This window comes from Abrus precatorius, unplaced genomic scaffold (genome assembly GCF_003935025.1).
Source record: "Abrus precatorius isolate BTA unplaced genomic scaffold, Abrus_2018 Scaffold7, whole genome shotgun sequence".
Lineage (NCBI taxonomy): Eukaryota > Viridiplantae > Streptophyta > Magnoliopsida > Fabales > Fabaceae > Abrus > Abrus precatorius.
In genome coordinates, this window is record NW_020874417.1 from 14,874,657 (window position 1) to 14,946,745 (window position 72,089).

The 72,089-nt window shown below is 31.6% G+C and overlaps 3 protein-coding genes across 4 annotated transcripts; 2 read left to right on the forward strand and 1 right to left on the reverse strand.

The window, feature by feature from the left end:
• Nucleotides 1-2,449: 2,449 nt before the first annotated feature.
• Nucleotides 2,450-23,878, forward strand: LOC113871254 (29 kDa ribonucleoprotein, chloroplastic). Of its 2 annotated transcripts, XM_027508229.1 has the most exons (6): nt 2,450-2,676; nt 20,711-20,750; nt 20,835-21,221; nt 22,275-22,376; nt 22,500-22,772; nt 23,530-23,878. In XM_027508229.1, the coding sequence occupies exons 1-6, from the start codon at nt 2,486-2,488 to the stop codon at nt 23,587-23,589; spliced, it is 1,053 nt and encodes a 350-aa protein (XP_027364030.1). In that variant the 5' UTR covers nt 2,450-2,485; the 3' UTR covers nt 23,590-23,878. The 2 variants fall into 2 exon arrangements, with proteins under 2 accessions (XP_027364030.1, XP_027364031.1); XM_027508230.1 differs by lacking the exons at nt 2,450-2,676; nt 20,711-20,750 and having other exon boundaries at nt 20,787-21,221; nt 22,500-22,769; nt 23,530-23,860.
• On the reverse strand, nt 3,666-7,096 carry LOC113871253. The gene is made up of 4 exons (XM_027508228.1): nt 6,744-7,096; nt 6,124-6,352; nt 4,608-4,760; nt 3,666-4,447 (listed from the first exon to the last, which is right to left on the reverse strand). Exons 1-4 carry the CDS (start codon nt 6,945-6,947, stop codon nt 3,762-3,764), a joined length of 1,272 nt encoding a protein of 423 aa, XP_027364029.1. The 5' UTR covers nt 6,948-7,096; the 3' UTR covers nt 3,666-3,761.
• Nucleotides 23,879-27,458: 3,580 nt separating the features above from the next.
• Nucleotides 27,459-31,664, forward strand: LOC113872649. The gene is made up of 2 exons (XM_027510356.1): nt 27,459-27,887; nt 30,816-31,664. Exons 1-2 carry the CDS (start codon nt 27,540-27,542, stop codon nt 31,329-31,331), a joined length of 864 nt encoding a protein of 287 aa, XP_027366157.1. The 5' UTR covers nt 27,459-27,539; the 3' UTR covers nt 31,332-31,664.
• Nucleotides 31,665-72,089: the final 40,425 nt, after the last annotated feature.

Below are 72,089 nucleotides of genomic sequence, written 5' to 3' on the forward strand. Positions count from 1 at the left end.
AGAGAACTTTTATGCCATCCCCATTTTTAAGGGGAAAATTTCCCCAAAACAATCAACAAAGATTTCTAATTTTAAGTAAAATTTGTTATCAGCTAGTGGAGATGGTCCTGTTAAGAAGCCTACATTTCTTTTATCTCTTGTAATTTATCTTCCTGAACTAATTACGACTTGCATTATTAGTTGAGGGGAAATGTAGGAAATTCAGGAGCAAATTTTTATCACCAAAATTCTTGAAATATATCCCTATAATGATATCAGTTATCAAAACAGCCTATAATGGAATAATACATTCATCTCTAAAATAATTGATTATATAAGAAAATAAATTTTAATTTCATTCTCTATCTTTATTTTAATTTATTTTGGTCTTCTAATTTAAAAAAACATTTTAAATAGATTTTTTTTCTGATAAAAATCTTAATTCTATTAATACTTTTTTTTTTCCTGCTCATCATCTTCTTTAGTCTTTATGCACTGTTAATCATCTCTTTTTTCAAATCTCTAGTTTCTGTTTTCTCTCTTATCTTTCTTTCTTCCTCCCTCTTTCCGTCTTTCGGTAACAAACACTCGACATGTACTCTCAGTCCACCAACCTCTCACCACGTAGTTGCTCCCACAGTTGCTATACTTCCATTGCTCTCGAGAATTCTCGTGCAGATCAACAATAATGGTTGTTGCACTGATGAAAACAACAACATTCTCCCCACAGAGTCATGGCAGTGCCTTAAAGTGATAATCACTACTTCCACCACTCTCTACCATGTGTAATTTTGAAGAGGAAGAAGCAAAAAAAGAATAATAGAGATATGAAAGAGAAAATGAAGAGAAGGAAGTGAAGGAGAAAGTTGAATAAGGAGATCTAAGGAAGAAAACTATAATAAATGGAATGATTCGAGGAAAAAGATGATGATAAATAATATATAACAAAAAAACATCTATTAACTAAGTTATCTTTTTAAAAGAATAAAAAAATTATTTGAATCAATTTTTAAAATTTAAGAATAAAAATAGATCAAAATAAAATTAGAGAACGAGATTAAAATTAATTTTTAAATTAGAGTATAAAAACACTAATTTTATTTTTATTTTATTATTTAAACAATTGATTCTTTTGAATTAACTTTTAATATTAATACTTTTAAAAATAAATTCTATTAAATTTTTGTAAGATCAACTTTTAAATATATTTTTTTCTCTTTAAGTTTGGGGCTTAAAATAATTTCAATTTAATTTTTTTAAGGACATCGTTAACCAGTACCTTAAATTTATTCATTAAAGAATAATAAATTATTTTTTATTAAAATTATTTTTAAAATGAATTAAATTCTAAGATACTTGCTAATTAGCATACGTATTTTTTTAAAAATACTTATCATAAATAAAGTTAATAGTTTTCTTAACACGAGTTGATTTAAATCACGTAAAAGTAATAATATTTTATTAAAACATAGATAACACTTTTATATATTTAATATAATAAATAGTTTTAATAAATTTTATTATTATTAATTATTTAAAGTTAATTTTTAAAGACTGATATTAACGTTCTCCTATAGCCAATACTAACCTATTATGATTGGTTTTTTCATGGTATTTGTGCAACCTAACGTATATTTGCAATTGTTAAAATCAAGACTAAATATTCGTGTAAAGATGCACGAGACGTTAAATTTTAAAATTCTTTTGGACATATAAATGGAGATTGGTCTCTCGTTCGTATGTGCCATTTTTTAAATACTAAAATTGATATTCAAATTTTTTAAACAATCAATTTACTGTGTTATTCTTACAAAAACATTTAAGAGAGTTTTTAAAATATTAATTAAGTTATTAAAAACTTACGACTTTTACAATTTTTTAACTCATTCAAATAAATTTTATGATTTAATTTACAATATAGACCTTAACATAATAAAATATTATTAAATAGATATTTAATGAAATTATTGACTAAATACAAATTTTAGAAAGATAATATTTTTATTTTATTATTTAAATAAATAAAAGTTAATATCATACAATATTTTATATATCTTATTTTATACATACGCATTGAAAGTATAAAAAATAACTAAAATTTATCTCAAAATGGTTAAAACAGCATATTTTTAAATTTAAATAAATTTTCATCTTATATGTAGTGAGATTTTAATTTTAATAATGGAATTTTCATGAGTTTTAATCCTTAATTTTTTTAAATCAACATTTTTTTCACCCTACGTTGCTGCTAGTTAACAAACCCTAAAGAAAAATATTGACCTTAAAGTAAATTGATGATAGTTTAAAAAAGGTAAAGTTTTATTAAAAGGATAAGTATATATTTTAAAATAAAAAATAATTAAAGATATTTAAACCTAATGGAGAACAAAAACCCTTATAATAAAGTGAAGAAAATAGAAATTGGAGATGTGGCCAAAGGAAAACTAAACGGAAGTAGAGAAGGGTTTGAGGGTTTGAGTACAGTGAGTAAGAGAAAGGGGGTTGAATGGGTGGAGAGGGGATGAAGGAAGTGGGAATGGTGGCGAAGAAGCTTATACGAAGCACAGGGAAAGCAGCGTGGATCGTTGGAACAACTTTCATCGTTTTGGTGGTTCCTCTCATCGTTGCGATGGACCGCGAACAACAGATCAACGAACTCGAGTCCCAACAGGCCAGCATCCTCGGAACCCCTCCTTCGAACCTCCCTTAACATCCTTTTCTTCTCTCTTCTTTTTTATTATGCCTGCCATTATCATCATTTTCACACTTGTTCTTTTAGATCTATCTCCATGAATTTTGCCTAAGCCTTTTTCGACTTCGGCTGCGTTTGGATATACTTATTCAATAAGTTGATTTTTCAATCGATCTTCTGCCATAAATTTATTTATTAGTTTTTTTTTTTTTTTACTAATATTCTTGGAGCATTTGGAAATCACTTGCTTATTATGATCCTTCAGCAATAGAACAATAGCAAAAATCAATCTTCCTGTAAGAAATTAAAAAAAAAAACTGAAAGATATATAACATAAAATAATCCATACGCTCTTTGTACATTTCCTACGTTCTTTCATCTCCAAAGATGATGCTTCGAAAACCCATACTACAAATTGAAAGAATAATCGAGAAAAAAAGTCGATATATTTTTATGTGCTCGTTTTGTACTCATCACTGTCTCGATAGATACGTAATAGATATTTCTCTTGTCGATATATTTCTTTTTATCAATTTCATGTTGGGGTTGAAGAATAAGAGGGAACACAAGCGGGTTATGCTTACTCTAGACAATTACGCGTGTTAATCCTTAAAATGATTTTCATAGAAGGAAAGTCGCATAATTTCACTCCAACACCCCTCCCCCTTAAAAAAAAGGTTGTTGTCCAGACATTTAATTGTAGAATGTATGAAGTATATTATTTCAAAATTACACTGTAGGAGCGATTTACAAATTATTTAACTCAAAATTCAATATAGGTCCATGATTTCTGCAGTCCCAATACCGTCGAGCGTAAATGCATGCACTGCTGTTCTTAACCTTTTTTTCTTCATGACAAAACAAATAAAAACCTCTTTACTACACAAAGGAGCTGATACAATCTCGACCCAAAAAAAGGAGCTAATATGGATAAAATATATCTTCAAAACTTAGTCGAATGGCAATGATAAAATCTGCACACCACTACTTTCACGAGTGAACCCAGTTAAAATGTTTCCGTTAATAGTCGAGCATAGAAGGGAAAAAAGTTTCATAGCAATGGGTCTAAATGTACATGGGGATAATCAAGTTAGTCAACAAGAATAAAACCTTTCTTTATGTATTCCAAACATGGGAATGGCAAGTCCATAACTTGTTCTAGTTCAAGGGATTTAGAAATGAGGGTGTTAAGAACCAAGTCCCGGTTAAAATACTCATTATCTCTACCAAAACCTCTACACACAATCAGAGACGTATTATAGACCCAAGGAACTGCAACAGTAAAAGCAAGGCCAGAACCTCCATTTCCTACTAGCACGTTTTTGTACGCTTGGCAAACATGAGACACATACTTTCCCATTGGTAAGTTTTGTTCGAGCACAGATGGAACATATCCATCATCATTGAAGATATCAGAGTCAGAATGCAGGTTCACCACAACAGTGCCATGTTTGGGATGAAGTTGATTACTTAGGGCTTTAAGAAATGGTGAATCTGGGTCCCATAACTTGTGGGGAAATATATCATCACCATCATAAGCATCAACAAAGATCATATCATATAGATCGGTATTATTAATAATAAATTGCTCAGCATCTGCTTCATAAAGATGAATCCTTTCATGAATGCCTTTCCACATAATTTCATCTATGATACCAGGTTTTGCAAAAGCCCGGTCACCCGTTTGTGTCATGAGTGAGAAGGCCGGGAACCCCATAGCACGAATTGAGGCTGAGATAACAAGGGGATCAATTTCAACTATATGGACAACGGCACCTGGCAAGAGCACAGACAAATAATAAGGTCTGCAAGGATTAATTACAACCATATATTTGTTAATATTAGTGAACAAGGGAGAGGAAGAAAAAGGAGAATGCATTAATTTTTCAAGCTACCACTTAAAACCAGAAAAACTGTAAAGTAGAACAATTTTCACCTCGGATTTTACTCGCCAAAAACAGTGGTAAACTTCCCCCACCATGTCCAATGCATAAAATGTGCATATTTTTCTTTCCTTGCAGTGCACTGGTAATATCAAAATTACACGAGGCTACGGTAGTCAAACCAGCTGATATCATACTCTTCACATCTGCAAAAGGGGCATTAAATAAATAAAAAATATATACTTGGGATTATGGACTGAAAATCAACTGTAAGGACAGAGATGATCATAAAATTTGAAATAAAGAAGAATCATGACTGAAAAGATACCCCTGGAACTTAACTAATAAATTTCATGACCAAAAACCGAATATCAAAATCCATAATGACATATAGTAATTAGTGTCAAATGGCCCAAAGTAATGGAGTGGTGAGCATAAAGCAGCTTATTAAAGGAATGATGCAAGAAAATAAGTTGTAAGAGCACAAGTTAAGCAGATATTCAAGATTTATATCTAGGCAGCCTACAAAGTCATTCTCTTCAAATGGCATGCAAAAGCCTCCCAACAAACACTAAATACCAAATAGCAAGGAAATTTCCCTCATGCAAAGGGATAAGGGGAATCAAATCACCCGTCTCTTATGGTGTCCCCTTCATAGTTCCTCCAATAAAAAATAACACCTCAGTAAAGAAAACTAACAACTAAGAGAGAGAATGTTACTATTTGAAAGACAAGGAACGGAAAAAACAGGAATGTGGATCCGCTCCAGTTAACACAGAGACATCCAGTTTCATTTTTGCTTAAACGAAAATAAACTGACTTAAGCAAAAATACCGAAAATAAAAAATATTTTTTATACAAAATTAGCTTAAATAAATTTTTTTTAGCTTAAGCAAATTATTTTGGCTTAAACAAAATTTGTGCATTTGAAGAGATAAAAACTGAGTGTGAAAGGAAAAGGACTCAGGATGGATAGAGATAAGGAGGGCAAGTGATATAGAGAAAGAAGGGTGGAGAGTTGGGTATGGAGGAAAGAGGGAGAGATAGGTACAAGGTGGGGTGAGAGTGAGAAAAGGAAGAGAGGAGTTTAAGGTGGAGGGAAGAGATAGTTAGGAGAGAAAAAGAAGAGTTGAGTATGAGAGAAAAAAGAAGGTTGAATATGAAGATTGAGAAAGGAGTATTAGACATGGAGAGAAAGAGAAGAGAAGATTGTGAGAAAATACACAAATTTAGCTTAAGCCAAAATAATTCGCTACAGATTGCTTGAGCTAACAAAATTAACTTAAGCTAATTTTACATTAAAAAATTTGTTGTTTTCTACATCGCTTAAGTGAGTCCATTTTTGTTCATTTAAGTGAAAATGAAACTAGCTTTGGCTTTAACTGGCATCTGACAAACAGGATAGGTAATTCTAATCTGATAGACTGATACTCATTATTTCCTTACTCAGAGGTATGATAAATTTTTACATAAGAACTCACCAAAACACCAAACTGACCGTAGGAGATAAAGTTCCATCACAATTATAATTTTATATTATTCACATAGCAGAATGATTAGGGAATGTACATGGCACGGCCAAGCAATGTGGTTGCTGCGTGATATAGACAGAACCCGGTTTGTTTTCACGGTAAGAAAGCATTACTTTTGCTGTGCTCTGTCGAGTAACATCATTGAAACGAAGCACCCGCCATTGATATCCAAGTATCCTCAGATTCCCTCCATCCCCATATCCAGAATGCACCTCCTCACACCTCTGCTGCAGCCATCTTTCCATTTTTGACCAATGCATCCTACTCTGGACGAAACCATGCAAACCCCAAGTTCCATTGTCAACACCATGCAGAACATTCAAATGGGTATCTAAATAGAGGGAATCTTTCAAAGGCTGTGTTTTCAAGACATGAAGCATTTGCAAAATAGAAAAAAAAATTGTCTCGCAAAAATTAAATTAAATAATCTCAGTTAGATATATGGTTACATCTATGACCATTTTAATTTAATTTTAAACAAAATTTGCAAGTTATAGATATTGAATTGCCGTAGTTCAATTTAATTTAATTTTTCTGAAATTTCAAATTCTTTCGGAAGATCGCCAAAAATAAATAGGTTCGGAAAATTTAAAATGGTTCGTGCAATGCAAACAGAAGCTAAAGAGAAAAAGGCGTTAAGAAAGAGTGGGAACTAACGGGTCTTGAGGAGGGATGTGCAACGACCGAAACGACGCCGTTTCCCATGCCGGAAGTTGATCGGAGAACTGTGTTGCCGTCGTCGGGGGCGGATCCCCACCACTCGGAAGAGAAGAGCCAGTCACCTTCGTCCTCCGCGCGCCGCCGCACCGCCGTCGAGAAACGGTGGAGGCAACGGGAACCAGCTCTGGCACCGCGCCACATGAGGTAAAACTAAAACCCTAACGAACCCTGATTCATAGGGTTTTGAATTTGATTTGGGTCCGCTGAATGAGGTTGAGTGAGCGTGAATAGACCAGCCGGGTCGGGTTCGGGTTTTTATTAGCTAGTTATATGGTTTCTAAATCGACACAAATACAGCACTAACGATCTCATGATTACGAAGGTTAACAAAGTCAGGGCACAAACCATTTTTAAGAGTAAGAAAATTATTATTAACATATTTTTTAATATATTTTTTAATTATTGATTCAAATTTATCAAAAATATAAAAATAATTAAATTAACAATATATATTATATTTTTTTCTTATAATATATATTATAAATTTTAATTAAAGTTAATATTTTTACCAGCTTAACTTTATTATTTAAATATATAAATTAATATTATATGGGACAATATAAAATCATATTTAGAATTTAACTAAAAGTGTATTCTTTTAAATTATTAATCAATATTAAAATTTATCAAATAAATTACTTTAAAAATAATATTTAAGATATTATCTAACTTGTTTATATACATGCATATTAAAATATATTCTAAAATAAAAAATTTTATTATATGTTGAATTGCATCAAAGTTTTGAATATAAAGGATATATATATATATATATATATATATATATATATATAATATCTTTTATTTATATTTATTTTTAATTCATGTTAGATGCTTCAAATTAGAGTTTAGGTAGTGTTATGCATAAAAGTATGTTCATAAATAGATGTACTTATCAAAAGATAATAAAGTTGTTAAATTGAATTTATAGAATATCATCCTACATAAATTAGTTTTAATTATTAAGACTATAAAAGACTTAAATCAAGAAAAATAATCAAATGAAAAAAAAAAAGATAACACAGTTATTTGAAATGAATTTAAGGTATTTAATTTTACTTTTATATTTTTTTATGTTCATTTTTAGTTAAACCCTAATCTATGTTTTTGTATGATTGTTAATCTCTTATACTAAAACTACTAACACCTAATATTTATATAATGTGTTAGGAAATGAATATTACAACAAGGACAAAATAGAAAAAGGGGATATAAGGGCCAAAAAGTGAAATGAAAAGATGGAAAAGGAGACCACAAGGCAGAGGAGTAGGAAACGCCTAGGGGTGTCCAGCAGATTAAGGAAGAATAAGGCAAGTTCTGAGGCAGCGACCTTGGTTACTGTTAAATAAAGCCAGTCAGTGCACTCCCTATCTCATCGGATTCAAAGAGGAACGATTCCTTAAGAGAAGAAGCAAAAGAGAGCGGTCTTGGGGAAGAGAGGAAAAGTTGCTTCAAGACTGCCTTAGTAATGATGCTTGTCAGAAAAGGAAAACAGAGACAATTAGTAGGGACATTTTGCTACTTGGAGAGTAACGCAAAGCAGAATATATAAGGAATGAATGATGAGAGACGAAAGATCTTTTTTCTCCTTTATGTTAGGTATTTGGAAGTGAAGTAACCTTCGCAAAGAATAAGAAAGAAAAACAAATGATTCATTCTCAATAACAACCTTCCATAAGTGCGCTCCCTAAGTTTGCTAGCCTAAAGCGTGACATGAAGACAAAACATGGAGCTTCATAATTTGTAAATGTTGCAAAGCACAAACGAGTGCATTTGGATGAGCGCTCTTTGGCATGCTTGAGCGAGAGAATGTTGCTCAAGCGAAGTTAAGAGAGTGCTCTACTAAACGGGAACTCATGATCGGTATTTAGCTTGGAGGGATTTCAGGTGTGCTTTACTCTAGTAGAGGCACTCTATGCCTTGAAAAGGAGGTAATGGTTGTCCTTGGACGTTATCTGCATCTTAAGACATTGGACAACCTCCTACAAGAATGAGGAATTTCAAGATATGAGGATAACTCATGCTCGCATAAAGCACCTGTTAATTTGGTATACTTAATTCTTTGTCTCATTTTATCCTACAGTTTTATTAATTATATGTGATACGATCGCCTATAATGTAATCAATTATGATATGTTAAGAATGACTAATTCTAAACATACAAATATAGATATACTAATGTAAAAACCAATTTAAAAAGAAAACTACAACTATCATTAAAAATAAAGATCACATAAAGTTTACAAATGATCTACCATAACCATAACTATGGATTTAACTACTTATAATGGAATAAGAAGGAAGAAGATGGTAAGGAAATTCATATTCATTCGAAAAAGAATTCAAGCTAAAGGAATCTTAAGGAAAAAGGAAAAAGAGATGAAAAAAGTTCTTGTTCTCAAAAAACGCTTTCAATCACTACTCAGACTTCGGAAAGGTATCTTACATCTTTACCAATGATCTTCACCCCTAAACCACACTAAAAGTCAATTAGGGAGAGTGTGTTTGTGTCAAGTGTACGAAGCCTTTATATAGGGTGTGGAATACAAGAAAGGATAATATTTAGGTCTCTAAAATATATACTTTATCTCTAACAAATATATGACTTATTAATAGATAAAGATATGATTTTATGTGGTCAAATTCAAAGTTCAAATTCTTTCTCACAGGCCTCTTAAAAATCTCCAAATCAATTACACTAAAGAAGAAGTACAACTGTACATATCCTCCAGCACAGTTGTTGTGCATAATCACGAAACACTCCCAAACTTATTTGAGCACTATATTCATCTTTCATTGCTTGAGCCCATTTTGGTTTAGAGAGCTTCCTTACTATGTAAGGTTCTATTGTGTGATAATAGGACATGGAGGAAACAACAACATATATTTTAGGTTTGACTATCTCAGCTTTTGCTCTTGTGATCACGGGATGAGTGTTCTGTTTAGACTGAGAAGATGACCTTGCAATAAAATGAGTAGCATAAACTAGAATAATTGCATTAGTGTTACATGTTATTAATCAATTAAAGTATGTTTCTTTTTATTTATTATTTATTTCATTTTTTTATTAATCAAATATCTTAAGTATTTTTCTATTCTATTAATTCAAATGTCTTCTTTTAAATATTTTTTCCTAATTAATAAATAATTAAGTGATAATTTATTAACTAAGTTAAGTGTAATGATATATAATATTAATGTATAATGTTTTAACCTTTATACATTATAAACGGTAAAAATCTTTGTGTAGGTCTCATGTAATAAAATTTTATTTTAAAATTAAGCTATATTATGACTTATTTTGTTAAATAATTATCTTACTAAGTAATTTAAATATATTTTTCCCTTTAAATATTTCTCCTTTTATTAAATAAAATTAATTTTATATTCAAAAGAATAATAATAATAAATCATATTTCTAATTTTAATAAATTAAATAACTAAATATTTGATTACTTAAATTTATTTCTTTATTTTATTATACAATATTTTACCATATCGATATATGATTCACATTGCTTTCAGTTGACAAATAATTTGTGAGAAATTTTTGTATAAAGCTTATGCTGTTTTAAATTTATTTAATATTAAATTTCAAATTAAAATATATATTCAAAATAATTTTTTATTAATTAAAATATTTTATTTTAATTACCACACTCTTTTGCAATGAGTTATAATATGAATGCATGATTTTCTTTCACCTTTCATATAATTTATCGTAGAGTAACATGTATAGTTGTGCTATATGATATCTTAAAAGATATAAATTATTTTTTTAAAAATACAATTAATCTTAAAATAAATTCTTTTAAAATATTATAAAATTTCATTTAAAACCTTATAAATTTCAAATTAACAAACTAATTGCACAATTTTTATATAGATCTACGTGACTTTGAGTCCTCAATTGCACTAAGTATATATAAGCAAAAATTGGACTCGTCGAGCTAAAATGATTTCAAAATAATAATTTTCTCCTTTTCTATAACATCAATTGATATTTTTAATAAATAAATTTACTTTCTTTAAATAAAGGATAAAAATAGAAAAAGTTAGTATTTAGGAGTTAAATAAATATTTTTAAAATTAAAATAAATTTTCATAATTAAATATAATATTATTTAAATAGATGTTGTAGGATGTCAATATTTTTCTTATAAGTACCTAACTTCTGAATCCATCTTTTATTTTAAAGATTATATTTTAAAAAATTTTCTAATTAATAAATTTTAGTGGTTAACTTTGATTTTCTTAGCAAATATTTATTCTTAGAATCAATAACATGCCTTGTTGTCCCGTTGCGATCCACGTTGTGACACTAGAAATATAGTATTTGTCTCTTGTGTTAATAATTATATCCAAAGATTAAACACACATGTGAGTTGAAGTCCTTTATATGTTGATTATAAGAACTCAATTGGAAAGCACAACAAAAAGTCTTTATAAATTCGGTGACTTGTGAATAATAGTTTCGAAGAGATTTATGTTGTGAAGAAGAGGATTTGAGAGTAAATTGATGAAGGTTAGGGGTATTCAAAAAATTCAATTTCATAAATCCAATCTATAACTAATGTCAAATTAGTTTTAAAAATCTAGATCCATATTAAACCAGTTTTTTTATTAACTATATTTATGTAACTCGTTTAGTGTCTAAATTTATTTTCTAAAACTGGATTTGTTTTTAGTTATCTAAATCTATATGTATGAAGCAACCTTATATCTTTATTTATTAAATTTTGGTGTTATATTAGTTTACAAAATTTTATTGTAATTACATTTTACTGCTATTATTTTTTTTATTAATCTTAATTCTTATAATTAAAATATTTAAAATAATTAAAAATATTAAAATATAAAAAATATTTTTAAATTAATTACTACTTTTTTTTATATTTATGTTTATTTTTTAATTTTTAACATATTATAACATAAAATTTTTATTATTATTTATATTATTAATTTTTATTTTTATAGGTTTTAATTTAAATTTTTACTATAAACTTCGTTTATTAAAAATAAGTTAAAAATAATAATAAATATTTTACATACTTCTTTAAAATATAATATATTAATAAATATTGTTAAAATCTTTTTAAAATGCACTAATTTAATGTAACATTTGTATAATAAATTAGTTTTATCTTAAAAATATAATTCACAAATATATTGAAAATTAATTTTGTGTTAAAAATTAAATTTAAAATTAGATTTAAAACTAATTTAACGTAAAACCAAATTTAAAACTAGTTTCAACACAAACTGAATTTAAAATCGATTTTAAACTAAATTTATATTTTAAAACTATTTTTGAACCGAATAGAAAAATAAAATAAAATATTTTAAAATTTAACTCATATAATTAATTTGTGTGATGGATAGATGATAAAAATTAGAATATATTTAAATATTTATTTCTTTAATAAAATATAAAAATATTATTAATAAATTAAAATATATGCAAATACTCTCTTAACATGTATTGTTAATGTAATAGATTAGAGTACTCTTTGTATTCATATTTTATCTTTAATAAATATTGATGCTTAACAAATATATATATATATATATATGTATATATAATGTTATATTATTTATTATAAAATTTAAATAATTTAATAATAATTAAAAAATAATTATGGTGTATTTTTACCATATGTAAAAACGGTTTAAAACCGATTTTAAACCAAATCTAAATTTTAAAACTAAATTTAAACTGGTTTTAGAAAAATTAAAAGAGATTGGTTTGTAATCCAATCCATATAATTGAACTTTAAATGGATCTAAATTGATTTTTTGAAAATCTAATCCATGAACACCCCTAATAAAGGTAATGGTAATAACAAAAGCTTCACCCCAAAAGAGTAAAGGGAGTGAGGCTTCAACTAAGAGAGCTAAACTAATTTTTTGTTATATGTTTGCGCTTCCTCTCATGACTTTCATTTTGTTCATAAGTAGGAGGACTAGTTCATCTATGTTGAATGCCTTAGCTAGTGAATTTTAGGAATTCTTTTGATATGTGATTATAAGGCGTTTAATTTGGTGCCTAATCGAAGTTTAGGAGTAGCTTTGAATTGTAGAAAGACATTGAAAGCTTGAGATTTGGATTGTAATAGAAAGATCCAACTATATTTTGAATAAGCATCTAGAAACACAATGTAATATCTAGCTCCATTTGTAGTGGGGATTGGGGATGAGCCCAATATATTGAAATTATAAAAGGGAAGTCGATGTGATGAGAATCAAGGAAGGCCCATTGAAGACAAAGACTTGAAGGCATTGTAAGAGCTTCAAGGACCAATGACAAGGGCAAGGGCAAAAAGAATAAATAGAGACTTAGAAAAGATTGTTACTGTCTTATTTGAAAAGGAGCTCAATTTAGAGTTAGAAAAGCCCAAGATAATCAATTACATATGCTTAGAGGATTTGAACTCTAACGAGTTTTATTAGGATTTAATTATTATGTTTAGTTTATTTATTTTGATATTAGTCATTACTTATTTTGAGTTTTTATTTATGATAAAATCTTGTTATTTTATTTAGTTTATTTGAATTTAGGCTTGTTGGTACAAGAAGCCCATTAGGGTTTGCGTTAGTATTAGTTTACAAGCATTAGACATATATAAGCTCTTGTAAACACACTTTTAATTAGTTTTGAATATAATTTGAGATTGAACACTCTTGTGAGAGCGTGTGACTCTAGGTTCTTGAGTGAGCCAATTTTCTTTGATCTTATCAAGAGGCCAAAACTCTTGTGGCGATCGTTCCTTGGCTTATCAATCTTGCGATTGTGGCGCAATTTTCCATCTCTATTCTATTTTTACTTTTTATTAATTTTCTTCTTATTTCAATTCTTATTTGTGTCGTAATAATTTCATTTTTATTGTGTGAAATCCAATTCAAGATCGTTTAATTCGGCAATACGGTTTGTGGTTGTCATCAATTGGTATCAAGAGCTTTGGTTAGAATTGGTTTGAAAAGTACTGTTCATCGCACGTTGCTCATTGAAAAAAAAAAGAGAAAAAAAATACTACAAAAAAAAATAATTTGCAACATACAAAAGTTTGTTTTTGATATATTTCTTCCAATCTTTCACTTATTTTGCTTGATTCCATACAAAAAAAAAATAGTAGTTGTTTAACGTTATATAATCTTCTTTAAATTCTTCAATTTTATCTTATTTGCAATCTATTTTTGAGTGTACTTATTTTTTATTTAGTCTTTTTTTTTTTTATTGTCTTGTTGGCTTCCTTAGTTTTGTCTTAGAGTTTTCTTTTGTTGGCTTCACTTGAGTCTCATTGATTGATTGTCTCTTGGTTTTGGTTAATTATGTGGATTGGAGGTTGACTTCCTTAAGAACTCTTGAGAGCATTTGAGGGGAAAAAGGCAAGAGAGAAATCCTTACACAAAAGCCAATTTAGAGTGAAACACGAGTGAATATCTACTGAGTGAAAATACTTAGCGAGTGGAGAGAACCTTTTATTTTTGCATTAACTTTTATTGTTTTGTAGAATGTCTCAAGAAGGAGGATCAAGTAGAGAGAGCACTCTTGCCTCGCAAATTGAAAGACTTGCTCAAAGATTTGAAAGCATGTTTGAGAGGCAAAATGAAGCAATAAGGAATGTTCAAGAGGCGTTGACAAATAATGCAAGAAGGCGGTCACGTGATCGTTCTCCACATGCCTATGAAGACTCTAGTAATTCTTCAAGAGAAAGAAGAAGAAATAGGAGAGATGATGAAGAAAGGAGGTATGATAGGTGGAGAGATAATAGAGAGAGGAGGAATCAAAGAAGAAGAAGAGAAGATGTAAGAATAAGAGAAAATGAGAGAATTGGTGGAGTTAAAATAAAGATTCTTAGTTTTTATGGAAGGAATGATGTTGAAGCATACTTAGAGTGAGAATTGAAGATAGAGCAAGTATTCTCATGCCATGATTATAGTGAAGAAAAGAAAGTAAATGTGGCCTCCCTAGAGTTTCACGACTACGCGTTGGTGTGGTGGAATCAAATTCAAAGGGACCGAAGGAGATATAATGAGGAGCCTGTAGATACATGGACTGAAATGAAGAACCTAATGCGTAGGAGATTTGTTCCTACATACTACAATAGAGAGCTTCATACAAAGCTTCAAGGTTTGAGGCAAGGTGGCAAAAGTGTTGATGACTATTATAAAGAAATGAAAGTTGCCATGATACGAGCTAATGTATTTGAAGAAAGAGAAGCAACAATGGCTCGTTTCTTAAATGGGTTGAATCATGACATCCGTGACATAGTGGAACTTCATCCTTATGTGAAACTTGAAGATTTGGTTCACCAAGCTATTAAAGTAGAAGCACAACTAAAGAGAAAGGGTACTTTGAGGAAGAATGTCTCTTCTTACAACTCAAAAGGGTGGAAGGAAGAAGTAAAGAAGGAGGAAATATCAATTAAGGATACATTTGTACAAAGTAGTAAACCTTCCTCTAAAACTTCTTTTAATTCTACTAATACTTCTGCTTCTCCTACTTCTCAGCATAGAGCAATCAAATGCTTCAAATGTCTTGGAAAGGGTCATATTGTATCCCAATGTCTAAACAAGAAAACTATGATTTTGAAGGAGAATGGTGAAATCTCAAGTGCAAGTTCATCTTAATCATCACATGCTTCCAGTGAAGAAGAAAGTAAGTTTGAAGCTTTATGCCATGAAGGAGATTTGCTTATGGTAAGGCGTCTCTTGGGTAGTATAGCTAAAAATGTTGACACTACACAAAGAGAAAATATTTTTCATTCAAGATGCTTGGTACGTGGAAAGATTTGTTCTCTTATTGTTGATGGTGGTAGTTGTACCAATGTGGCTAGTGTTAGACTTGTTGAAAAATTGAATCTTACTACTACTCCTCACCCTAAGCCCTATAAGTTATAATGGTTGAGTGATGAAGGAGAGTTGGTTGTTAATAGACAGGTTTTGATTACTTTTTCTATTGACAAGTATGAGGATGAAGTCTTATGTGATGTAGTGCCTATGGAAACAAGTCATATCCTCTTGGGAAGACCATGACAATTTGACAAGAAAGCTATTTATGATAGTTATTCCAACAAGTTTACGTTTGTACATAAAAGGTGCACAATCACTTTAGTGCCCATGACTCTTAGTCAAGTACATGAAGATCAAAAAGTCATGAAGTTAAGAAGAGAGCAAGAAAAAAAAGATGAGAGAAGAAATGAAAAGAAAAAGAGTGAGTTTGAAGGCAAACTTAAAAAGAAAGGGGGGGAAAGTGAAGACACTTACAAGTGAGGAATATGAGAGTGAAGAGAAAGGTGAAACACTTACAAGTGAGAAATATGAGAGTAAAAAGAAAGGTGAAGAAAAAAATCAATATGAAATGAGAGAAAATTTGTTTGTGAGAGAAAAAGAAGTAAAGAAAGTTTTGTTGGCCTCTCGGCCTATGTGCTTACCTCTGTATAAAGAAAGTCCTCATAATAAATTTATGGATTCCTTTGCTAACGATATTTTGCCTAGTAGTATTTTCTCTCTTCTACAGGATTTTGAAGATGTCTTCCCTAAAGAAGTATCTTACTACCTACCTCCAATTAGAAAAATAAAACATCAAATTGAAAAGAAAGTAGAGCAACAAGCAAAGTATATCAATAAGGGATAGAAGAAAGTAGAATTTGAACCTGGAGATTGGGTTTGGATATATATGTGCAAAAAAAAGTTTCCCATGCAAGGAAATGCAAGGCTTCAAACAAGAGGGGATGAATTATTTCAAATCTTAAAGAGGATTAGAGATAATACATACAAAGTGGACTTATTAGGTAAGTATGGTGTTAATGCTACTTTTAATGTATTTGATTTATCTCTCGTTGATGTAGGTAATAAAGAGTCAAATTTGAGGACAAATTTTCTTGAAGAAAGAGGGATTAATGAGAATCAAGGAAAGCCCATTGAAGATAAAGACTTGAAGGCATTGGAAGAGCTTCAAGGACCAATGACAAGGGTAAGGGCAAAAAGAATAAATGGAGACTTAGAAAAGATTGTTGCTGTCTTATTTGAAAGGGAGCTCAATTTAGAGTTAGAAAAGCCCAAGATAATCAATTACATATGCTTAGAGGATTTGAACTCTAACGAGTTTTATTAAGATTTAATTATTATGTTTAGTTTATTTATTTTGATATTAGTCATTACTTATTTTGAGTTTTTATTTAGGATAAAATCTTGTTATTTTATTTAGTTTATTTGAATTTAGGCTTGTTGGTACAAGAAGCCCATTAGGGTTTGCGTTAGTATTAGTTTACAAGCATTAGGCATATATAAGCTCTTGTAAACACACTTTTAATTAGTTTTGAATATAATTTGAGATTGAACACTCTTGTGAGAGCGTGTGACTCTAGGTTCTTGAGTGAGCCAATTTTCTTTGATCTTATCAAGAGGCCAAAACTCTTGTGGCGATCGTTCCTTGGCTTATCAATCTTGCGATTGTGGCGCAATTTTCCATCTCTATTCTATTTTTACTTTTTATTAATTTTCTTCTTATTTCAATTCTTATTTGTGCCGTAATAATTTTGTTTTTATTGTGTGAAATCCACTTCAAGATCGTTTAATTCGGCGACACGGTTTGTGGTTGTCATCACGATGTGCGTTTCCTATATAGTAAGATTGACATTACAGGAAACTAGGAAAAGAATTACAAGGTATGTTACATTGTTCAAGAATATTTTTCAAGGGTGACCAAGTGTAGCATGCCATAGTTCTAAAGATTGTGTGGCTGGTTATTTGACAATAATATAAGCAGAGTAGGATTGATTTTGTTGAAGCTGAGGGAACGCTTAAAGGCCATCCTTAAGTGTGCCTTGAAGAATTTTTTCCACGGTATCCTGAGTTTTGACATTGCAATAGTTATGATAAAACTCAAAATAAATATCTTTATCAAGAGCAAATTTTGATACACAAAGGAGATTCTTGGTTATAGATGGAAAGAACATGTAATATTGGTCTAAGACAAGGTGTTTAGAGAATGAGGGAACAACAAATTTAGAATGTCCAACATGCTTAATGTTCAAACCTATACCATTGCCAACTCGAACACATTTAGAACCGTTAAAATCTGATTTCATGGAAAGGTTACCTTCATCATGTGTAATGTGATGTGTGGCACCACTATCAGAGTACCATAGAGGGTCATGAACGGTTGAGGGAGTGGCTAGTTTTGACTGTTGGGTGGATATTGATTCTTGAGTACTAAATTGACTAGTGAGGCTTGAGGAGGACCTTGGTACTCCTGGTTGAATCTGTGCCAACAATCAGCACTAAGATGACTCGGTTTACCACATATTTGACATGGAGACCTTTGTTATTCCAATTGTTCCTGCCATATCCTCTACCTTCCATTTGAATTTATGTCACATCTATTGTTGTTTGAGCTTCCGCGATAGAAGGGTATTGCTCCTCTATTGTCTAAACCACCTCTATAGCATTGAGAATCACCTTTGCCTCGACATAGCTAGAACTAGGAAACTGTAATGGAGCTTGGTGTGGTTTAAAGCCCAAGCAAGTAAGGCAAGGGCTTTAGCTCTCTAAATTTTTTTTTTTAGTTTTATTATTTTAAAAATAGTTTTTAATTTAAATATTTTAAGTAATTATTAATTTTTCATTGATATTATAAATAATATTTCATGAGCTGTAACTTTTAATCTTAATTAATAAATAATAAACATTTTTTAATTTATTTTTTTAAAAAATAATTGAATAGCAAAGAAAAAAATTGAACATTTTTTTTATTTTTTATTTAATTACTACTTCTTTCTTCTTCTTTTTTCTAACTACTCTCTTCTTGTTTAATTTTGTTTCAGTTTATATTTTTTTACTAACAACAACCTTGGAGTAATAGTGGAGGAGGAAGCAAAGTCTTCTATTTTTCTAAAGCATAAGCATTGGTACGAAGCCTTCCATTTTCTCAATACGGAGGCACTGATACAAGAGTCTTCCCTTCGCTACTCAGCCTCCATTACCCGCACCTACTAAACATAATTTCACAGTTTCTTTGTAAAGCTGTCACTTTTGAAGACGTAGAGATTGCAAGTGTCAAATTTATTTTCTTGACAATTTTATTATTTTAATTTAGTCTTATTTTAAATAAATTTTAAATAAAATTATAATAATTTAAAAAAAATTATTTTATTAATAAAAAAGCTTCATTTTTAAATTTGCTTTTAAGTCCTAAAAGTTCTTGAGCCGTCCCTGAATGAAGCTAATACAATATTTGTTTGGATCAGATTAATATCCTCCTTTATGTGGTTATCAAATCTTTCTTCTTGAGACATCAACAAGGCTTTGATATTATCAACTGAACAAGGATCAAGCCTAGAGGTAATGCAGCCCATCCAGGAATGGTCCAATATGTTTTTCATCTGTGATTGCAGATCCAATTGCTACCAGAGAATCAACAATTTTCTTGATCTCTAGGAGTATTCATTGGCATATTTCTCTTTCTTGATTATTGTTAGCTGTAGCTTGAGTTTCTTGATTTTGGCCTGAGTTTGAGATGCATAATATGATGTTAATCTTTTCGAGATTTGATGAGCATGGGTTAGACCAACCATCTTAGTCAAGATTGGTGAGATCATTGATGCTAAAAGTCATGCTACAAGTAGTTGATCTTGCTGCCCATAGTTGAGGTATGCTTCTTGAATTGTGTCACTGGTTTTATCTTCTTTGGTTGTAAATTTTACTGGACTTCCTTTTTCATCAAGGTATTTTTTGAGTTTTAACCCACGAACAGTAGCAAGAACCTGTTGTTGCCAGATCAAGAAATTTTCTTCATCTAGTTTAATGGATATTGGTGCGGTAAAAGTTTGGGGGGTAATTGAATTGCTGAAGCCATAGTTTTATAAAGAAGCTATTGATACCATGTTAGATGCTTTAAGCATGTGGAGGATTTGAAGAGAAAAGAATAATAAGTGAAGATGATGATTGATATTATTATATTTAATGAAAAAAGTACATGTTTATATTTCTTATATCTTTAATATATAAGCTATATTTATAACTAAACATATTTACAAAAATATAACAGAAAAATAATTAATATAATGAATCCTTTTTTTAAGAAAAAAACTATAATTTAAAATAAAAATAATAAAGGAAAATTTAAAATAAATTATTATAATATTTCTTCTATTCACTTATTTTATAAAAGTGCTTATATATTAATTCAAGTCTTTATATTTTTTATAAAAAAATGAGAAAAATATTCTCATTATAGGTTTTAGCTCATTACCCAAAATTTCTTTTATTCCTTAAACATTGCGCAAACGCACTTAAATTTTATAAATACATTGTAGTTAATTTTTTTACAATATTCTTAAAAATTAATTTTTAATTGTTTGATTAATTAATGACGTTGAATAATAATATATTTGATTTGATGTTCAAACAATTTATTATATCTAATAAAATATAAATTTATATTATATTTACACTATTTAAGAAATATGTACAACAACCTCGCGTAATGCACGAGTTAAATGACTAGTTAAGAAAATAAAAGAATAATTAAAATCAAGGAATATGTGTTGACATCACTAAATATTGATTTAAAATAATTCGGCATTTAAATCGAAGCATAATTAGTGAGAAAGTTCTGAATGGGCCATAAAACTAGCAAATTAATAGCACAAATTATTTCTAATAATGTTTTTAATCTAATAATATTTTCACACTTTTTAATTCGTAATATTGTTAATAATGGATGAATATACCATAATAGAAAAGAAATGAATATAGTCAATTTTTTGAGAAACCCAATGAACATATACAAGTACAATAAAATTGTATTTGGATGGATATATAGTCACACACATTGCACAGAGAAATAGAAATTGCACATAGCAATTCGACATAAACAAACTAATCTTATCTTGCCATATCCTTTCTTGCATCACTGGACAGTGGACACAATCATGCCACGTCATCATAAACGCCAAACACAATCCACTTTCTCTCTCATAATGTCTCATAGACTAAAAAGTGACCAACTCGTAACACTTTGAGTTGCATCACCACAACATGGCTGCCACAGCTGCTGCAGGCATAGCATCCTTGTTTTCTTCTTCCATTAACACAGTCAAATGTGTGCCCTCAAACCGCATGTTTGCATCTTTGACACTCTCCTATGTAGTGGAACCTTTGTCCATTGGGGGTACCATTTCACACAAGTTGTGGGTGCCTAGAATTTCAGCACAAGAAGAGATGGTTGTGGCTTCTGAAGTTGATGCTGCTTTAGTTGAAGAGAAAGTGGAGGAAGGAGAAGTGATAGCAGAACAAGACACTGAATCCTCTGACAACACTAAACTTTATTTTGGGAATTTGCCTTATAGTGTTGATAGTGCAAAACTTGCAGGGTTAATTGAGGACTATGGTAGCGCAGAACTAATTGAGGTATATATGTCACTCTTATAAAGCAATTATATCTATAGGATAATATGCTAGGAGTAAATTTGTAAATTCCTTTTATTTAAATTACTTTACTTTAATGTCATCTTGATTTACACTATGATTTATGAATTTATCATGACGGCATCCCATTTTATTTTTCTGCATGGTGTGATTTAATTGATGCAAGGTTTTCTGATGATGGGTGTGTAGCTAATGAATGATTACATTTATAATAGTGTGCTGTCCTTGGTTTTTGACTTCAATAATTCAGACTTACATTCTAATTTAGTTCAATGAAATTTTTCTAAATATCTGTGGTGTCTGAAATAATGTTTGTTGTGCTTTTGCTTCGATTGATTATTTCATTTGTTTTGGATTTTTAAGTAATAAGTATGGATGAATTGGGTGGTGTCTGAGGGATCATATGTCTTCTTGAAGCTTATCTTAATGGTAAACTAAACATTTTGCCTTAGTTATTTTATTGATAATTAACTTCCAAGAGCGAGTTAAAATCTGAAAGGGGCTTCAGATATGCCTTCATAATTTTCTGTCGAAAATTTTCTTCTTTTGGTAGAGGTGTCTGCTTATTTTCTATTTGCAATTTCTGATCAATTCATTGTCTCGTTAGTCTCATTCTCCTCATTCATTGTTTCTTTCTTGGGAGCTTCTATTTATTCCATTTACTGATTTACACTCCCGCTTTTTAATGTGTTACATGTGTGTATAATAATGATTAGTGAAACAATGTTATAATCAACTAAATTTGCAATTTTGCAAGAGATTTTTTGTATTGAAGTTTTGATCATGTTTACGATAAGATGTTTGCAAGAAAAAGAAAAACTATATTGTTAGACACATCACCTATAAAATTTAGTTAGTGATGTGAAAAATGAAAGCAAAAGAAGAAAATTTTCCTCCATAAATGGTTGTTAGCTAGCATATATTCCTCACACATGCGAGTCTTTGGAATCCAAATTGCATTTTATGATTTGATTATCCATGCATTCCTTAACTTTCAGTGTTGTTAATGAAGATTGTACATATATATACATTTAGGTTCTTTACAACAGGGAAACTGGAAGAAGTAGAGGCTTTGCATTTGTGACAATGAGTTGTATTGAAGATTGTAATGCAGTAATAGAAAATCTTGATGGAAAAGTAAGAATCACTGCCTCTTTAGTCTTTCCTTTGTTCATTAGCATTTGTTCTCACATTTTATTTTCAATTGGGTTGTTTTTCTGATACCCTTTTGCATACTGAAGTAGTAAATGAACTTCTCAGGAGTTCTTGGGAAGAACCTTGCGGGTGAACTTCTCTAACAGACCAAAACCAAAAGAACCTTTGTACCCTGAAACTGAGCATAAGCTTTTTGTTGGGAACCTGTCATGGTCAGTGACTTCTGAGAGTTTGACACAAGCTTTTCAAGAATATGGAACAGTGGTTGGAGCAAGGGTCTTGTATGATGGGGAATCTGGTAAGTCACGTGGCTATGGCTTTGTTTGCTACTCAACAAAAGCAGAGATGGAATCTGCCCTTGCAGCCTTGAATGATGTGGTATTCTACTACTCATCTCTTCACTCTTCTATTGGTTGTGCATTGTGCAAATTATGTATGATGTTTAGCTATATGAAAAAATAGTAATGAGGGACCAAAAGAAGTTCAGAAAAAATCAACAGAAATTTTCTGATAAATAATATTTTTAAAATTTAATTTTATCTAATTTAATGGCATTATGTCATTCATGTAACACACTTTATCCAATAGGATAAACTTAATTATTGTTGTACTTATGTACTAGTTTGATTGGTTAGGAGAAAAACTAAAAAGCTTTTATTAAAATAAATTATTATGTCAAAAACACAAATTATTTAGTCAGAGCTTGCTTCTAGATTAGGAAGCAATAAATAAAAATTATTAACAATCACATTAAGGATACATTTAAAAATTACATGAAAGTGAATGGATACTTTTCAATAATAAAAAAAAAGTACTTTTACTTTCTTGGTTAAGGCAATAGTTAGAATTAAATTTTAAGTAGTTTAAAATATTTAAGAGGATATATTTAAAGACTGGTTAACATTTGACTTTTAAGTGATTGAAAACATCAAAGAAGATAAATCTAAAGCCATTTAACTTATGCACTTATTAAAAAAGTATTTATTATACTTTTGTATTGTGAATATAATAAATATTTTTAATAAAAAATAATTATTTTTTTGAATACTTAAAATTAAGTCTAATTGACAAAATATTGTAAGAAAATTGATGTTATTTTGCTCATTGGTTCTATGTAAATTATTGTGCTCTTCAGGACCTTGAAGGACGGGCTATGCGGGTATGCTTGGCTCAAGGAAAACGTTCACAAGGTTAATAGAAACTTGACAATGCTATGATGAGATGTTCAAAATGGTGCCATAGAAATGAGAAGGGGATGCTTGTATACCAACCATGATGCACTTGCTTCAATTTGCTGAGGAGTTCCTTTTCATTTATTGTGGTGTATAAGTTATTTATTTCCCCTTTCAAACGATTGCTGACCCAAATGCTGTTATATTGTGTTTCGCATTTTTGCTTCTACTGACATTGGGCTACCTATTGCTTCCTTCTTGGCTCACTAAATGTCATCATTGAATCATATCTTCTAATCTATATAACATTTCCTAAGAAATATTTAGCACTTGAATGTGCTAAGTTTCGTACAATAATATAATGACAGACTTCGAAGTGCACTTTGTTTTCAATTTCTGCAAAATTATAAAATTCTTTCGTAATAGTTTAAAATAAGGTTTAAATATGTTTTTCGTCTTTATATTTTAGCAAATTTTTTATTTTAGTCTCTTCAAACGAATTATTTTTATTTTAGTCCCTACTTTTTATAAATTTTTATTTTTAATCCTAACTTTGACGTGGTTGAATAAAGATTAACACGTGATATTATCTCAATTTAAAATATATTAACTAAAATATTTCACAGTTAAATTTTACATAAGATTATAATAATTTGAATTATTTTTCTTATAAGAATTTCGATTTAAAAATGATTTTAATATTAATAATTTCTACCCAAACTTATTAGGTTTCTTTTAATGATTTGAGGAGGTTTGAAAAATACTTTGTTAGAACATTTTTTTTTTAATGCTGAGAGCTTCCATCACTCACAGTGACTTTTCGGTGCTCTTTCTTTCGTTTCTAACTAAGAAATTATTGTTAATTGGACATTCGTTGTTATCATGGAGAGTAATGGATCTAAGAAGGTTTCGATATAGGAGGAAGACTTAATGAGTTGTAGCAAGAAGGTAAAAATGAATTTCATAATAAAATGAGATTTTGTGTGGAAGAAAATATAGAGAACGAAAAAGGAGAGGAAAATTATAAGGAGAGACAGAGAAATGAGTGAAAATTTGTGAATAGTTTTTTTTTTTTTAGATAAAAATTTTAGTTGGACTCAACAAATAAATTTCTTTGCATCAATCAAACAAACAAAAGAAAGTGAATTCTTGATTAATCGTAATCGTACATGAATCGATGAATGGATTCAAAGATTAACACATGATATTATCTCAATTTAAAATATATTAACTAAAATATTTGACAGTTAAATTTTACATAAGATTATAATAATTTGAATTATTTTTTCTTATAAGAATTTCAATTTAAAAATGATTCTAATATTAATAATCTCTACCCAAACTTATTAGGTTTCTTTTAATGGTTTGAGGAGGTTCGAAAAATACTTTGTTAGAACTTTTTTTTTTTTTTTAATGCTGAGAGCTTCCATCACTCACAGTGACTTCACTCCTATGGTGACTTTCCGGTGCTCCTTCTTTCATTTTTAACTAAGAAATTATTGTTAAATGGACATTCGTTGTTATCATGGAGAGTAATGGATCTAAGAAGGTTTCGACATAGGAGGAAGACTTAATGAGTTGTAGCAAGAAGGTAAAAATGAATTTCATAATAAAATGAGATTTTGTGTGGAAGAAAATATAGAGAACGAAAAAGGAGAGGAAGATTATAAGGAGAGACAGAGGAATGAGTGAGAATTTGTGAATAGTTTTTTTTTTAGATAAAAATTTTAGTTAGACTCAACAAATAAATTTCTTTGCATCAATCAAACAAACAAAAGAAAGTGAATTCTTGATTAATCGTAATTGTATATGAATCAATGAATGGATTCAAAGATTTGTATTAAAATAGAGATAATAAGTATTTCAAAGACAGAAAAATAAGGAGAAGTGATATGTCACTTAACGTGATATGTCAGCTTTCTATTATCATTTGTTAATGGAATGTGTTTAGTGATTAAAATGAATGACAAATATAAAAGTTAAGAATTAACATGACATTTTTAATTTTTTTAGATAGTAAAACACTGGACACAAACTCTTTTGGAGAGCAAAATAAAAGTTTAGTCTTCTTTTTCTAAGATTATGAAAGTCCATAGAAATCTACACTAATTATTAAACTTTTAAAGAAATACATTAGTCTAAAATATATGGATAAAAAAATGTGCTATCTTTGGGAGAAGAATGAAAGTATGAAAAATTGGACCTAAAAGATGATTTCTTTTGGGTCAAATTTGATAATATGAAAGACTATAGATTTTTCTTTTTGAAGGTTAGTTAATCTTATATCATTACTTTCTAGTACAAAGATGCCAGGCTGTTATTTAGACTTAAAAATTAAAATTTTAGAAAAATTGTTACTAAAGTCAAAATTTCTAACTTTCCATTAGAATTGTAGAATAAAAAAATTTTATATTATATAAAAAGAATCTTTAGATTCTATATTAAAAATTGATTTTCATACCTCATTATATTATAAAAATAATAGAATATGTGTGGAGTTAGTTTGAGAAAAAAATTAATTCTTTTAAGATAATAATTTTTGACTAGAGTACGAGATATTATATCTTATTTGTCTCGCTTGTGAAAAATATAGACAAACTAAAAAAAAAAATCTAAAATTCAGTAAATAGAAGAAATCTGCTAGTAGTGAAATCTAATTTTAAATAAATAAATACACGTATGTATATAGTAATGCTAGTTATGGATTAATCATGGATGGGAATATTCCTAAACTTTCAGAACAAAAACCACATCTTCCATTTTCCATTTTTCAACCTTTAAGATATTTTGCTTATTGTTGCGTTGCTTCAGTCTCCCTCTCCCGTGGACTCCAATTATTCCCTTTTCTCTTTTTTGGTCTTTCATTTTCTATTTTTCAATTTATTTTTTCTTTCATCTTCACTTGCGCTGCCTTCCCTTATGACTGTTGCTGTTACTGATCTGACGACAAAGAAAGAGAAGGAAGATGATGACCGTGGCGTTGCAAGAGATCTGTATTCACATGACTCTCGACATTCCTGCCATGCATGCTGAAGAGAGTATAGAAAATGAGAACAGAGAGCTGCAGACATATTGCGAATTTTGAGACCAAATTCTCAGAAAGGTTACAAATCACTCTAACCCACCAATCGTCGCATAATTTCTCAAATCAAAACTCAAGTTACCTAACAGCTTCACAGTCACAATTGGCTTAAGAATTAATTTGAATATTTAAATAAAAATCATTTAATTTATCATAAAAAGTTTTTTTATTTGACTTAATTTAAATAAAATTTTAAATCAAATCTAATTTGATTAAAATCAATTTAGAATGAATTGGATAATTTTATTAAAGTATAATTAAAACTTATTTTTTTATATAAAAAGATGTGATATATATATATATATAATTTAAATTACTTTAAAATAGATACACTTATAAATATATTAAAATAATATAATATATCTCTAAAATAATAATAATAAAGTAAAAATAAAATTATAAAAATTAATTAAATATTATAATTTTATAAATATATACTTGTATATATTAATTTTATAATTAAAACTATATAGCTTCGGTTAAAATTAGATTAGACAATCCAATTGCTTCTATTTTTTATGTTTTGATGTTTGTAGTAGTTAAAATAGTAGGCTTTCTTGTAAGTTTAATTGAGTTTGACCGTTTAGTCTCGTTTTATAGAAAAAAAAAATTTAAATTAGACAAATTTTTTAAATAAAATTTGAAATCCAATTTTATAAATTTTTTTTTCCAATTTCTGTATTTTTTGTTTTTATTGATTAATTTTTTTTTTTATTTACGTAGATTGAATCGGTTGATAATTACGTTTGATACCAAAACCATCCTCATATTCACTTCTTCTATTCTATTCTGTAAGATTCCAATTTATTTACTTTATTTTTATTACATGTCACCACATTTTATATTTTTCGTAATTAATTTGAGAAAGATAATGAAGAGGTGTGGTGCGAAATGGAAACCCATCATCACCAGTGCTGGCACGCTTCCGCGTTCCTTGGTCACACTCTTCCACCACTCCAACCCTGTTCATGGCGAACCCTTCACACAACACCCTTTTCCCCTTCTCGCATCTCTTGCTCCGCCAGCAAATTCCCACGTTGGGATTCCAATGCTGAAACCTTTCGACCCCGAAATTTCAATTTCAATAGTGCCAGAGACAAGGAACAAGAGAGTGAAGAACAAGAAGAAGGGTATGGGAAGAAGAGGCGATGGTGGTCTGATGAGTATAGGGAATTCGAAGAAGAATCTTCATCTACTGGGCTTTGGGAAGAAACCATTGATGGTTTATGGATTCTCAAGGTAAACCAATTTTACTGTTTTTATTTTTCGTCTCTCTTTTTGTCTACGTGTTAATTGTGTGTTTAGTTTCCCTTTTCAAATTGAACCTACCAACGTTTGTCATATTTTTTAGTAATTTTTCTATTGTTTTATAAAGTAAGTACTAAAGTTAAAAATTTTATATATTTATTATTTTAAAAACATAAAAAATATTAATATTTTATATAATAATTAGGATATATTTTCCTTTTGATGAAAAATAGTTAGGATGGTTTGTAAGAATAAAAAGTTTTTCTAGTAACGTGTGTAACGGCTTTCTAAGAGTGAGATTTGGCCCTTACTGTTTTGGTTATTTGAATGATGCCCTTTATTTTCATGTGTAAGATAAAAGTAGTTTATGAAGAAATTTGGCTTTTTTTAATTAAGTTGTTGGTTTAAAGAAGGCTTATTTTTGGAGTTTGTGAATATAGGTTGAATATATTGAAAGATGTACTAAAATGGATATTATTTTCTGTGGATTTACAATTTTAGAATTAGCTGCGCGCGTAAATGAGTAAATGATTACTATTATTTGCATATATTCTATTTAAAGAGATTTGATGTTGTTTTCTTGTTTCCTTGCCATTCATGATTAAACCAGGACTTTTATTTGTGGGAGGATAAGTGTGAAAATAGGTGTTAATGATACTGTTGATTTCCCATTTTTTGGACATGCTCCAATAGCTGCCGTTGGCTTTTAACGTAGTGCAAATGCATGTTTTCTTTTAGTATTCACGAAATGAGTGCAACTTTCTTGGATATAACTTTCATATAAGAAAAGAAATCTATTTTATATATATGCATTTTTTCTTTGGACCTTAAATGTCACCAACATTTTCTAGTAACCCAATTGTTGTAATGCCTGGAACTGAAACAAGAACATGTAATAGGTACACAAAATTTGGAACAGTTGGGGCAGACACATATCGTTTGATTTTGTTATCATACAGTAATGCCAAACCTAAACGTCATATTTGAACCATGGTTTTTGTTAGGGAGGGAGCTAGAGTTAGTAAGTGATTGTTAATTAGACATCTAACAGAATTTGACACAGACAGGCTATGAACAGTGAAGATTAGGGGCGTTCTCAAGCTTTCAGCAGCCTGTAGGGAACACTTGTATTCCTTCTTTCTCTAATGCTGCTTCACAAGTACCTATCATATTCTGTTCTTTTAAAACAAAATGAATAATAAGGGAGCTATTGCATGATGGAAATTTAGTGTTCAAATTCTAATTTTCGTAAATCAACAGCTTTGCTTATGCTAGCTACTACTAGCTAGTAACTAAAAGTAATAATATTGTGCAGTTGTTATCAAAATTCCAAACTTGAAACCAATGTAATGGGAAATATTGCTGAGTACTATGGGGAGAAACCGTTCCCAAGTCCCAACATCTATTCATATATTTTTATTGGAGAAAACTTCTACCACTTGATAAAGTTAATGACAATGGTTTTCACAGCGAGTATAGGTGTTTTGAGATTTATGAAGATACTTAATTACGGAAAATTCTTGTCAACTTATTTAGTTGAGGAAGCAACAATGACCTGATCACTTAGGTGTAGAGCATCTATCAGTACCAGAATGAAACCTTGCACTTAGAGAAGTTACTACTTTCTAGTGATGGACTCTAGTTTCCAGTTCCACCAGAAGTTTTTGAGTTTTGTTCATAGTATAATATATAAAGGCATGTCTTTCAATTTGATATCAAGAGTCAAGACACGGCCTACCAGTATTGCATAACAAAGCTATGAGAAAGATCAAAGCACCAAATCCCCTAAGCAGATTTTAGTTAGCAAAGTATATTTAACTCTTAACAACAGTTTCCTGCAGACCTAAGGTTTCACTTCAGTGAGAAGAATTTAATGAAAAATGTATTTTTAAATCCCAACTCTTTATCTAGATGTAAATGGGTGATGATTTCTTAATTGATCTATCGGTTTTTAATTAAAATCCTCCGCAAAAAGAAGTGTAGAATTCAGAATGCTGAGATTAGAGGACTGCAATCTACTCTGTTAACTATTATATCAGCATATCATAGTTAATATGGTGCATCATAACTTTCTAATAACGGTTGTTGCCATTAAATCATGAAACCACTATACAATTGAGAGATCACTGTTCTATGGGAATTGCAAATTGATGGGCCAAATGCTACTAAGGCCCGACCAAGGGCAGATGGGGAAAGGTCTATTTTTGTAGGCCAAGGGCAAAGGCTGGAAAGGATGAGCAGGTGGGGTAAGAGGTGTGAAGAGTTAGTTAGAAGAGAGAGAGTATGTAAGGGATGGCAAAGTGGGGTTGGAGGGGGTGTGTATTCAGTTTTTCCTTAAGCTTAGGCTGGGCTTGGAGAATCCTCTCCATTGCTGGGAGTATTGCTCTTATCTTTCTGTAATCACATTTGAATTTCAATTCATAATTCTCTTATAGGGATTTCATCATATCACAAAATTACTGGATTTTCTAATCATCTCTTAAATCATTTTAACAACTGATAAAGCACAATCAATCTTAATTAAATCAAAGGACTTGTTTTAAATTTTCTCACAATCAGTCTGTTACTTTCTCCTCATTTTGCTTTAGTAGCTGTTGTGGTTCTCAGTATCCCTACTAACGCAGGTTGTAAAATTATCCGTAACTCCTTTCATATTATCTGATGCATAGAAAGCTCTCCAAAATAACTTTTGACCAGTTTATTTTGATTTATTTTATGATCAGTTTGTATCGCGTAAGTTATTCTGTTCTATGAATATTTTGGCCATCATTGCTGTGTGTAATGTAAACGGCATAACACTCTCCAAAAGGTTTAATTATGAATTAAGCAGCTAGAATTGTTGGTGTCCTGTAACACTTGTAGCCTACATAAGGTGTGGTTGTTATTGAGTTGCTAATGTTTTCATTTTTCTCAGTGCAGGTTTTCAAATCCTATGGTTGGATGCTGCCTATCATTTTTGCGTCATGGTTGCTAGCTAGTGGCCCAAAAGCTTTCCTCATGGCATTAGCACTGCCCCTTGGTCAGTCAGCACTTGCACTTGCATTTGAGAAATTATGGGGACAGTCGGAGAACAAACCAAAACGCAAGTACAGGATGAGGAGGAAATCCGGCACTGGAAGTGGCACCAGTGTTGACGAAGAACCCGAAGAGAACCAGAAAACCAGAAAGGGCAAAACGGGCTACCAATCATGGGTAGTTGAGAATAATGGTTCAGTTGATAGGGGCTGCCGAGAAGCGCCGAGTTTTGGTGGATGGGAGGACTTGGAGAGATCAAGACCAGCATCAAGGTCTCCCCGTGCTATGGATGGATCACAAAGGATGCCAATGGAAGCTGGTAGGTTGAGCAGAAGAGAAAGAAAAAGTGACACACCTCTGTTGTTGCGATTGCTGATCGCTATTTTTCCATTTTTGGGCACATGGACAAAGATGCTGTAATAGACTCTACCATAACTTGAGCTTGGATGAGTTGGATGTCATTTTTTCCATCTTCCTCGGATGAAAAGGAACGAAGTAGTTATTTTATGAAAAGGAACCATCAAATTTACATTCTTTAACTGTCTTATTTTTGGCTTAAGGTAATTTTGCAAGCCCCCATTACGTAGTTGTTGGGTTTGCTGTGATGGGATTTCCCCAAGTTACACTTTTTAGACAGCTTTTATGATTTAACTGTGCTGGATGCAACAATTTACGTGAACAGGATGTGTCACAAGTCCTTCATCTTGGCTAAATTCTCATATACAATTTTGCACATTTATAAATGTTTCTTCTCACAATTTATTTACTATTTTTATATCATTTAATTAGGTATTACAATTTAATTATTGCATGGTTATATGAGAGTGACTTTTTTTCAAATGTATTTATTTATATACGACACATTAAAAAATATTTTTCTTCATTGTTCTACTGCATACATTGTGTTAATGAACTTTGCTTATTGCTAACTTTCTTCGTTCAATTTTACTATAGTAACATCTTCTGACAGTGTTAGATGTATATATGTGTATTTTTCGGATACAAGCTAGATGTAGATAGTCACAATTTTATTGTTAAAAACAACTTGCTACAGTGACGCATGAGGAAGAGAAAATATCACTCTGTTGATGATACTTAATGCACATAACCTATATTCTTTTTATCAAATGCGGTTCATTGGATAACACTTACTTGTGAGTGTCGTGTTGAGATAGGCTACACAACTGCAATTTAGAGGACAACGTATTTGGTTGGCTGCAATGGAAGATTTGATGTCAAGAGGAATATGTTTTGCCAAGAGATTGTTCACACACGTTGCTACTTAAATAATCATTCTTCTCTCACATTAGATACTACTATTTTTGCTTCAAGCTCTTTTTTCTGAATGCTTGGAGGGTGGTCAGACTACTATTTCAAAATCATAAGTTAATGTGAAATAAAATGTCAATTTTACCTAAACTCCATGTTGGATATATGTTGTTCTAATCATGGATCTTTCACATGGTTTTTCACCAAACTGAACTGATACTGTTTGTAGTTACATTGAACTTCGAAAACTTCTGTTTAATATGACATAAGTATCAATCACATGCCAAATAGTTATAATGATTTGAAACTTGGTCATTTTGACACTTATAGTTTATACATCATTATAGTAAATATTTTGCCTATTCATGGTAAGGAGTGAGGAGGAATCTGCTTCATGCTTCATGTTTGTCCTAATTGTGATGTCTCTATTACTAATAACAATTTTATCCTTATTGTTATGTTATTATATCAAATTTTACACACACACAAATAAAAAACTAAGTAATAGTGCACAATTTTATTATAATCACTTCCAGCGGTTCAAACTTTAATCAATCTTAATATGTTTTAATGCCTTTTAGTATAGTTTAACATATTTCGTACCGTCTACAACACAAATTAGTTAGGTTTAGTCTCTTGTTAAGACTTAGGTACTTTACTATCTCTTATGGTTAAACTAACACGATTTGCCTATCGTCTATACCTAGCGTTTTAAACTACTTTTCTTATGAATTAATTCACAATCACAACAAAAATTACAACCATCAAATTGTCCATTGGGTACAATTTATCATAATCACACATCTCTTAAACAAGATAATTTATATCATGGACATGACAATTTTTTAGATTTTTCTATATGCATCAACTTGTAAAATTCATAATTAAATCAATATAAATTCAAAAATCATAAAATTGTTGTAGCTCTCTTCATAATGTCTATTTTCATATAAAAGTGGAAGTATAAATTATTCACTCACAAAGAGTCATTTGAGACTTAGTTTTCTTGTGTTATTCCCAGAATACCATACTTAGCTTCAGGATAATGAAAACTTTGTAACTAATTCATTTTAACTTCAAAAATATGAAATCGGGTTATGTTTCTTTAAGTATCAACTTTTCAAAAAATAAAATAAAATAAATTCACACATAAATCATTCACCTACAGAGAGTAACACTCAACCCAATTTCTCTCTTTATGTTCATACAATGCCATTTTCAAAATCCAACAAATTGAAAAATTCATAACCAATTCATTATACTTCCAAAAATAATGAAATCAACAAGGTTATGTTCCTACAAGTATCTATTATCATTAAAAAAAAAACATTCACGTAATAAACCCTTATAAATTATAATTTGAGACCTATTTTTCTTTTGCAGGTCACATGTTATTTTATTTCAATAATATATTCTTAGAAAAGTTATGATTTATTCATTTCAAATCCAAATGTGATAAATTAGTGTGGTTGTTCTCCTATGTATATCTATTTTCAGGCAAAAGTACATGTTGAGACCTCGGGCTACCTTACTAAGAACAAACTTCCTTTGCAAATTACATGATTTTATTTTTCACCAACTAGTGGGTTAGAAAATTCATATCTTACTCATTTTAAATCTAAAATTGATGAAACCAGTGGGAATATTTCCTTTTGTGTCTACCTTTCACAAAAAAAAAAAATCATAATTGAAACACTTATGAATATTTCCTTTTGTGTGTCTACCTTTCAAAAAAAAAAAATCATAATTGAAATACTTACAGAGTCTTGCATGTGACACAATTTACCTTTGCAGGACACATAGTTCCTTTTATCTTGAGAACTTAGTTTAAAAATCATAATTAATTTATTTTAAGTAAAATTTTAGTAAAATCAATGGAAAATTACTTCTAATATAAATTTTATATAAACAAAATACTTCTATAAATATTTTCAAAAGAGTCCCTGCAATTTATAAAAATTGCAGTTTAGCCCATAATTGTTTGATTATTTGTAAAAAGGTTCATTTACCAAAATTTGGTTAATTTCAAGTTATCAAGCATGTTTTCTTCTTACTTCTATGTTATTATTCAAGTCTCAATATAGTAAAAAATATTTCTTTGGTCCTATTACTTATGTGATTAAATATTTTAATTTTTTGAAGTCTATTTATGGTCAAAATCATGGTATTTTCTTATTTTAAGTTCATTCTTTCAAATTTATTCTAATATCTTAGTCAACTTCATGTACTTCACATATTTCAGAAGTTCCAAAAGTGTCCATGGATCCAAAAATTCCTTTCCGAGTTACTTTTTATTTTAGGTCATTTTCATTTAACTTTTTTACCTAAAATATTCAAAAATATATTCAAAATATTATTTAAATTGAAAATAAATCCAAAAAATCTAGAATAATAAAATCAAGTATGCTGACTTTCTAGAAAAGTTTTTGTGATTTTTGAAATTTTTTAAGACAAAAAATAACATAAAAATAGTTCTAACTATTTAAAAATTATAAATCTTAAAAATTTGTGAAAATCCCTTTTTATACCCTACCAAAGCCCAATCACGAATTTTTCACCAAGGTTGATTTATTTATACTATTAAAGGTTAAACAAAGGATTAAAACTTAGATCATACATCAACAGGAATATTTATAGAAACAACAAATATTTCAAGATAAAAAAGCTTAATTTTTGCAAAAAGATTTAAAAGATTGTTCAAACAATTTCAACTCAAAATACTCATTTATAGTTTGTCAAGATTTTTCTGTAAAATTTCATGTTTTTGTTATTTTTAATTTTTTATTTTATTTTCTTGTTTCAATCAATTTTATTTTCATATATCAACTAGACCTATAAATTTTCATCAAATAAAAAGGGTTAAGGGTTCCCCTTGACTCAAAAAATTATTGGCAAAAGTATTCCTCAATTTATGAACTATACATCCCTCCTTTACTTGAGGTTAAATGATTAAAAGAGCTTCATGTGACTGGATTTGAAATTTTAGCTAAGTGTTTCAATTTGGCTCCATTTTACATGTGAAAATGGTATTCATCTTGTTTGGTGTCTTTCAATTTTTTTTCTTAGCTTTTATAGGGTAGGGACCTTACGACTAGCTAGGAGGGTTCAAGTCAAGCTGTAACATCCTAAAATTTTTGTCCTTAGAAATGCTCATTTATTTGTACAAACTCAAAATAACATACTGATAGCATGCATTATTTGTGCACATTTTCAATCCTTTAGAGTGTGTAAATTACCTTTCATGTTCCCTTATTTCACAAATTATGGCATTTCCTAGTTAATTGGATGATAGGAACTCAATTTCAATTAATGTCTAAATTCTGTTTTTAGACCCGCACTCACTGTTTTGATCGTAACTTTTTCCATAGATGTCCATTCGGTCTGATTCCAGTTGCATTGGATTCCTCATTTTCTGGGATATAAAATTCATATGCAGATCGTCCAAATTGGACCTGTTTTCTATTTTCTATGAATTTTTGAAGTTAAGAAAATTGTGCAGGAATTTTTGTATTCGAATTTTGTTCTTGTAATTTCATTTCATTTGTATTAACATTTCATTAGCTTGTAATTTGGGCTGTTTAATCACACTTGTGGGCCCTTCCTTTTAGTGTTGGATCTGATCATAAGTGGTGCCTATTAATATGTTAGAGGCTCCACTTTACAAGGAGGTTTTTTGGTTTTTGGTTTTTGTTTTGACACACTTTTAAAATTCAGTTTTGACTCCTAAAATTCTCTCTCGAATTCTCTCTCTTCTCTTGGTGTGACTTTTCGTTTTCTTCTTTCTTCTTCTCTCTTCTTGACTTGGCTGAGCATTGGATTCTATGGAAGGCTAGGCTTCTTGGATTGATACACAAGGAATAGAGAATTGCAAGGAAGATTCAGAGTGGCTCCAAGTTTGAATTCTCTTTTCTCCTCTTCTCTTTCGTTTTCAAGATATTGATAATGTTTGGGGATAGGAATTGAATTGAATTTTGATTGTAGTTTGATTCATGAAATTGAATTAGATTGATAGATTTATTAGTCAAATTCGTAATCTAGTTTGTTAGCAAATTCGATTGAATTAGTTAATGGATTAGATGTTCAAACTAGGGAAACAATGAAGGATGTTGTTTGCATGAACCTATGACTTGTGGATCAATTAATTCTCATTTGATTTCTCTTTTATTCCAGAATTTTATGCGTTTGATGAGATTATTCTTAAACTCTCAAAATTCCCCAATCTTTTGTTTCATTTTAACAATTCGGCAAAGAAGAATTAGATACAAACGTGTCCTCGAGAATTCGACCTTGGTTGACATTATTCTACAAATAATTGCAAAAATCTTGTGCATTTGATAAGTGTTCGATAAAGCTATATCACATACGAACTTCTTTATATGACAAATATCATAAATACGAGTAAATAATAAAGAAATTATTTGTCAAAATGTGAGACCTGAAGTAATAATTACATAACTAAAATAAACAAAGTTTCAGAACAGTCTCAAAACATATCCAAACACTGAGGATCCAGTTTTAGTCATTTCCATGTCAACTCTTTATCTTCACCAAATCTTCAAAATCGAGGTCGTTATTTGATCCAAGATAGAGATCCCTCATGTAAGTTGTAACCTTAACTCTTGAGACTTGCTCAAAAGTAAATCGGGTCGGCTTCCAAGGTAGTCGTGATCATGGTATGTGCATAAATATGTGATGGGTGTATGTAATTATAATCATCCTATGAATTAGCTGTTGGAATGATTATGTTATCTTTATGTTATAATTATGATTTTATGTGATGTGATAATTTGTAATATGATAGAATAAATGCTCATCGTTACCAAAATTTTCATGTAACCAGGATGACAACCACTCAGGAAAGGATTAGGCTAAAAAATAACTCTGTACAATGTAGACTTAATTATGCATTTAATGAGTACTAGAGGACATGTCATATTAAGTTAGTTATACATGTCGATGACATACCTAATAATATTATTATTTTTGACATGGCGTTATATTATAACATTCCTTTTGATTTTCCTGTGAGTATAATCTAACATACTTTATGTATATATATCTATAGAGGTATGGTTAGGACCCCAACAATATATATATCTATGAGTGCACTGTAATCATAGATAACCATGCCTCCAACATTTCTTAAGGTTTTACTCAACTAAATAAATAGTTGCCAGTTAGCCCATGCACATGGATACAACGTATACAATAACGGACCCCTTAACAAAGACATAATCAAGAGTCTAGTTAGGAAACGAGTGTGAGGTCATATGACGCATTTGCTCTCAGAAAGAGTGTTACACATCAGTGAATGTCGCTCACCACCCTACCTTTCTCCCAGATTTCTTATCATCTTCAGACTCTATACCTCTAATGTATCTCTGTAACTATTCACATTAGATCCATTCCATGTCCAACACTTATACTTATCTCGAGAATCCCTTCATTCTTTACTCATAAGATCGTGCTTAGTAAAGTACTTCTAGACTAAGTCCACATCACACATCTCTTTAGAATTTAGTTTCATTCATTATATCATTCAGACCAACATCATACTCTATAATAGCCACAAAATACTCATATAAAAATCTTGACATATAGTCTATACATTTCAACTTACAAATACAACATTATGCTTCATCATCACATCTCATATAAACATATTTTATATAATTACACCATAATCGTTCATTATATTTTCATGTGAACAAAACATAACCATTCAAGACAAATAACCAAATATGCATATTCTCAGTTATTTCTCACAAATATTATCCTTTAACATAGGTTTTTGCAAAATCTTTATATGATAGTGCTCTAATGAGCACAAAATAAACATTTTAATATAATGACAAAATAGAGCTCTCCTTACCTTGAGGTGAGTATTCGGAGAGATTGACAAAGATTTAAGGCCCAACAATAGAAGTTCTCATGAGTATCAAGAGATATCCTTAAGTGATGAAAAACAAGAAAAATGAACAAAGAAAACAAAATTAAATCTAGAGAAACTTACTTGAAGTCGTTTGGATTTAACGTCTAAGCTCAGATTCGAAGAGAAATTGGAGTTTAAGTTTTATCTGAGAGAAGAAAGTGAGAAAATAAGAAGGGAACGTGAGGTTTAGACTGAAATGAAATTTTCATGCTGGAAATCTCTTAAATCTCTTAAAAGTCTCTTAAATGAGAAGGGAACAACTCACTTAAGCAACATTATTGTCGCCTGAGCGAGGTACAGCTCGCTTGAGTGAGAACACCAGATAGTGGCCTCACCAAGCATTTCTGAACTAAGCATTCCTGTGAGTCGACTCAGCTCGCCTAAGCGATATCATAGCTTGCCTGAGCAAGATTACTCTAGCGTAGGCAAGGTGAGTGTTGGGCATAATTTATCCTATCTCGCTTAAACGAGAATCATCTCGCCTAAGCGATATTGTCCTAAAAACGTGGTTCTGGGCGTTCAATCTCACTTGAGCGAGATTTGTCTTGCCTGAGCAAGATCCACTACACCAGATTTCCACCAAAACACCCTTAAATCATTCTAATATACTCTAACACTATATAATACCAAACAATTCATCAATTTATCTACTAAATGAGAAAAAGGGTGTTACATAAGCAACTTTACTTTTGAAGTTTTCTCCTAATTCAGCTTTTATCCTTGCGGAAAGTGGTCCCTAAAAATCATGCTCAATGTGATGTTATGTTATTTTCCTAAGTGTACTTGCTTAGTTCGTCTTCAATTCTTGGTTATTCAATTATGATTTTCTCCTCACATAATACTATTTGTTGGTTGAATTTGGTTTGATTTGATTAGGCTATTTGGTTAAAGATTGAATAATTGACTCAAGTGTCATTTTCATAAGTTTTGGTAAACCAAACTTCTTTGCCTATTGGCTTGCTTCACTTCAGTTGATTTCTTGCTTAATTATTAAAAGAATTTTCTTCTCACATAATACTATTTGTTGGCTGAATTTGGTTTGATTTGGTTAGAGATTGAATTATTGACTCAAGTGTCATTTTCATAAGTTTTGGTAAACCAAACTTCTTTGCCTATTGACTTACTTCACTTTAGCTGATTTTTTGCTTAATTATTGAAAAAATTAACTCCCTTTTCGTACCAAAAATCGTGCCACTTGGATTGCATAAGATTTGATCACAAAATTGAAAATTTTGCCAAAATTTTATTAGCTTTTACACGTCACATAAGTGCTAAACTTGGAGGTTTGATTCTAGAACGACCGTACTATTTGGCCCAATAAATTTTCATAAAAATTTAATAATTTTTTATGATAATTTCCTTACCCAAATTAAGTCATTATTTTAGGCCTATTTTAAGAGTATTTTGATCTTTTTGGTCGATTTTGCAACTTGTATTTAATTTTCTATTTTTATTTTTTTCAATTAATTATAATTTTTATAATCCCTAATTTAAATGGTCTAAAATTATTTTTTTTAAAAAAATTGAGTAATTAATTAGATTACCATATAATTATGTTACCCAATTCTTTTTTAGTTCATTTCTTTTTGGGATAAATTTTGTTAAATTTTAGTTTATAAATTTTCATATATTATCTAATTATAATTTATTTAAATTGATATAAATAGTAATTAATTTAAAAATATATAAATTTTGAGGTGTTACACTAATCACCTTCATCCCACTTCGGTAATCATTGATATCTCTTATCCTCAAAATTTAGAAATTTTGGTTTCATTTGAATGAAAATTGAGACATTTAATACTCCAAGCTTGGATCATTTGTGAATCTATTATTCTCTATTTAAGGTATTTTAATTTTTACTAGGTTCTTTTATTACCATTAACTTGAGCCAGGCATGCAAGTAAAATTATTAATTGTCGTTTTTAGGAATGCAACCTCATTATATATTTGTCTCTTATGTAATATTAATTGATGTAAAAAATAGATTATTAATTCTTGGTCCTCCAATTCAACTTCAATATGTTTTATGAATGTTGTTGGATTTAAGTTAGTGTGGTTCAGCTAAGTCATTTTTTTCCTTCAATCTCATTTAAAATTGTATTTAAAACCAAATCCTGTCTATTTTAAATTCTAATTTGTGTTCAAGCATTTTTTAAGATTATTTATTGTGTTGCTGAGTAAACTTGCTTATACACCGTGCAAGAATACAATCAACAAAACCATATTTAAAGAACTCATAAATGAGCAAAGGAGCAGTATTTGAGATTAAGAAATTGGTGCAATAAGTGTCAACAAGACAGGAAACATATAGTGATAATGAAGTAGGAGCCGGAGGGAAAAAAAATAGTGAAAGAAGCTAAAGAGGAGACGAAAATAGAAGTTAACTATGTGTTGTAGTTATAATTTAATCACCCTTATATTGTTCATGATACTATGATTCTATGCATATGCACTGTGTTGTATTTATAATTTAATCACCGTTTAGTAAGTTTGTATTTTTGTCTTTTGTTGTAATTTAATTATTATGATTATCTTAATTTTTTTTCTATATCATTTTCATTTAATGACTACTAATAATTTTATTTCTTTATATATGGTGTTGTCTAGACATCTTTTTATTGCTGCCTTGCCAAACAGGCCATTGTGGCACTGTCCTACATTTTGGAAGATGAACACAGTAACACTTACTATGTTGTTGCCACAAAATGGACTCAACGTTCACAAAGGATTTGAAACATATTTCACAGTTTTGTTTAGGATGACATATCAACGTAATGAAATTATTTTATGTTAAAGTGTTGAATTATACTTGTATTATTTATATTATTTCTACGATTATTTATCTATTAAATTAAGTTTTTTATTAATGTATAATTTTTTATTTAAGAGACAATACTTAATAAATAAAAAGTTAAATATTTAATAAATATAACAAAAATGTTAAACATATTAAATATAATTATAAATCAGTTTAAATTACATATAAAAATAAAATTAATTTAAAAAATATAAATATATTCTAAGATAATGTCTAATATTTATATAATAATAAAATAATATAAATTTAGTATATTTGAGGTTTATTTAAATTAGTTTAGTTCTAAATATAAATATAAAAATTAAAAATTGAGTTAGTACGTTAAAACTTGATGTTAGTAAATGAGATTTTTTTATAGTATATATTGCACACGAATGAATGTTTTTTAAGAAAATATATCAATTAAAATTATAAATATTTACGTCACATGTGTAAAAGTAAGTTATACTTTGTTTAACATGTTTTATAATTATTTACTGACAAAAATATTAATATTAATTTTATAAGGTGTTAAAATTAATTAATATGAACTTCTAACAAACATGCAAGATTTAGACAACAATATATTGTATAAATTGCATGTTAGCTTTTTTTTAATAAAATATTTTTTATTTGTGGTTAGATTTGCCTATTTGATATATGGTATATTTATCTTTTAATTAAAGTATAACATTAGATGCAAGTATATTATCAATAATGGTAGCTATAATAATAAATGATAAATATTATTGAGAAGGAATTTAGGAATTTATTTGTGTGTAAAAATAATTTTTTGAAAGAATTCAAGGAATTGAGATTCAGTTTCGTGGAAGAAAAAGGAAAAAATGATAGATAAAAATGAGATGATGACTATTCTAGAGATTTTTTTAGCAAGATCTACATGTGATACTCTTTTATATGTTAAACATGATAACTAATAAGAATACATTGAGTTTTTTATATATATATAATTTTTTATTTAAAATACAATACTCATTAAATAAAAAGACAAATATTTAATAAATATGAAAAACTGTTAAACATATTAAATCTAATTAAAAATTATAATTTAGTTTAAATTAAAAATCAAAATAAACTTAATCTTAAAAAGGATAAATACATTAAAAAATAAGTTAGGTGAATATATGTAAAAAGGATGATCATGTAGTCTAACATCGTATTAGGACAATGTTGAAAGACCTGTGGTCCGATATTGACATTGAAAGACCCATTGTCCAACATTGTGCCATAGTGATGAAGACATATAGTTTGACCAAGAAGTTATCAATGCAAGTCAATAGTAATTAATTCCAAAAGCAATTAAGTAAGGATTACCATTATGTTTAACATGTAGTTACATATCATAGAACATGTAGCTTAGATGCAAGTTGTAACACCTTAAATTTAATTTCAAATATCAAATTTTACAAAATGGGAGAAAATAAAATTTCATTCAAAAGTAGTTTTTCCCATACATAGCTCATTAAAATATTCAAAATAAGGATGAGTTACAACTTACATCAAATCATTACTACATGATTAATTCAATTACATCAGAGTTCAAATAAATTTTTAATCCTATAGTAGTTTCATCCATCCCTTTACTGAGTTCAGTGCTGATCATCTTGGTCACCTGAAAAATGAATGTAAGGGTGAGTACTCTACACTACTCAACACACACAAACAAACATAGAGTCTCATATCACACATTTTCTAAAACAATTCAAATCACACAATCAATAGACAATAATCACGTGCGCTCACTGCATGCTAGTCATGCTCACTATGACACTGTGATCATAGTTTTACACCATAGATGGTCGTCAGTTACCCCCGCCTCACGAATATCACGTGGGCAGTTACAAGTCGCTCAACAAATGTAGTGGTCAGAGGTATAGTCAAGAGGAGAGTGTGTGGCCTGTGGTGCACCCACGCTCACTGTTGGTGTCACCACCACTCTCTCTTCTCCAAGGTATTTCTACCGTCCCCATTTTCTACACCTCCAGTGTATCGCTGAACCATTCATAGCATAATCACAACGGCATTTAACATGCCCCAATTCACATACATTTTAGCCACATACAATACTCATTCATAGCACACGGCATAATGCCTATAGGCATTCACATTACAGGCACATAGGCCCACATTTGTTTACAACAAACAACACAAGTGCCCATATTCCATTACACAACAATTTCAATATAATCCACATTCATCAATTTATTCCATCATACACCCTATACTTTATTCAATCTTTCCACCGCAATCTTACTACAATCAATTAATTCTATCAAACACATACACATTCCAAATCATCCACATGACATTGCATAGCAACTATATGGCATTCAAACATAATGAGATAGGGTAGAGTCCCCCTTTACATTGGATTGAAGACCCATACACGAATTTAGCCTAAGGAAGTGATCCCCACTCGAATTTTGTCCTAAACACATGGAAGAATCTCATGAGAACCAAGGAAAACCAAGAGAACAGAGAATGGGGATGAAAAACTAAAACCCTAACCATTAAAACTCACCTTCAAGCGTTTCCAACACGAATCCAACCTTCAATCTAGCTCACAAACGGCTTTGGAGGCAATTTAATCGGTGAAGTAGGGTTTGGGATTGAGAGAATCGAAGAAATTTTGAAGAGAGATATGAGAAATGAAGTTTCCCAAACCCTAAGCCCCTTTAAATCCTTTTCTAGTCGCGACACTCTCGCTATAGTGAGACCCTTTCGCTACAGCGAGACTGCACCTATAATTGGATCCCAAACTGTTGCTCTCTTGCTATAACGAGAAAACAACAATTTCACCCTTCTCTCCCAGTGCCTTCTCGCTACAGCGAGAACGACACAATTTCATGCCTTACACTTAGGACCTTCTCGCTACAGTGAGAATACCTTGCAATAGACATATACACTTATATTAATAACAATAATATCATAAAATTTGAGGCGTTATACAAGTTCAACATGTTATTATTAGTTTTAACATGATCAATTATATGTGCTACTCTAGGGTGACATCTCAAAACAGTTTAAGATTTTGATACGTAATGAGGATCTATGTGCATATAAATATACTAAGAATATTGTATATAAGAAAGTTTTCCAAAAAGTGTTATGGTCTTTGAGCTCTCTTCCTATATGGAGAAAAACCCAAATATGTTGGCCATTGTGTTTCACTAAAACTAATAGAGATTGGCCAAACAGGGAATGGAAAAAAAAAAAAGGTTCATTACAACAAAAACATTGAGAGAAAAAAGAGAAAGAGAACTTATTGCTCTTTTCATACACCACCGAACTGTCATTTTTTAGATTGCAACTGCAAACTCATTCACTATTAGATCAGATTGATTTTTGGATAACAGATTCAGGACATGTGAATCTTCATTTTGTCTAATTAGATCGTTTAGAAAAAAGTCTAAAGAAGGAGAAATGATGTAACATATTTTATGTCTACATTTAATATTTTATTTTGATTAATAAACACTTTTGATATGCTTTATTTTTATAGTTTTTACCATTTTGCTTTTATTTCAAATTTTCGGTTATTCTGATCTTTGACTACTCTATTAACCATAAATTTTTCTACAGATATCATTTTTGATTGATTCTAGTTGTATTATTATATTCTATACATCCAGGGCTTCAAAATGCATATATGGATCGTTAGATTTGGAGTTGTTTTCTATTTTTTATGATTTTTTGAAGTTGAGGCAGATTTGCTGAATATTGTTACAGAATTTCATTTGGACCCTTGTTATTTAATAATTTTATTTGGGCTTTTAGATATTATTGAGGCCCACAATTTGGCCACTTAATTTATCCTAATCAGAATCTATAAATAGACTAATAAGGTTCTAAATTAGGGAGAGGGGGATTAGACACTTTGAGCTTTTGAGACTAGGTCAAAATAAGAATCCTTGTTTTTACTTTCTCTCAAACTCTCCGTTCTTTTCTCATTCTTGCGTGGGTTAAGCATTTCAATGGAAGGTTAAACCTCTCGTTCAATTCGTAGAATCTATATGTTGTAGTTCCGACTTGAGTTCTGCGCTAATTATTTTGAGTTTGTTCTCTTTTTCTCTCTAATCTCAGAATTATTTATTGCAATCGTGATTAACTTTTCTGCTATTAGATTTTAAATTAGGACTCGATTGATGCTCTAATTTTATAATTAATGTGAATTAATTTAAATAATTATTTGATTTAATTCATAACTCTGTTCAATTAGATTATTCGATTGAATTAATAATTGAATTGGGTGATTGTTTAAACGTGGATTTAAATCTTTAGATACTATGATAGTCGGAGTTACATGTAATTTGTATTCTGTGGACTAATATTTCTTAATTTATTTTTTTACTCACTTTAATTATGTTCGTAATTTAATTTGATTAATTGCAATTTTTAAAATCCCAAAAACCTTATTTGCATTTTTTTTAAAAGAAAACCTAAAATTGAGTTTGATTGAAAATGTGTCTCCGTGAATCGACCTAACTTTGGCTCTATACTACAAAATCTTTAGAAAACTTAGTTGTTTTGATAGCGACTCGGCAATCGTCTATCAAGAAACAAAGGTCAAAATTTCTTGCTCTATAATTAGGTGTTTTTCATCTTCTTGTTTCTTATTTGTAAACTTTGTTTGTTTTAGCTACTTGAAAGCACAATTTGTGCACTCATTGGAGACCTTCTTGTACCTTTTTTTTTTTTTTTTTTTATCATAGTCAATTATTTCTTTGGCATGGATGACATGTGGTTTTTTTACCATTACTTTGAGGGGTTTTCTATGTTAATGATTGTCTATCTCTTGTGCTATTTTGTGATTCTATTTTTGATCTATTTTTATTGGTGCTTCTCGCTGATTCTTTCAAGTTTGACAACATATTTTTATGATGCTTATTGCTCCCCTATTGTGTTTGTATTATTGTATTGACATTCTCCCATTAGAGTGGTTTCGAAGCTCTTTGGTTATGTAACACCCTCAATTGTATTGCCTTTGTTTTTGGAAAAATAGAAATTTTGGTGTAGTATTTCTTGTTCTAGCGATATATGTCTCGCTCCAGCACAACAGATCATCCAGAATCAAGCTCTCTGGAATGTTCTCGTTGCAGCAAGAAATGGATAAGAATAACTAACATGTGGTCGCACACGGGTCAAAATACACCTAATTACTATAGTACGAGGTAAGCAACTAGGGTCGTTTCTCAAAGAATCACAAGGATGAATTAATCTATTTAGAGAGTATATAAGATGGGGGGGTTTGTTTATAAAAGAAAAAAAATTAGAATGAAGAGTGAACAGAAATTGAAATTCCAATCCAAGAATTAAGAAGAACAATGACTACTCTATCACCGGATATTTAAGAGAATACATCAACAAGCAATTCGGTAATTAACAATGAATCCAAATGAAACCTCAATTCGAATTCAGCATTCACATGAAAACCTTCATGCATTCGATTAAGACATAATTACTTCAAGTTCAGAAAACTCTAAAACCTAATTGAATTGTGCGAATTTAATTTACCAATGCCGTTAATCGTAGTTTTCAAATCTAAAAATCCAATTCATGTTCCTTAAAACTGAATTACATACATCAATCAAATAATACGTAATCAACCAGATGCATAATCATCAATCCAAATGAATAACTTCAATTCGAAAATATAATTAGCAAAAGGAGAAAATAAGGAAGAGATTAAATCAAAATTTGTTATTGAATTTATGCCAATGTGAGACCAATCCTCAAGAGTGTCACGTCCTTTTTAATCCTTGAATTAGATGGAAATCTAAGCCTTCATGAATGGAGGAAAACAAGTCGTAAAGGTGAGAGGGGCCGAGAGAGAGAAGAGAGGAAAAAAAAGAAAAGAGCGAAAAAAAAAAACAAATTTAAATTCAAAAATTCTCTCTCAAAATTCCGTCCCTAACTTTATTACGTTATTTTGGCTATGAAAACGGCCTCTTTTTGATTTGTGGCCTGAAGGACAATTCTAGCCTTGGATGTCAGCTTCAAAACGCTACTATAATAGGTTTAATCAGATGTTTGTGGACTGAGATATGGCCCAAATAATTCACCTTGCTCAGGATCCACGACTGCAGCATTCTGACTTTTTCTAGGCCCAGTTTCAGCTTTTTATCATCAGAATTGGTTTCTGACCTCTTCATACGAATTGTGCGCCTTTCTCTTAGCTTTCCTACAAATCAATAATAACAATGAAAGGAGTTCTACAACTCAAGATATGGTCCAGAAACCAAAACAGTATTAGAATTTGTCAAATACTAGAAAAATTAAATAAAGCCCCAATAAAATTCAAACATCATAAAATGATCCAATTCAACCAATTAGGCACAAAAGAGGATTAATGAGCTAGGAATGAGAGGAAATAAGGTTACAAAAATCCAATTGATCAAATTTTCCCAAACTTAGCTCTTGCATATCCTCATGTAAGACACAATCAAGCAAATGGAAACATGTAACCTAAAAATCATAGAATAATCAAAATAAATAAATTCTCCAATGAATCCTTAGAAGTGCTGAACTTAGGGACACAAGATCAAATAAAGGATCAAGAGTTCTACGACAATCAAACATCTAACTCCCAACCTCTCAAAAATGCAAGCCAAGCAATATCATTCAAAGTGTATAGATCAAGCATGAAAGATCTCACAAGATGGTGTATATAACTCAACTCTCAAGTGTATGGTTCAAAGTGTTTCACTCAAGTCACCTCAAAAGACAATGCATTACCATAAGCTTGTTAATCTTGTACTTCTCCACTACTTACAATCATATGCAAACACAAATTAAGAGGGCTTCATTCAACGGTTGTAATGGGGCTAAGGTAAGGGTAGGAAAATATGAGGATATGACAAGATACAACTGAAGAGAGTAGGAATAACATTGGTCCTTAGAAAAATCAAGCCATAACACACATTTACTCTCCTTGGACTTTCTTTTCCCTTTATAAAAAATTCCCATTTTCTTTGTAATTTAAATTTTTATTCTATTTTTTATTTTTTTTTTCTTCTTGCATTCTTTCCGAATCCCCACACTTGAAATGCAATAACATTAATGAAACTAATGTACTCCCTATTCCCTAAGGTTAGGTATAACATGGTTTTTCACTTAATGCTTATAATGTGCTAGAAGCCAAAGAATGGTCAATAAGGCTTAAAGGGGCTAAACAGAGGGCAAAATGCAAGGTAAGCTATATGGCCAAGTGGGTACAAATTTGAAAGAAATGCCTCTATCATGTTCATAATTGCATATGAAAATTGTAGTCCAAAGAAGAATCAAAACAAGTTCTAGAATGACAAAATCTAAGAGGGAAAACACACAAGAAAGAAAAGAATGACATGAATTTTAACCATCCAAAAATAAGGCTCAAAAGCTCGCAAAGGTAAAGTCTAACATACTCAATCATACAAATCAAAATCAATCACCCAATTCACATATATCAAGAGGAAGAAGCAAAAATGAAATCATGTAGGAACTCTATCCTCCTTAATGACTAATGCCTTAACTCAACAACTTCCAATTCAACAAAGGAAAACAAAACAAAACAAAACAAAAACAATGCTAAATAATAAAAACTTATTTCTCCCCCCCCCCCACACTTTAATTTTACATTGTCATCAATGTAATGTATAATGGAAATGTAAATAAAATATAGTAAGGAAAGGCATAGGGGAACTCCCTAATCAAGCATAAGTGGCCGCTAGCAAGCGGACCTCCTCAATGGTCTCCAAGGGTGTGTTCTCATGAAAAGGCTTCAAGCGGTGGCCATTCACTGTGAATACTTTATCTGTTTCAGGCTCCAAAATCTGTACAGCACCATATGGAAAAATCTTAGTTACTATATAGGGACCAAGCCACCTAGAACGAAGCTTACCAGAAAAGAGCTTGAGGTGAGAATTGTAGAGAAGCACTTTCTGGCCTATGGAGAATTCCTTCCGCAGCAACATCTTATCATGAATGAGTTTTGTCTTTTCTTTGTACATGCGGGAGTTCTCATAGGCTTCCAACCGAATCTCCTCTAACTCCTGAAGTTGGAACTTCCTGTGAAGTCCGGACTGACTCATATCAAGGTTACAGTTCTTAACTGCCCAATATGCTTTGTGCTCAATTTCCACCGGACGGTGGCATGCCTTGCCAAAGACAATCCTATAGGGTGACATCCCCAAAGGGGTCTTGTAAGCAGTGCGGTAAGCCCATAGTGCATCTTCAAGCCTCTTGCTCCAATCCTTCCTGTTTGTCTGCACTATTTTCTCTAGAATATGTTTCAGCTCCCTATTTGATACCTCTGCCTGTCTATTAGTCTGCGGACGATATGGAGTTGAAACCTTGTGAGTGACACCATATTTCTTTAGTAAGGCTGCCATGTTCCTGTTACAGAAATGGCTTCCTTGATCACTGATGATTGCCTGGGGCACTCCAAACCTGCAAAGAATGTGTGATTTGACAAAATCTACAACAACATGAGAATCATCAGTTCGGGTGGCCTTGGCCTCCACCCACTTGGAGACATAATCATATAAACAAAACCAAATGAGACAGGAAATAAACCCATAAAATCAATAAAATACCGTAAACATCAAATATCTCACAAAACAATAATGGTTGTTGAGGCATCTCATTTCTACGGGAGATAGTACCCGTCTTCTGACATTGTTCACAATTCTTACAATAGGTGTAAGAATCTCGAAACAATGTGGGCCAGAAAAAACCTGCATCTAAGACCTTCCTAGCAGTGCGTTGTGGCCCAAAGTGACCACCACAAACAAGTGTATGACATAAATGCAAAATGGAAGGAATCTCAAGCTCATGCACACAGTGCCTAATAATCTGATCACTACACATGCGCCACAAATAAGGATCATCCCAGACATAATATTTAGCCTCACTCTTAAGTTTCTTTATCTGATGCTTTTTAAAATAAGTAGGCAACTCAGAGGCAACTAGATAGTTAACTAAGTCAGCATACCACGGGTCCTTACCTCACAGCTCTAAAAGCTGCTCATCTAGAAAGTTCTCACGGATAGGTAGAGGCTCCAAAGTCTGTGGAATCTGACTCAAGTGGTCTGCCACCAGGTTCTCAGCTTCACTCTTATCCTTGATCTCTATGTCAAACTCCTGCAACAGCAACATCTACCTGATGAGTGTGGGCTTAGCATCCAGCTTCTTTAATAGGAACTTCAATGCTGCATGATCAGAGAAAATAGTCACTTTAGTTCCTAACAGATAAGCACGAAATTTATCTAAAGATAAAATGATAGCCAGAAGCTCTTTTTCTGTAGTGGTGTAGTTAGCCTATGCAGAATCCAGAGTCCGGGAAGCATATGCTATGACATAAGGGGTCTTTCCAATTCTCTGGGAAAGTACAGCTCCAACTGCAAGGTTTGATGCATCACACATGAGCTCAAACGGATACTCCCAGTTTGGTGACTGAAGGACAGGAGCAGAAATTAGGTGCCACTTCAATTGATCAAAAGCTCTCCTGCACTCGTCATCAAACTAGAAGTCTATATATCCTTCTGTAGCAGCTTAGAAAGTGGAAGGGCGATTTTACTGAAATCCTGGATAAATCGCTTGTAAAAACCTGCATGACCAAGAAAAGAACGCACTTCCCGCACGCATGTAGGGTAAGGTAAAGAAACAATAACATCAATCTTGGAACTATCAACAACTATACCCTTACCAGAAATAACATGTCCTAAAACTACACCTTGCCTAACCATAAAATGACACTTTTCATAATTCAAAACAAGGTGAGACTTAACACATCTGTGCAATACCCTAGCAAGGCTATCCAAGCATGCATCAAATGAAGTACCATAAACAGTAAAATCATTCATGAAGACTTCCATGTAATTATCTAGAAAATTAGAAAAAATGCTCACCATGCACCTCTGAAATGTACCTGGGGCATTGCATAGACCGAAAGACATTCTCCGATATGCAAATGTACCAAATGGACAGGTGAAGGTTGTTTTCTCTTGATCCTCAGGTGCAATGTGAATCTGAAAATAACCAGAGAATCCATCAAGAAAACAGTAATGTGACTGACCTGCCAATCTTTCCAGCATCTGATCAATGAAGGGCAATGGGAAGTAGTCCTTCCTGGTGGCCTGGTTCAGCTTCCTGTAATCAATGCAAACTTTCCAGCTATTTTGCACTCTTGTGGGAACTAGCTCATCCTTTGAGTTCTTTACTACTGTTATTCCAGTTTTTTTTGGAACCACTTGCACCGGGCTCACCCATTTGCTATCTGAAATTGGGTAAATGATGCTAGCAGCTAGAAGCTTGCTGACTTCTTTCTTGACCACATCCAGAATCAGAGAATTTAATCTCCTCTGAGGCTGCCTCATTGGTTTTACTTCCTTCTCTAACTGAATTCTATGCATGCATGTGGAGGGGCTAATCCCAGGTATGTCAGTCAATGTCAAGCCTAAAGCATTTATGTTCTACCTCAGAATGTTTAGTAACTTCTCTTCTTGTTTTGATTACAAATCCTGGGCTATGATGACTGGCAGCTTCTCATCTGGTGCCAAGAATGCATACTTCAAATTTTCTGGCAAAGGCTTCAGCTCCAAGATGGGTGGCTCTTGTATGGAGGTTGCTAATCTTGGAATTTGCTCTATTTTTTTAATCTCAGTACCTGCAATGTGTGAAAAATCTTGCACAAGAGCATTATCATATCCCACAACAGAAAGATCAGCATAAGAGTTATTTGCACAACCCACAGAATAATCAGAATGTGCACAATCATTATTTTCTACTACTGCAAAACTAGAATCAGAATCTGTTCTAATAACTTCATAACTTAAACTTCTAGGATCAACATGTAACTCCTTAGAAAAATTTTGTGTAGACTCTGAACCATATATGCATGCATTAAATTCGGCACAAACAACACACAAATCATGAATTCCATCACAATCTGAACATTGAAAGTCATCTCTAATGCCTACAATTTCAGGGAACTCAGCATACAAATTCGCATGCATATCATCAACCAATGTATCAATGATATCTAAATGAAACACAGAATGCTCTTCTGGTGGATATCTCATGGCATCATGCAATTTAAAATGCACCTTGTTGTTTCTGAATTCCATGGATAAAGTACCAGAGTGTACATCAATCTTAGTTTTAGAAGTTTTCAAAAATGGCCTACCTAAGATTAATGTTGATTGATCAACATGCATATCATCCTCCATGTTTAGCACAAAAAAATCAGTAGGAAAAATAAGATCATTTACTCTTACCAACACGTCTTCTAAAACTCCCTTAGGGTGTGTTGTGCTTCGGTTGGCAAGTTGGATCACCACTCCCGTTGGCTTGATCTTTCCAATGTGCAAAGACTGGTAGATTGATTTTGGCATCACATTGATTGAAGTTCCAAGGTCCAACATAGCTTGACTGAATTGCTTGCTTCCTATGATGCATGGAATGGTGAAAGTCCCAGGATCCTTGCATTTTGGAGGAATGCTTGGCTGAATGATGGCAGAAACATTTCTGCCCATGCTCACTTTTTCATTTCCCTTTAGCCTTCTTCTATGAGTGCACAAGTCCTTGAGAAACTTGGCATACTTTGGGATCTGTTTGATAGCTTCTAGGAGTGGAATATTGACTTCAACTTTCTTAAAAGTTTCCATGATCTCCTTGTCCATTTCTGCCTCTCCTATCTTCTTGTTTTGAGTCACTCTATTTGGAAAAGGCAGCAGAATGTTTGGTTCAGAATGGCTACTGTCTCTCTTGTTGGATGGCTCTGGTTGCTCTTTAGCTGCATCTATCTCTGCAAAATTTGATTTTTCCGCTGTAGCAGAATGTTTTGCAAAATCTGCAACTTCAAGCTGCTTGCCACTTCTCAAAGTGATGGAGCTCACATTTCTTGGATTAATCACGGATTGGGAGGGAAGGTTGCCAGAACCTTGGGATTTCAGCTCATTTACTGTTGTAGCCAGCTAACCAATTTGTGTTTGCAGATTCTGGATGTTGGCTTCTGTTCTCTGCTGAAACTAGACACTGTTGGTTGCCATCTGCTTCACCAAATTTGCTAGGCTTGGTTCTGAGCTACTGCTTTATGGTTGGTTTGGTTTAGCTTGCTGTGAATACTGCTGCCTCATGTTTGGTTCTGCAGCATGGTGCCTGAACTGATATTGAGGTTGTTGCTACTGGAACTGATTAGAATTACCATACCTCAGGTTCGGGTGATCTCTCCATCCGAGATTGTATGTATTGGAAAAGGGGTCATAATTCCTTTGCTGCTGTTGTTGTTGGAAAGGTTTTCCAGGAAAAATTCCAGCAACTGTTTCATTGGTTTCTTGCATCTGTGGACATTGATCTGTTGCGTGACCTAGTACACAGCAAATTCCATAAATGCTTGCTGCTGCTGGGATGGACTGTTGAGGTTGCTGTGTCTGACCGAGCGCCAAATGCCTCACCAAAGTTGTCAACTCTTCTATTCTGTTCTTCATCCTTTGCTGGTTTGTATCAGAGGTCTTCACTTCATTCACTCCTCTTGTAGACACCATGGCTCGGGTACCAAACTGTTGTGCATTGGCAGCCATGTTTGCAATCAATTCACGAGCTGTAGTGGGAGTTTTGTCTACCAAAGCCCCTCCAAAAGCAGCATCAACCATACTTCTATCCATTAGCATGAGACCTTCGTAAAAATATTGAATGAGGAGTTGGTCGCTGATTTGATGGTGTGGACAGCTAGCACACAATTTCTTGAACCTCTCCCGATACTCATGCAGAGTCTCTCCAGTAATCTGCCTTATGCCGCAAATTTCTTTCCTAATAGAAGCAGCTTTTAAGGCAGGGAAGAACTTCTCCAAGAACATCCTCTTCATGTCCTGCCAGCTTGTGATGGAACTAGGATGCAAGTAGTACAACCAATCTTTGGCAGATCCATCCAAAGAAAAAGGAAATGCCCTCAGCTTGATGTGGTCCTCCTCCACTCCATGTGGTTTCATGGTTGAGCACACCACATGGAATTCCTTCAAGTGCTTGTGAGGGTCTTCCCCAGCTAAATCATGAAACTTGGGCAGCAGATGTATCAGCCCTGATTTGAGCTCAAAGTCTGCATCCAAATTTGGATACTGAATTGCCAAAGCGTGATAGTTGACATCAAGTGCTGCAAGTTCCTTCAAAGTTCTGTTAGCCATATTAATAATATCCTCGGAATCAGAATGCACAAAAACAGAATGATTAACACTACTAGTAGAACCTACACTATTATCAACTTGATTAGTGAAGAAATTTTTACCCTTTTTTTTTTGCAATGTTTGACCAAGTTTCAGCTCAATCCAAGTTAGTCGCCAGAAAAATTACTTTTTTACCCTTTTGTAGAAAAACACCTACCAGATGAAGGAATTTGCGGGAGCTCCTTTAGACAAAGTTGATCATCGTGATGAGTGCTATTTGGACACCAAAATTCAGCCTCAAACTCCAAAGTTGAATTGGTAGTGAAGTTTTCCACCTATAAGACTCACAATAAATACCTCAAAACAACAACCAGAATTTTACACACAGAATGCAAAATAAAATAAGGAAGATTAACACTCTAAATATGTTAAAAACGCCAGTGATACCCCGACAATGGCGCCAATTTAACACGTGGTCGCACACGGGTCAAAATACACCTAATTACTATAGTACGAGGTAAGCAACTAGGGTCGTTTCTCAAAGAATCACAAGGACGAATTAATCTATTTAGAGAGTATATAAGATGGGGGGGGTTTGTTTATAAAAGAAAAAAAATTAGAATGAAGAGTGAACAGAAATTGAAATTCCAATCCAAAAATTAAGAAGAACAATGACTACTCTATCACCGGATTTTTAAGAGAATACATCAACAAGCAATTCGGTAATTAACAATGAATCCGAATGAAACCTCAATTCGAATTCAGCATTCACACAAAAACTTTCATGCGTTCGATTAACACATAATCACTTCAAGTTCAGAAAACCTTAGAACCTAATTGAATTGTGCCAATTTAATTTACCAATGCCGTTAATCGTAGTTTTCAAATCTGAAAATCCAATTCATGTTCCTTAAAACTGAATTACATACATCAATCGAATAATATATAATCAAGCAGATGCATAATCATCAATCCAAATGAATAACTTCAATTCAAAAATATAATTAGCAAAAGGAGAAAATAAGGAAGAGGTGAAACTGAAATTTGTTATTGAATTTATGCCAATGTAAGACCAATCCTCAAGAGTGTCACGTCCCTTTTAATCCTTGAATTAGATGAAAATCTAAGCCTCCATGAATGAAGGGAAACAAGTCGTAAAGGTGAGAGGGGCCGAGAGAGAGAAGAGAGGAAAAAAACAAATTTAAATTCAAAAATTCTCTCTCAAAATTCCGTTCCTAACATTATTCCGTTGTTTAGGCTATGAAAACGGCCTCTTTTTGATTTGTGGCCTGAAGGACAATTGTAACCTTGGATATCAGCTTCAAAATGCCATTGGAATGGGCTTAATCGGATGTCTGTAGACTGAGATATGGCCCAAATACTGCACCTTTCTCAGGATATGTGACTGCAGCGTTCTGACTTTTTCCAGACCCAGTTTCAGCTTCTTATCATCAGAATTGGTTTCTGATCTCTCATAGGAATTGTGCACCTTTCTCTTAGCTTTTCTACAAATCAAGAATCACAATGAAAGAAGTTCTACAACTCAAGATATGGTTCAGAAACCAAAACAATATCAAAATTTGCCAAATACTGAAAAAATTAAATAAAGCCCAAATAAAATTCAAACATTATAAAATGATCCAATTCAACCAATTAGGCACAAAAGAGGATTAATGAGCTAGGAATGAGAGGAAATAAGGTTATAAAAATCCAATTGATCAATAACCCAACAACCCTCTTACTGCAACAAGAGATTTTCACTAGAGTGAGAGAGATTTTTGCTGTAGCTAGAAATTCTCACTGCAACCAGAATGTCTGATTATAGAGAAAAATCATTTTCTAGTTTTCTCATTGTAGTGAGAAAGTATTGAGTTTGAGAGGTATTTAAGAAACTTCACACTGAAAACTTTCATTTCTTACCAAACAAATTCCCTTCTTATTCTCTCTATTCTCCTTTCTCTCTCTCCCTTCTCAGAGAAAGCCTCATCTAACCCTGAGACTCTCTTAGATCTGAGCTCGAACGTCTATTCCACTTGAATTCAAGGAGAACTCTGGTCTTTACGTAGTATCTCTTATCAAAACATTGAGATTCTCTCTAGATCTCACGAAGAACTTGGTCTTAGAGATCTATTTTCAGGTAAGAGGAGTTATTTCCAAACGCTAGATTATATATATATATACACATTGATTTTAAAAGAATTGAACTATCTTATTCTAAATAGAAAATCAATAAAGTTTTCTTAAAACTATATGGTGAAAATAGATTTTTGGTATAAAAAGGATTTTGATTTATTTAAAGTCACTTAAAACAAAGTCTATAGTTAAAGTCACGAACAAGAATGAGTTTAAGTTTTATAGACAAATTACTCAATGTATGTATGTATAACTAATATTGGAAGTCATTATCTCTTTGAATAATATATGTGTTCAGTGATAAAATAAAATAAAAAGAGAATGTTGAACTTTAGGATAGAAGACTTTAATAAGATCGAGAGAGTGTGATCTCTGGCAATATATTTATGAATTACGCGATTAGGCTGAGTCTGGAGGTGTCCAACCTTTGGTGTATTGTATTGAATTGTGTGGTAATATATTTCTTTGTTTCACCAATATGTACTTGAATGAAATTTGGACTGTCATAGAAAGTTGAGGATGTATGATTGATAGATTTAGAATAATTAGAATGTTTTTCCTTCAGTATATGAGATGTGGACTAAGTTTAGGGTATGCTGTAAATTATACATAATTCAATAAAATGAATGAGGAAAAATAGATGATAGAAGTTGATATGAATAATTGTGAGTTACTGAGAAAATGTAAGTAAAAAAAAAGGAGTAACTAATACATAGGTCACAAAAATACCGATTGGTATTATTATAATATGTGTGTTGTAATACATCGACGAGTGAGATTATAAGACATATGTTGTAATATATTGATTAGTGTAATTGTAACACATGTATTAGCACAATTTTATTTGATGTAAACAGTATATTTTGGTGTGTCATTGTTGAGTTACCGTATGGATAGCTCAGAGATACAGTGGAGTATAGAGTGTGGAGGCGATTTGGAAAATCTGGAAGAAATAAGGGTGATGAATGCTAATAATTTATGTGTACATAAATGATAGCAAAAGCATTCAAAGGCCTTATGTTCATATCTTGACTAAACTCTTGATTATACTTTTGCTATTGATGCCTAATAAAGCACACATTGTATCTGTGTGTGGCAGTTGACAGCGACTACCCATGGTGGCATAAGTCTATCATAACTAGGAAAAGTATGTTGACAGTAATTTAGGGATCCATGAGTATGTAGAGTACTGTTAATTAATGAAAAGTTTAGAATTGGAATGGATAAAGTGTCATGGAGTTATGGATTTAAAGATGGTGTTTAGTTAAGTATGAAATGATATGCATGGATGATTTCTGTTTGAAATAGTATAAATGAGTTGTTTCTATTTTGATGCATGTTATATTTAATATTAATTTTCTATATTATTTTGACTGTTTTAATTAAATCAAAGTTTAGTGGGACGGAGGATACTCAACATTACTAATATTTTCATTAAAAAAATAAATGAAGATGGATTCGTTTTAAGATCATACTCGCATGAGACTGTAAAGGAAAGATCTGCTCTGTTGGGATTTAATTACTTGAAAGAACGTAATAATATTAATTTAAGTTCCCATTTAGGATTAATATTTTTTTTATAGACCTTATTGTAAATATTGATTTAATATGTATGTGTAATATTTAGTAGTCAATTGATTTAAATTTTAATTTATATCGAGCTTTAGTTAAGAATTTTAACTTATTTTTCTTAAAGCTTGTTTGTACCATGAAAAAGATTTTGTACACCCAAAGTTTTTCTTGGATTGCTTGAATGACAAGGGCACATGCAAAGAAAAATTTCTTTGAATGGAGAAAACTATCAGTTTTGGAAGGGAAAGATAAAAGACTTGTCATTTGTAAAGAATATGTATCTTCTAGTCTTTGGTATAAGGAAGTCAAATTCTATGTCTGATAAAGAGTGGGGCTTTGAACACGAACATGTATGTGGTTTGACTAGGATCTTTGTTTATGAACATGTCTATAAGTTCATTCATCAAAAGACTCATTCATTAGGGAGCAACAAATTGTACTTATCGAAGAGTTTTGTTGAATTGAAGTATAAGAATGTGAAGCCTTTTACAAAGCAATTGAGTAAGTTTCAAATATGTTATGATCAGTTGTCAAATGTAGATATTACATTTGATGATGATGTGTTAAGACTATTCCTATTGATAACTTTACTTGATTCTTGAGAGACATTTCAGGTTTCCATGATTAGTGTTGCTCATATGGGAAGGAAGGCACAAGGTACTCCCTCTTAATTAGATGTGATTGTTACTGAAAACATGGGGAGAAGCTAGAAGAAGGAACCAAAGGGTGGTAAAGACAATAGTAGGAGCAAGTGCAGGTCTCAGTATAAGAAAATTCAGTGTCATTATTATCATAAAAAAGGGCGCATACAGAAGCATTGTTTTAACTAAATGAAGGAGAATTAAGGCAAGAAGAACAAGCAGAAAAAGAAAGGTCATGATGATGGTGATCATATGACTACTACTACTAGTAAAGATCTTGTTATTCTTTGTGACATTGATTTGGTGAATCTTGCATCTAATGAGAGCATGTGGATAGTTGATAATGGTGCTACACTGCATGTTATTGCCTACAAGGAGTTCTTCATATGTTACACTCCAGGTGATTTTGGAGTTTTGAAGATAGGTAATAATGGTACGTCCAAGGTAATTGGTGATGGTAATGTTTGCTTGCCTACCAACATGGGGATACAATTGTTGCTTAGAGGAGTCAACGATGCTCCAAATGTTCATTTTAATTATATCTATGTGCAAGTGCTTGATGATGGTGGTTATGATAACCATTTTGGTTTTAAAAAGTAGAAGCTCACCAAAGGTAACTTGGTTATGGCTAGAGGGGAGAAGATTTTAAAGTTGTATTGGACAAAAACATTGGTTGTTAGAGATAGTGTCAATGTCATGGATATGAAGGCATCTTTGTAGTATCAAAGGCTTAGTCATATTAATGAAAAAGGGATGAACTATTTACCCAAAAAGGATGTGCTTCCAAGATTAAAGAATATAAAGTTGGAGAAATGTTCATATTGCATTGTTGGTAAGAAGACTAGTGTATCCTTCAAGAAGTATCCTCCCTCTAAAAAATTTGAAATACTTGAAGTGGTGCATTTAGATGTTTGTGGTCCTTTGAAGTTAAATCATATAGTAATGTGTTTTAATTTTGTTACCTTTATTTATATTGTTCCAAAAAATTGTGGATTTATGTTTTGAACACAAAAGACCAAGTACTAGAGAAGTTCAAGGAGTTTCATGCTTTGGTTGAGAGACAATCAAATAAAAAGTTAAAACGCATTCATATTGAAAATAGTGGTGAATATTATCGATCCTTTGATGTGTACTGCAAGCACCATGACATTGTACATGAGAAGTTCCTTCTAAAACTCCTTAGCTAAATGGTTAGCAAAAAAGATGAATAGGAAATTGATTGAGAGGGTGAGATGTATACTTTTTGAAGCTAAGTTACCCAAACATTTTTAGGGTAAGACACAGTACATGACAATTCATGTTATCAATCTTAGTCCTATTGTTACTTTCAATACTGAAGTGTTGATGACAATCACGATCCGTGTTGCAGAATTAGACGATGTTGAATTGAATTGCATATGACAAAAAAAATAGAATTATTATGGCAAAAATAGGAATTGAGACAAGAAAGAAAAATAATAAAAGGGAAAATAGAATAAAGATGGAAGATAGTGCCACAGTCACAAGATTGATAAGACAAAAACGATAACCACAAGAGTCTTAGTCTTTTGATAAGATCAAGGAAAATTGACTTACTCCAGAACCTAGAGTCACACGCTTTCACAAAAGAGTTCAATCTCAAATTGCATTCAAAACTAATTAAATATGTATTTATAAGAGCTTATATATGTTTTGCACTCATAAACCAACATTAACACAAACTCTAATAGGCTTTTTTTGCTAACAAATTCAAATCCAAATAAACTAAATAAAACAACAAGTTTTATCCAAAATAAAAGCTCAAAGTAAGTTATGTCTAACATTAAAATCACTAAATTAAATATAGTAATTAAATCCTAATGGAACTCATTGGAGTATAAGTTCTTTAAGCATATGCAATTAACCATCTTAGGTTCTTCTAACTCCAAATTAGGTCTACTTTCAAATAGGGCAGCAAACATCTTCTTTAAGTTTTCCTTTATCTTCTTTGTCTTTGTCCTTGTCATTGGTCCTTGAAGCCCTTCCAATGCCTTTAAGTCTCTGTTTTCTTTTATTCTCATCAAATGCTAAACAAAATTTGTTTTTGGCAAGAATGCCAAGTATGATCACTTGAAAGTCTTTGGTTATAAGATATTTGTGCATGTTCCAAGGGAGGAAAGATCCAAGTTGGATGCAAAGTCAAGGCAGTGTATATTAGTTAGGTATGATGATGATAAATTTGGTTATAGGTTTATGATCTTATTGAGAAGAAGCTTGTTAGAAGTTATAATGTGAAGTTTATAGAAGATCAAACTATTGAAGACATTGATAAGATGGAGAAGTTTACACCCAAGGAAGACAATGGCATGACTAATATTCATCTAGTTTAATCACCTACTCAGAATTTAGAAAGTGATGTTTAATGATGTGCAACATGATTATGGTGGTAACCAACAACTTGGAAATGAGGTAGATATTCCTATTAATGATGATGATGGTGATAAAAAGGAAAATGAGATATCATAAGATGAAAATCTTGGTGATGTTCTTGAATCACCTAAAGTTCAACTCAGGAGATCCAACAGGGGAAGACAACTATCTAAAAAGTATCTTCCTCATGAGTATGTAATGCTTACAGATGAAGGAGAACCTAAGTACTTTGAAGAGGCCATAAAGAGTGAAGAAAAGCATAAGTGATTGGATGCAATGAAGGATGAGAGGAAGTCCTTACATGATAATCACACTTTTGATTTGGTGAAGTTACCTAAGGATAAGAAGGCCTTGAATAATAAGTGGATCTATAGAGTGAAGCATGAGGGTAACTTTATCTCTCCATAGATTAGTGGTGAAGGGCTATGCTTAAAGAAAGGCTTTTGATTTTAATAAGATCTTCTCACTTATGGTAAAAATGATATCCATTAAGCGTGTTGAATTTAGCTGCTACTCTTGATTTGAAGGCAGAGCAAATGGATGTGAAAGCTACTTTCCTCTATGGTGATTTGAAGGAAGAAATCTACATGAAGCAACATGATGACTTTATTGTTGAAGGTGAGGAAGAATACATGTGTAAGCTAAGAAAAAGGTTATATGGTTTGAAGCAAGCTCCAAGGCATTAGTTCAAGAAGTTTGAGTCTGTTATGTATGAGTAAAACTATAAGAAGACTACTTATGAGTATTGTATCTTTGTCAGAAAATTTATGATGATGACTTTATTATCCTGTTATTGTATGTTGATGATATACTTATTGCTGAAAAAAAGTGTTTTTAGACTTGAAGGGTTAAGGAAGCAGTTGGGCAAGTCATTTGCCATAAAGGACTTAGGAGCTATTAAACATATTCTTGGTATAGAAACTTGCGTAACAAAAATAAGTTGTTGCTGTCATAATAATACTACATTGAAAAGGTGTAGCAACCAGATGGAAAAGGCAAAAAAAGGTAAGTATTCCTCTTGTAACTCATTTTAAGTTGAGTTCTAAACAAAGTTCATCAAATGAAACTGAGAAATTAGATATGTAATGAGTTCCTTATGCATCAGTAGTGGGTAGTTTGATGTATGCAATGGTATGTACAAGACTTGATATAGCATATGATGTTGGTATAGGTAATAGATTTATGTTAAACCTAGGTAGAGAGTATTAGAATGCTGCAAAGTGGATTTTTAAGGTATCTTTGTGGTACTGTTGACATGAGACTTTTTTTTTTTGTAGTAATAAGCCAACTTTGGTGGGGTATTCAAACTCATATACACCTAGAGACATTGATTCCAATAGGTCCACTAAAAGCTACTTAATTAAATTTACACAAAGAATTTTGCTTTATGACAAAAAAATAGTAGCTTTGAAAATCGAATTTTAATTTGAAAAAAAAGTGGAGTTGCTATAAAAAAAATAAAAATTATAAGGATAAAATATTAGAAAAATCTTTAATAGTCTTGAGCTTGAGAGTTGGTTACGAATAGAAAATGTATTGACACCCTTATTTGTCTGTTAAAATGAACAGTACTTCAAAATTAAATAGTATAAATAATTTTAAATATGGACACCAAATATTTATTTTTGTTTTTCTATTTTTAATTTTTTTATTTTAATTTTTGAAAATGAGCCTCAAGTATAAGTTGTCATAGACAAAAATAAGATTTGAGATCTTTAAATGATCTTTGAACTCAAATCATATTTTATTTTGAAAACAAAGCAATTTTATAAAAAGAACTTTTTATGCTTTATTTTTTATTTGAAAGTTAACAAAGACTTAATAACTTAAAAACATATTTTTATATTTTATTTTGAAACAAAAAATTTAATCACCTAACAAATGTTTATTATTATTATTATTATTATTATTATTATTATTATTATTATTATTATTGCATATTTTGTGTTTTTTTTTTAAAGATTTAACATTTAAAACTAACTTTCACAAAAAAAAAACAGAGAAAAAAACTTTATTTTGAAAAGTGATTTAACATCCTAAAATATTTTATATTTCATTTTGAAAGATTTAACAACTTAAAAAATTAAAGAAATATTTTATTTCATTTTTATATTTTTAATAAAAAAAAACTTTTTTATTTTTGACTGATTTAATAAAAAATTAATCTTTATATTTTTATTTTGAGAAAAATTGATATTTAGAAGTTTAATTAAAAAAGGTTCTTTTTTATTTTATTTTTTTAAAAAAAGATAACAGATCTTATGACTTTGATAAAAATGAAACTTTTATATCTTTAAAAAATGACTATTTACAACCTAAATTATAAATTAAGATTATACTTTAATACTTTTTATTTTTATTTTTGGAATGCTGCGATGGCGAATGGTTCGTGATAGAGCATCATGTAGAGAGTCTGATGCATATTGTTGGTATCACGTGGTGGCCCTATTTCTTTTGTGGTTTGTAAGGTGCGAAACCTAGAGATTACACCCAATCAATGGCATCATGCGGTAGGGTGAAGAAGGCGATGCAACAATTCAAGTGGAGAAGCTTGTAATTGTTGAACTAGTGCACGCAATTGTCGTTGACAGGAACACTATAAGACCTCCCTTTACTTGCAGTATCTCTATCTATTTTTTGTATTTTTGTGTGAAAATTATGTGTCCTTATGTGTGTAGGTGATGAATCCACATTTTACTACATTTTTATACATCATTTATTACTTTTTATAGAAAAAAAATAGACTTAGATAGTGTAAATAAGATGAATATTCCAATTAGGCTAAATAATATAGGTTTCTTAGTTTTTTGTTAATTTACATGAATTTAGATAGTTTATTTTACATATTTTGATCATTTGAATAATATGGCAGGAATCCCCAAGCTTATTTTGAAGAATTATTAGATTTTGAGGAATTTGGGGTGAAAGTAACTACTTTCAAAGTTGATAGTGACAACTACAGCAAGCCACTTCCAGCAAAGGGACCAAAGTGATCACTTACAAAGCTTAAAGTGACAACTACAGCAGCCCATAATCCACTAAACCTGCGCGTGGTTACTATGAAAGTTCATAGTAATCACTCCAGAGCATACAGAATTGAAGGTGTTGCGCGTAGTTACTATCAAAATTCATAGTGACAACTCTAGAGAGTCCAAAATGTCCCAGTGCTGCGCGTAATTACTATGAATATTCATAGTAATCACTCCAGAGAGGAAAAATCCCCTGATGCTGCGCGTGGTTACTATGAAAGAATGAGAGTAATTACTTTGGGCGGCGCCAGCTTTAGTATAAATAGATTTTTATCAAATTAGGGTGGGGAACTCTTACACTTTTCGAACCTTTTCTCTTCTTTACTCAATTTAGAATATTTTCCAGAGCTTAGGGCAACCTTGGGTGACAGCCAAGGGTCCAACCTAGGGTTTGGTTTCTCATTTCTCTTGCTTTTACATTAATGTTAATGAGTTTTCTGCATTTCCCAATTGCGTTTTTGACCCCCATTTTCATGGAGGGCTAAGTTTGTGTAATCCTTAGTGAATTCTCATGGGTTCTTGACTTCCTTGAATTTAATGATAATATAATTCCTTTCTTTCATGAATTACTTCTTCCTTGTCTCTTGAATTGAATTAATGGTGAATGAGGGGGGTATTGCTCAATTAACCCTAATTTTGTTTTAAGGAGATTCTAAACTAAGGGTTGCTTAATCCTAGGTTTAATTCTAAGGTTGCGTAATTTTGGGATGAGAGATTAGAGCCTAACAAATTGCGTAATTTCGTTGGGACCATAAGGTTGATTTTCACTTATTAAATTAACCTAATTCATGGAAGAGAGGATGAATGTTAAATCTTGAGTGGAATGAGGATAGAATCTATGTGGATGAACTAAGGATTGCTGTTTTCTATTATTTGAATTAATTAAACTCATTTGCTCATTGCTCTTTATTTTGATTTGAAACCACAAAACCTCCATTTTAATTGCTTGTTTAATTTATGCCTTCAACATGTTTAATGAAGATTAATAACCAATGTTCATGGGAGACAATCTAGGGTTACCCTAGTACTACATTAATTTGTTTAAATTTTGATGAGGATTTACGACAAATCTTTTAAACACCTCGAAATAAACCATCATCAGTAGGTTAGTCATTATTTATAATAGGATTAATATTTAATAAAAGAAAATTAAGTATATTATTTACACACATTGATTTTCTTGATTCTATTCTATATATATTCCTAAATTAACTAAAATTAAAAATAAAAACAAAGATTATTATTTGCAGAATAAAATATCTTTATAATTTTTATTGATTACATGTCCTTTGTAATTAACTTTTTTCTATTTTTTCAAATTCATTATTTATTTACATATATTTATTATTATTATTTTTTAAAATTCGAGTCTTAGACAAAAATGGATGTTCATAGAGAGCTATAACTTAACAATCTAAGCTAGCAAAGTGTGTAGCTGTGTCAACTACAAAGGCATATTTCATTGCCATAGCATGCAAGAAATTGCTATGGATGAAGAAATTCTTGCAGAAAGATGTCTACTGTTTGTCGATAATTAGATTGTTATTCATCTTGATAAGAATCTAACTTTTTATTCTATGTCCAAACATATTGATGTGAGGTACCATTGGATACGGGATGCTTTGGATGCTAAGTTGTTGGAGTTGATCAAAGTTTGTACAGATAATAATGGTGCTAATATGATTTACCAAAAGAGAAGTTTGAAGCTTTTGTTGTAGAAAAAGATCATCAATTTAGCAGTCACCTTCACGCTTTCTTTCCTATGTAGAGAATTCTAAAAAATATGTTGACCTATTATGTCTCAATAAAACTAATGGAAAGGCCATGTAGGGATGGAAAAAAAAAAGAAAAAAAAGAAGCTCCTTACAACAAAAACAATGAGACAATAGAGAAAAAGAACACATTACTATTTTCTCACACCACCTTTCATATTGCAACAGCAAACTCATTCATTATTGAATATGGCTGATTTTTTGGCAGAAGGTTCATGACACATTTACAAGGCTACTAGAAGTCAATTGGTCTTTACTACTTGTAACACCTTAAATTTAATTTTCAATAAATAAGGAATTTCTTAAATTTTTGAAATAATAAAATTTTCATTTTTAATTTAAGTTTCATCAATCATTTCAAATAAAGGAAGAGGTTACAAATTATATCAAACAGTTGTTACAGGACTTATTCAAATACAACGGTTTTCTAAAATAATATCTTAAGTCCTATAGCAGTTCCATCCACCCCTTCACTGAGCCCAGTGCTGATCGTCTTCATTACCTGAAAAATAAATGTAGGGTGAGTACTCTACACTACCCAAAACACACAGTCAATGTAAAGTCTCACCTCCAGTACATTTTCAATACATTAAACAAACACAATCACAGGCAGCATTTCACATCCCAAAGTACAATACACAAACTCATGCATACGCACGCTAGCTACACTCCCTGTGGCACTGTGATCACAGATTTTACATCATGAATGGTCGCCAGTTACCCCTGCCTCACGGATACTACGTAGGCAGTCACGGGTCACTCAGCAAAGATAGTGGGCAGAGGTCTAGTCAGGAAGAGAGTGTGTGGCCTGTGGTGCACCCGTTCTGCAGTCAATGTCACCACCACTCTCTCCTCCCTAAGGTATTTCTATCGTCCTTATATTCCACATCCTAAGTGTATTGTTGAACAATTCACAGCACATTACAACGGCGCTACACGCCTCATTCACATACATTTCATTCCCCCACACACAATATTCATGTTTGCACACGGCACACAGCCTATATTCAATTCACAGTACTCGGCACATAGCCCACGTTTTACCCACAATATACGGCACATAGCCTTCATTCATTCACAATATCATTAATTCACCAATCAATGGCATTTCATCATACACAATCACCCCCATGGGGCCTAACTATTCCAGCACACATCACATTGCACATCAATTTCCATTCAACACGCAATTTTTACTCCTTATCTCAACCACATTACATTAATCAATAAAACATACAAGAATTATAACACATTGAGATAGGGTAGAGTCCTCTCTTACCTTGGATTGAAGATCCACACGCTAAAACCACCAAAAAATGCTTCCCCTCACAAATTTCGTCCTAAACACATGGAGAAACTCCATGAGAACCCAAGGAAACACAGAAACAAAGAAAAGGGGATGAGAAACGAAACCCTAACCATTAAAACTCACCTCCGAGCGTTCTCCACACGGATTCAACTTTCAATCAAGCTCCCGAACAGCTTTGGACACAATTAATCGGTGAAATAGGGCTTTGGGTATGAGAGGATCCAAGGGATTTTGAAGAGAGAGGGAGAGATAACCCTTCCCGAGCCCTAACCCCCTTTAAATCTTTTTCTGGTCACGACACTCTCGCTATAGCGAGATATTCTTGCTGCAGTGAGGAACCTCGCTGCAACGACACGCCCTCACGCTGCAGCAAAAATATCAGACGAAACTACACTCTGATTTCTGCAGAATCTCGCTACAGCGAGACTACACCCAGAAATGCACTTCAAATTGTCGCTCTCTCGCTACAGCAAGAAGGCGACAAATTCAGTCCTTCTTCCTAGGGCCCTCTCGCTACAGCAAGAATCCTCTCATTGCAGCAAGAACAGCCCAGTATCACGCCCTGCACTTAGGCACCTAGCCCATTTCAGCCCTATTTCGGGGCGTTACACTAATCATTATATCTTATATATGTTTATTGTTTCAATATAATATTTTTTTTAATATTGAAGAATATACCAAAAGGGATAACTGCAAAAGTTCTAAATTGTAGGACTCATACTTGATCGTTGTGGGTTCAAATAAAATTATAGTTGAATGCAAGATTCTCTTTCAAAGAAAATACAAGAATATTGGTGAAAATATATTTATCCCAAGATTACTCTTTAAATTTTGAAGAATACAATTTCCCCTAACTCTTTGTTTTGTAATGACTATCAGTAAGAATTAATGACAAAAATTTGCTAATATTAGTCTTTACTTACAAAGACCAATGTTTTCTTATGGCTAATTATATGTTGTCATTTCAAGAGTGAGAAAAAAAAGAGAAAAATTAAAAATATTGATTCTGAATGTAGATGATAATCTACCATAATTTATATCAAATGTAGTATTCAAAGATAATTTTGAGAAGATATAACAAAAGGTTTAAATATTATTTAATCTTATATAATTTCTTGAGTTTATTATATATTTTTCTAAAAAATTATCTAGTGCACAAATAAATTTAATGTTGGCATTAACTTGTACTCATCAATAATTACATCATATAACATTTAAATATTATCTTTATTATATAAAAATATTTTTACATAATATATTAAATTTTACTCAGTTTCAATAATAAGAAATAGTTTATAAATGTACATTCACTACTAGAAAAGTGCCATTTACAGACGGATTTTTGAATTTTTATTTTTTTAAAAGTTTCTAAAAATTTGTCTGTAAATTTGTCTATATTACAGACGGATTAAAATCTTTCTGTAAAATTCATCTATAGTTAACCCGTCATTTGGCGCGAAGTATTATAGACAGACATTACAGACGGATTTTTTTATTTGTAATTTGAAAACAGGAGAGAAATTTGGAGCGAGAGTTACAGACAGAAAAGTCTATCTATAAATATTGTCATTTTTTACCGACTTTTCATCTGGCAATTTACAGACAGATTTTTCTATCTGTAACTGTATTTAACAAATTTATAGATGGAAAAATTTGTCTGTAATTTGAAAATGAGAGGAAAATTTGGAACGGGACTTACAGATGGAAAAATCTGCCTATAAATATTGTCATTTTCTAACCGACTTTTTATCTAACAATTTCCGTCTATAAATGTATTGGAAAAATTTATAGACAGATAAATTCATCTGTAATTCAGCCTTTAAAATGCACTGTTTCATTAAAATATTTACAGACGAATTTTTTTGTTTGTAATGTGCGAAACACATAAAACTGCGCCTCCTCTTTCTTCTTCCTCATTTTGCTACATTTTGTCTCTCTCTCTCGCCTCTCTCTCTCTCTTGGAGCTTTGGTTTTTGGGCCTTTGCGAGTGATTGGAGCATTCATTTGAAAGATAATTTGCATCATTGTGTTCCTGGTATGATACTCTAACTTTTAATCAATTTTTTTTTTTGATGTATTTTAGAGACTTAAAATTTTTAAGATAGAGTTGTAGAATTGGAGACTGTATGACTGGGGGGAAAGGCGTAGAGGTCCTTCTCCGAACCTGATTATTGTGTGTTGTGAGATTGTTTGTGTTTGCAAAGTTTGTAAAATATGCATGTTGTAGAGTTACAAGGAGATGTGCTCTATGTAACGCCCTAAATTTTGGTAATATTAATTATTATTATTCTTATATATATATATATATATATATATTCATATGTGTGTTGGTTTATTTGAAAATGATGTTTTATGTGTATTAAATACATGGATGTGTGTATATATGTGTATGTATGACTGGATAGGCTGAAAATGGGCTAAGTGCCTAAGTGCGGGGCGTAACACTGAGTTGTTCTCGCTGCAGCGAGAGGATTCTTGCTATAGCAAGAGGGCCCTAAGAGGAAGGACCAGAATTATCGCCTTCTCGCTGTAGCGACAGAGCGACAGTTTATGGTGCAATTCTAGGTGCAGTATCGTGTAGCGAGAGGGTCTCGCTGTAGCGAGATTCTGCAGAAACCTGAGTGCAGTTTTCTCTGGTTTTTCGCTGTAGCGAGAGGACGTGTCGCTGCAGCGAGGGGACCTCATTGTAGCGAGAGTGTCGCAACCAGAAAAGGATTTAAAGGGGGTTAGGGTTCAAGGAGAGTTATTTCTCCCTCTCCCTTCGAAATTCCTTTGATTCTCTCGTTCCCAAAGCCCTATTCCACCGATTAATTGCCTCCAAAGCCTTTCGGAAGCTTGATTAAAGGTTAAATCTGTGTGGGGAACGCTTGGAGGTAAGTTTTAATGGTTAGGGTTTTAGTTTATCATCCCCTTTCTCTATTTTCGTGGTTCTGCTGGGTTCTCACGGAGTTTCTCCATGTGTTTAGGATGAAATCCGTGAGGGGGAGCACTTCCTAGTGGATTTAACGCGTGGAACGTTAATCCAAGGTAAGGGGGGACTCTACCCTACGCTTTTTATGTGTAATTGATTGAATATGGAGTTGTGGTTGAGTTAGAAGATAGAAAATGTGCAAAACATGAAAGTTGATTGAGAAATGTAATGTGGGCCATGTGCCGTGGTATGTAAACATGATGTGTGTTGATTCAAAATTGATGGATGTGGATTGTATGTAAATGTTGTGTGATAGAATGACTATGGGCACTTGCGCCATATATTTTAATGAATATTGTGAAAATGTAGGCCCAAGGGCCGTGTAATGTGAACGATAATTGTGGGTTGTGTGTTGTGTGTAAGCATGATTACTGCATGCATGATTGGAATATGTGTGAATGGACGTGTTAGCGCCGTTGTAGTGTGTTGTGAATGGTTCAGCGATACAATAGGGATGTGGGAGATGAGGACAGTAGAAATACCTTGGGGAAGAGGGAGTGGTGGTGACACCGACTACGGAATGGCTGCACCACGGGCCACACACTCTCTTCCTGACTAGACCTCTGACCGCTATCTTTGCTGAGCGACCCATGACTGCCCAAGTGGTATCCGTGAGGTGGGGGTAACCAGTGACCATTCATGGTGTAAATCTGTTATCACAGTGCCACAGTGAGTGTGGTTGGTGTGTGTGTATGCACGAGTTTTGTGTACTATACCTATGGATATGGAATGTTGCTTGTGATTGTGTTTGTTTAATGTATTGGAAATGTGCTGGAGGTGAGACTCTACGTTGATTGTGTGTTTTTAGGTATTGTAGAGTACTCACCCTTACGTCCACTTTTCAGGTAATCAAGACGATCAGCACCGGACTTAGTGAAGGGGTGGATGGAACTGCTATAGGACTTAGGATATTATTTTGATAAATTGTTGTATTTGAATAAGTCTTATAGCAACTGTTTGATATAATTTGTAACCCCTTCCTTTATTTGAAATGGTTAATGAAAACTTGAATTAGAAATGGAAATTTTATTATCTCAAAAATTTGTGAAATTTCTTATTTTTGAAAACTTTATTTAAGGTGTTACACTCTAGAATGTTTTAGGATTGTGATGTGTTTGTGTTTTATGCATTGATTAATATATTGTTATATAATATATTAGTTATATGTGGTGAAAATTTTAATTTTTGTAAAAAAGTGGTAAACAAACGTAAGGAAATTGACATTTATTAGGGGAGATTATGCCAAAATTTATATTAAAAATTTGTGTAATGTATAATCGAAAGTTGATACAACATTGTGTATTTGTATTAGGCATATATAGTTCTTGATCCAGATGTTTCTCAGAAATCGTCAATGGATGTATGACAGGTTGCACCCAAGTCGGGAGGAATAAAACCTGAATTCTTTGAGAGTATAGAGGAATTCATACGTGTTTGTTGTAATTTGCAGCAATTCATCACCAACCAAAAAGTTAGGTGTCAATGTTCTAAGTGCAAGTATAGAAAGTTTTTGGATATTGATTCAATTAGGTATGATTTGTATAAATTTGGATTTAAACATGATTATTGGATATGGACTGAGCATAGGGAAGTAGTTAATGTGGACAATCAAGTAGGCAATTCAAATATATTGCAATCAGGTGAGGATGTAGGTAAAATAAGTTAGGAAGAAAGCAATAGTCGTTATCAAGAAATGGTTTATGATGTTGTTGGTCCTGAATTTAGAATTTTTCAAGATTTTGAAGTTGAACAAGAACCTAATAGAGGGACTGCAAAGTTTTATAATATTTTAGAGGCAGCAAATAAGCCTTTATAGGATAGGTGTGCACATTCAGAGTTATCTTTAGCAGTAAGAATGTTAAGCATAAAGTCAGAAGGCAATCAAAGTCAGAGTTCATTTAATCAATGGGCTACATTAATTAGTGAGCTTAGTCCCCAACCTGACTCAATCCCAAAAGACTTTTACAAAGCAAAAAATTAGTTTCCAAACTTGGATTAAAAGAAGTCAAAATTGATTGTTGTTTGAAAGACTGCATGCTGTATTACAAAGATGATGCTCTTTTGACAAATTGCAAATTCTGTGGAGAGCCTAGGTTTAAACCAAGAAGAGGTAGGAGAAGTGGTAAACATAAAGATGTACCACAAACTAGAATGCATTATTTGCCTTTAATTCCTAGACTAAAAAGGTTGTATGTGTTTATG

What these genes read in the sequence shown, in the direction of transcription:
- LOC113871254 (XM_027508229.1), top strand. Translation starts at nt 2,486, where the DNA reads ATGGGTGGAGAGGGGATGAAGGAAGTGGGAATGGTGGCGAAGAAGCTT. An exon ending in GTAGCGCAGAACTAATTGAG is followed by an intron (nt 21,222 to 22,274) that starts GTATATATGTCA and finishes ATATACATTTAG; the next exon opens with GTTCTTTACAACAGGGAAAC. An exon ending in TAGAAAATCTTGATGGAAAA is followed by an intron (nt 22,377 to 22,499) that starts GTAAGAATCACT and finishes TGAACTTCTCAG; the next exon opens with GAGTTCTTGGGAAGAACCTT.
- LOC113871253 (XM_027508228.1), bottom strand. Translation starts at nt 6,947, where the DNA reads ATGTGGCGCGGTGCCAGAGCTGGTTCCCGTTGCCTCCACCGTTTCTCG. An exon ending in ACATTGCTTGGCCGTGCCAT is followed by an intron (nt 4,761 to 6,123) that starts GTACATTCCCTA and finishes CCCCTTTTGCAG; the next exon opens with ATGTGAAGAGTATGATATCA. An exon ending in TTTGGCGAGTAAAATCCGAG is followed by an intron (nt 4,448 to 4,607) that starts GTGAAAATTGTT and finishes TGCTCTTGCCAG; the next exon opens with GTGCCGTTGTCCATATAGTT.
- LOC113872649 (XM_027510356.1), top strand. Translation starts at nt 27,540, where the DNA reads ATGGAAACCCATCATCACCAGTGCTGGCACGCTTCCGCGTTCCTTGGT. An exon ending in ATGGTTTATGGATTCTCAAG is followed by an intron (nt 27,888 to 30,815) that starts GTAAACCAATTT and finishes TTCTCAGTGCAG; the next exon opens with GTTTTCAAATCCTATGGTTG.